This window comes from Mugil cephalus, chromosome 10 (genome assembly GCF_022458985.1).
Source record: "Mugil cephalus isolate CIBA_MC_2020 chromosome 10, CIBA_Mcephalus_1.1, whole genome shotgun sequence".
Lineage (NCBI taxonomy): Eukaryota > Metazoa > Chordata > Actinopteri > Mugiliformes > Mugilidae > Mugil > Mugil cephalus.
Window position 1 is genome coordinate 5,999,775 of NC_061779.1, and position 54,798 is coordinate 6,054,572.

Genomic DNA, 54,798 nt, shown 5'->3' on the forward strand with positions numbered 1-54,798 from the left:
CACATGCATTCACACACATAACATAATCACATACTCAGGTGTGTCCGTGTGTTCCCAGCCGTTCAAATCATGGAGACCCTGCCTCTGCTGGACAGTTAATAGTTAAAGTGCATTCTTGAACTTTGAAGTGTTCTCAAACCCTGTGCTTAACAGAGGCATTTATGTTCCCTCCTTCATCACACTGCACGCAAGCAGAACCTGCAAAAGGAGAACAGCAGAATAGATATAAAAGATAAACTGAGTGCACTCTGACACAACTCTGTCAAATTTACATAAAGATCACCAGATGTGCTGCAAGATGCGACGGGAGGGGGGAGAGGGGGGAGCAAGGGGGAGGTCTCACACGTATTGCCCATTCTAATGCTTTCCCCTCCCTCCTTTCACCTCCCCTCCTTTCTCCCAGAGACATGTGCACACGCACTGTGCCAGCAGACAGCTTCAGCCCTCAGCAACTGATGCACAGGCAGTTGCTGTTTCTTCCTTCCCCTCGTTTTTTTTGCTCCCTTAACCATTCTCCTTCTTTCGTTTCTTCCCTACCTACACTGCCTCTATTCATCCCTCCTGTACTTTCCCCCTTGCCTTTCCTCTAATCTGTCATTCTGCCCGGCACTTTTCTTCAGCGGGATATAAAGGCAGGTCCTGTTGGAGGGAGAGGGCTTGTGTAATCTGTGGCTGCACATGAGCAGCCGAGAATCGTAGCTTCAGCTGGAGACGCAACAGAGGGCCTACGAAACCAAAAACCAAAAGTAAATAGGGGAGGAAGACCTCCCGGGGAAGAAAAAGAAAAAAAGTAGGAGAAGAAGAGATCTGCTGCAAGAAATTGGAGTTAAGGTGCAGGACATACACCATGCCGGGCTCATTGGTGCTGCTGCTGCTGTCTCTGTTGGCCCTGTCCACAGGAAGTGATGCCAGAAGAATCAGGAAAAGAGGACTCAACCATAAGGTGGGGCTGTGTGTCGTGTGTCTATTCCTCTCTCTATAGATATCTTCAGTTTATCATTCAAAGTGGAAGTAGGTGGAAGCTCACAGCGTTGCAGCACAATGCAAGGTCTGTTGCAGAAGAGGTGCTTCACACTGTCGGGGCAGTTTTGTGGCTGAGGTGAGAGGAGGCCAAGTTGACCTGAGTTCAGCAGTGAAAATAAATGAAAAGGCAAACTGGTTTGATATTTTTGGGAACTCTCTTGCAGAGAGTTAGATGGTTTAGGTCAGATTAATTCAGTTTAAAGACAGGAAATAAGGCAAGTTTGGCCGGCACCTTTAACTTTAGAATTAAAAGCTAAAGCTGTACAAAACTTTCTAGGAGTTACATGCTGAAGTGTTACAGCTGCAGCTTGTTTCCTCCTATTTCCTGATAGTTATCCTGGAAATATGCAATGTATATCACGGGGAAACCTTATAATATTTACTTCACTATATGTGACATCTGTCATAATGTGTTGGTTTACACTGGTCACTTTCTAATCAATGGGACTACCCTAAAGTATAAAAATACTTGTGCATTAACGCATAATTATACCATAATATTAAGTGTCCTCACAGAGATTTTGATGCATAAAAAATCGACATGGACAGGCAAAGTTTCTGAGTTTTGATCCGAAGCAGAAAGTGCAACAAGTGGAATAAGTCGCTGATTTCCATGTTTCCATGTGAGTAATTGTCGGACACATGTGTTGTGTTCAGCATTTTGTGTGCGTGCGTGTGTGTAGTGGATTATTAGGGCAGGAACTGAACTTGCCAACCAGGCCCCAGCTTGTTAACTCAGCTCAGTGTAGCTGATTGATCATTTCTAACAAGGGCTCACTGTAGCGTGCTGCCTTCTCGTTTCCCCTCTGCAACTTTTCATGCTTCAGCATTCTCACTTTCTGACTTTTTTTTTTGTTTTTTTGCCTTCACTGGCTCTTTTCCCTCTCTCCTTTTGCAGCCTGCGTGCCCCTTTTCCCCTGTCAGATAATAAAAAGTCACACTTGCGCCCTCTCTCTGGCCTGCTTTCTCTTCTCCCTCACCCTTTCTCTGTAACACACCACCCTCCGTTTCCCCTTCTTTCGAAAGTGTCTCTCCCTCTTGCTCTCAGGATGGCCCGCCTTGCTCGACTCTGCTTCAAAGCTGCTGTAATTGGAACATGCTGAGACGGCGTAGCAGATGGAGTTTGCTTCTTTTCGCTGAACCTTTTCATCTCTGTATCTTTCAATGTTTTATTTTTTCTAACCCCCGCATGCTCGTGAGCCCTCAGCCTTATGCAGAACACCAGATTGTAGTCGTCGAGTGTATCGCATACAGTACACGTTGCACCGTTGAATAGTTTATCCTAAACTTGGACCAAACCGAAGACGTGTGCTCAGATCCTGTGTTGGGTCGATATATAATTGAGGGATTTTTGGAGTCCATATGTTGCATACATTTTTATTAAAAGTTTTTGTATGTTAATTATAATCATCTTTACAAAATACATAATCGCTTATTAATAAAAGATGACTAGATGAATGTCAACTAAGTAACCGATCAACAACCATCTTGTAATTAGGTGAACAATAATAAAATGAGCATATTCAAAATATGATTGTGTTTGTTTTGTTAAGTTGAGATAATCATGACAGATATTTCTTTTTCCGTAATATATCAAAGTTTATATGGAAAATAAATTGTTTCTGAGAAACCACTTTCAAATTACTGTGAGTCAAGTGTGAATATATATGGTAACAGTGTTACTACAATATATTTATAACTAACTTTCAATTCTATATATAATATTTAGAAGAATCTTTCTGTAAAAATGCCTTTTGGTGATTGGTTGTAGGCGGCCATGTTGATTTTAGGCCTGAAAACAGCCAAAATGTGTTCAACTATAATACCTGTCAACTATGATAAACTCCAAAAGTCCTGCACTTATATATTAACTCTGTATTCTCTTTCTGTCAAGATCTTCACTGATAATTTATCAATGAACTGCCTTTCCCAGCTGTGCGCCTAAAGTTGTTTTGTCCACACTGTAGTCTTTCATGAAAACTGTATCTGCATGAAGTCTGGGTGAAAGAAAATATATGGCATCCAGATGATGCATGGGGTGTAATGAGGGTGTTGAATTAAGAATATGCATTCGAGCGAAGTTAAGAATCAAAAGGTGTGTCTGTTTGTAGATAGGAAAAACAGGTGGGACTGTTTCAGCTACAGAGGCACATCAGTGACAGATTGTAAGTCTGGTCGGGTTTGGAAGCAATTAAAACCAGCAATATTCAGGTAGAGCAAAGGAAACTGGTGAAAAAGAAGAAGCTTGAATCACCAAAATACCAATTAACGTATCTCAGGGACTATGATCATGAAAGTGTTTGTCTAGGATTGCAAAAGGACCATGAGAACTGAAAGTCTTTGAAAGAAAGACACACCACACGCACACCAGATACTTTAGTCTCATTTAGACATAACAGTGTCTACCTCAGACATCTGCCGGGGCATGTCAATGTGCACAAACAGTGTCTGAAGCTGGTATAATAAATCTTTACAGTTTCATTCATGTGATGTGATGCGTATCATTCTGACAGCACCTGGTATTAAAACAGGGGCCCTGCAGATGCTCAGCAACACTTGTACTTCCTGTTGCTGGTCTAGGTGGCTTTTTAACGTGGCCTGGGGCTGCTGCACTTGGATGAAAATGTGTTGCTGTGACATATAATTGTTGGTGCATCTGTTCATGTTACGATTCGGTGTAGTTCATTCCTGATTTTCACGATGAGCCAATACATCCTAGGATGCAAATATGAAGAAAGGGTTCACACTAAAACCTTTTGTGATTTTAGTGCAATCTAGTAAAGCTGCCTCATTAAACAGACATGTAAGTTCAACTGTGGTGACTTTAATGTACAAAGGTGTCATAGCTACTTCCTATAACCCAGTAATTTTTATGCTACAAAAAAACAAACATGATTTGTGGGCATTTTTGAGATAAGAGTGAATGGTACAAACTATAAGTAGGGCAGAAATATTGGCCCATTAGCATCTTGGCTAATATTAGCCACCTCATTAGCAAGCTCACTATCTGAAGAATTTTATTTTACCTTTTAATTTTTTATTCTTTTTTACTGAACAAATTAGTTTAGGACCACATGTAAAACAGAGTTTTAGTCTGTAGTTTATTACAACTAATAAGCAGGAGTCAGTCGAGTGAGCTAGCACTTAGCTATCTAGTTAGCTAACAACTAAAGAAGATCACCTGCAGTGCAAATAGTCATTATGTCACCAACCTTTAGGAAGCGACTATATTACAAAGATGCTGCATGCACCTTTCTGATGCCCCAAACAAAACAAATGAATTATCTACAATCGAGCCATCAACTCAGGGGCAACCATTTGTTATAACGTTAATGCCACAATATTTCAGTGTGTAAATCTGGGATTATAACTTTCTATAAATATGGGATCTGTCAGTGGACCATTTAAACAGAAGTTGTGTGAGCTGGTGTCAAGCAGGACTAATCCCCATCAGATGATGTGAGTCTGCTGGTCAGCGGCACATTACCAGAGCAAATCGCTGCTCAGTACCATAGGTTCACATAGGCGCGAGCCAAAAACATAAACTCAATTCCACATCAACTGCTGGCTGCTTCCTCTGTTGTGCTCTCCCCTTCTACCCCAGGCTATGACTATAAGGCAGCAGATAATATCCCAAACTGTAATTAGCAGCACTTACAGTCACAGTTGGTCGACCTCTGCGCAGTTAACCACACACCGCCTGTGTGTCTGCATGTCAGGTTTAAACACCACTGCTCCGTGCATCGACAATTCGAGGACTGCTTTTCCCAGCTGTGCTTCTACAATTCTTTCTGTCAGCACGTCTTGCCATTATTCATTAAACTCTGATCTCTGACTGATTTACTGTCTGTGTGGCTGTTTGTCTCACAGCTTAGCCTGCTGCGTCTATGTGTTTGTGTGTCTGTCTATCGTTCTGTCAAACTGACCTCTGGTGTAAAAAGAGGAAATTAGTCTTGACAACCCAAAAGCTAACCAGATGTGTGCCATGGGTTAATTCATGGAGGAGACATGGGAGGTCTGGCAGGTTTAAGTCCACACTCGAATGAAAGAGCACAGTTTCTCATTGTTTGTTCACACCCTTGACACTGTAATGTTGTTTGTGCATATGTCCGAGAGATTGGGTGTGTTTCTGGGTCTGACTGCGTGCGTCTGTTTGATCGTGTCCAGTTGCACAAAGGAAGCAGAAAATTCTTAGTATCTGTCTGGCATCTCTGTGCGGAACAATAAACTGTCTGACGTCGGTTCAGTTATGGAGCCAGACTGGGTCTCCAGTGGCGTCTTCCCACAAACCACAGAAGAAGAGCATTCAAAAGAGGGATGGGGAAAAAAGAATAAGAGACGTTAACATCAAACGTTACAGGCAGCATCACGCTTCCGCTTTTCAACACCAACAATGGGGTGACATGGGAGGGATGAATCAAGGAAGAGAAGAGTGCCACAGATAGACAGACTGTCAGAGAGAGGGGGAAAATATGCCCAGAGACAGACATGAACATCACACTGAAGCCCGTTGGCAGTGCAGCACAGCAGACAGGGGCATAAACAAACAATGTGGAACATCAGAGCGATGTATCCGGGATTATATGATAGAGCTCAGGATGCAGAGGATGACGGCTCTTCTGAAGTACAACAGCATAAACACAGAGGGAAAGAGGCAAGATAAGCTAAGAGAACAAGGTGAATGAGAGACATGCACTACAGGCAAATGTACAGTAAAAGCATATCAGCAAGTCAGTACCACCCATATGAAGAATGAATGAATGACTTCCGCAGTGCACAGCTGTCACGCGTACAAGCAAGCTCCATTCAAACACACACAGTCTCATAAACAGGAAGGGCACATTTTGAACTTTTGTAGTCGAGGTTATCACTGAGAACCGATCGGATATGAGACAAGGGGAGAGGGTCGTAGTAGTTATGTAATTATCCAATCAGAGCAGACGTTTTAGTTCTCATTCACAGATCTTACTGTAGGATATGACGCAGTGATAGTAAGTGAAAGTTGTGCAGAAAATGGACGTAGTGCCGCTTTCTAATGTTTGAAAAGTTTTGTGATTGGTGACATTAGGATACCTGCATAAATACACTCATTTGCCACTTTATTAGGTACACCTGTTTAATTGCTTGTTAACACAAATGGCTAATCAGCTGATCACATGGCTGCAATTCACTGCATTTAGGCATGTAGAGGTGATCAAGACAACTTGCTGAAGTCCAAACCGAGCATCAGAATGGGGAAGAAAGGGGATTTAAGTGACTTTGAACATAGTGTGGTTGCTGTTGTTGGAGTATTTCAGAAACTGCTGATCTGGGATTTTCACACACAACCATCTCTATGGTTTACAGAGAATTGTCCAAATAAGAGAAAATATCCAGTGGGCAGGAGTTGTGTGCATGAAAATGCCTTGTTGATGTGAGATGTTGGAGGAGAATGGGCAGACTGGTTGGAGATGATAGAAAGGCAACTGTAACTCTAATAACCACTCGTTACAACCAAGGAATGTAGAATACCATTTCTGAATGCAGAACACATCCAACCTTTAAGAAGATAGGCTACAGCAGCATAAGACCACACCAGGTACCACTCCTGTCACACAGGCTCACCAACACTGGACAATAGAAGACTGGAAAAACGTTGCCTGGTCTGACGAGTCTCGATTTCAGCTGTGACATTCAGATGGAAGGGTCAGAATTTGGTGTAAACTACATGAAAGCATGGATCCATCCTGCCTTGTACTTCAATGACCTCCACAGTCACCAGATCTCAATCCAACAGAGCATCTTTGGCATGTGGAGGAACGGGAGATTGGCATCATAGATGTGTAGCCGACAAATCTGCAGCAATCTGCGTGATGCTATCATGTCAATATGGACCAAAATCTCTGAGTAATGTTTCCAACACCTTGTTGAAAGTATGCCACGAAGAATTAAGGCAGTTCTGAAGGTAAAAGGGGTCCAACATTTTACTAGCAAAGTGTGTGTTATTCCAGCCATTCCATGTGCACTGAAGAGTTTTCTTTGCTCTTTATTATTACTAACAAGAAAGAGGAAATTTATTGTAAATGTGGTCTGAACATGAAATAGGTGGTTCTGCAAGAGCTGCGATTGGTCCGCTTGGTAGTAGTGTGCTTTTCGCTTTGGCATTTCCAACTTCTTATCCATCTCCACAATTTTTTAATTGATGCTTTGGATCAGTAAAGATGGGAAACACAGAGGAAAGCTGAGGAAGTTCGCAGATACAAACATGTATGACTTGTGTTCGGCCAAATGTCCGTGAAAGTTTCAGTCGCCATTGTTGAAAGTGAAGCAAGAAGTAGAAGCAAGAATTAACCCGACTAACAAAAAAGACACAGCACTAACTAGCATTTGGGTGGCCCTTGCAGCCCGACTAACGAGAGCAAGTATAAATGGCTCGCACCAGCATAGGGTACGTACGTAGGTTTCAGCGTTTTGCAGCACTTTAAATGAGCCTTAAAGCTACAAATGTATTTGTATCCATCACTGCAGTGCAGTCATAACAAATACTTGACAATCCCACATTGTTTTATTGTGGGTCATATTCTGCACTTTTATCTAAGTTTTGGTCTCCACCAACTCCTGAGAGAAAAATCTTGCTCTTTATCTTCTATCTAACTAGTTAACTGCCCACTTACTAGTTTTGCCAATCAGATATTTTAAGGAATGCATATATTCTGTTTTAAGTGTCTTACAAAGTGTTAAGTCCTAGAAAGACATTTAGAGTTGCAAAAAGAATAAGGACAATTGGACTCCAACAGTCATCTCACAACTGTAACTGCTTACGTTAAAATGTAAGATTCCAAATACCTTTTATCAAGCTGAGACTAAACCGCACATTATTCTCTCCATTGTTCCATGGTGTAAATCCAGTCCCACCGCCCCCAAATAACCATCCACCCACAGAGCTGGCAGCTGCCAGGATGAATTAATGTGTGTTTAAAGTGAACACACATACAGTGTGTGTGATACCATCGTCAGTGCCAAACATTTGCTTTTGTTTTTCCGGTTGGTTTGGAGGAGCCGTGAGTAAGCCTGCCAAATAAACAGCACCGTTTTAATGATAGTGTGCAACCCAGTAACTCATTATCTAATTACATATCTAGACAAAACCACCAATTTCTCTCTTTTGTTTGTCACAGGCCCCTTTACAAACGACACCGCAACATTAATGGCTGTACGACATTTTTATGTTTACGAAACCGGGTCATAAATTGAGAAGAAACTTTTTCTTCTGCATCAGCTGCGATTTAAGTCGTTCCGTTTGTGGCAGTAAAAAGAAAGAAAAGTGGTGTCTGAGAAAATATGAACATTAATCTTTAGTTTAACAGCACTTCTTGGGATTTGGTTGTAAAACTTTGCATGTGTAGACAACCCAAAACAATCATGGACATGCATAATGTGGCTTCAAAACATGAAATCCAATATGAGCCTTGTAAAATGGCAAAACAAAAGTTAATTCTAAACCGATAAATGAATAATGAGATGCGTCTTGGAAAAAAATTTTAATGCCATGACTGAGATTACTGTCGTCCCTGCAAGCGCAAATGCAAAAGCAAATATTCTGAGCAACGGTGGAAAAGAGTGTGTATCTAGGCCTGCGCTGTAGGTTACTAGAGCTGCTGAAGCGTGCCTTGGTCAGACACTTATGTCCTAGTTTCTTGATCTCAAACTCGCCAGTTAAGTGTTTGCTCCCACAGTGAATCACCTTCCCAATCCAGGTCAAGAGATCACGCACATACACTAATATCAGCCTTTAGTGTTTGTGCTGCAGCGCAACGGCTGCACTTGAAACTGCAGGTCACTGCTGCCATCAGGTGGCTGAAAAGTGCAAAATCATGACTGCACCGATCAGGCAGAACATTATGACTACCTCATCAGTGAGTGGACATGGGCCTCATGAGGGTGTCCTGTGGTGTCTGGTAACATGATGTTGTTAGCAGGGGTTAAGTAGCATATAAGTCGAATTTACATGTGTGCTGTCCTGTAGGAGCTTCTAGCTATGCCAGAGCTAATCTTTAAAATCTTCACTCATCAGCAGTAGCCTTGGAAAAACACCTACAAATAGACACATAAGAAAAGGAATCATTTTCTTCAAGTTGATCCTGCAGCAGTAACAGTGCACTGTGAGCCACCATACTCATGCAGTGAAAGACATCAACTAGATGGATTAGAACAAACTGTGTTAAGGAAATCTCTTTTTCCCCAAAGGCGCGAGCTAAAAATAGCCGGTGAGCTTTCTAATATGAGAGACTAAACCTCACAGCATTTAGCACAAGCACTGGTGTTCTAAATCACAGCCCAACAAATCTACTTACATTGCATTAGACACCCAGCTGCAGTTTAATACAAGATTTTGCGAAGTTAAACAGCTTATGCACCTTGTTCTTGACTTGAAATCTTGAGAATTCAGCTGCAGTTTTTAGCACCTCTTGAGAGACTCAGTAGACAAAAATCCTGAATTGAACAGAGGGCATCAACTGGACACATATCACATCTATGTTCTCACTCTTTCTTGTTCTGTCTTTCAGGATTACGAGTACCCCAACCACTCCCAGTCCACACAGCACCAAAAGAACGACCGGTGTCCACCTCCTCCCCAGATGCTGCCAGAGCGAGCGTGCGAGGTGCCCGGCTGCCGCTCAGACTCAGAGTGTGAGCGCCACAAGCGCTGCTGCTACAATGGCTGCATCTACGCCTGCCTGGAGTCTGTCCAGCCACCACCAGGTCAGCAGAGCCAGCAGACAGGGTTTTCATAAAGTTTTCATCTGAAGACTGAGAGAGTGCCATTGAGCTTAAAACTACTTTTGAGATTTTTTAAGTTAAAAACATTAAAGAAAATTCAAAATAACCAGTTTTGGTTTCTGTATGTTAACTATGGTTTATGGTCCAGTGCTGGACTGGCTTGTGCAGCCCAAGCCTCGGTGGTTGGGGGGAAACGGCTGGTTGCTAGATGGACCCGAGGAGGTACTGCAAGGTGAGTACACAGACCTCAGACAGATCAGTGGGAAAAATTAATAAAATACTTGTAACAATGTTCAATGCATCACTGACAGTTTAGTAATCATTTTGAGTCTTGAAACAATGAGCCACATGAATCCTCTAAATGCAATTTAGCACCACCTGTTATGTGTATATCGATCAGGCATAACATTACGACCACCTTCCTAGTCTAGTTCATGTTTTTTGAGTTGTTATGAGGTGGGGGTGTCTGGTCTGGTCTGGTCTGGTCTGGTCTAGGTGGTGCTACATGCCTAAGTAACATCCACATGAATGAATGTCAGGTCCAAAAGTTTCCCAGAAAGAACACTGAATTATCACAAGATGTCATTTACTTCTCCTTTCAGTGGTTTAATGTTGTGGCAGACTGGTGTATACTTGTAATTTAAGGGTGATAAAAATGATATAATAATATAAAACCTTCAATGACATCCTTGCTAAAACATTTTCATTTTCCTTTGTTTTCAAAAAAGGAAAAGATTCTATTTCATTCAAATATCCAACAGTAAAGAGACAAACTCCTTCACCGTCAGAGGCCTCCAGTAGTTTCTCTCTATTTTATATGAATGTTTCATTTGCAGAGTCATTGTAGAAATGTAGAAATGTAAAAAGTTAATAAATGAAATCAACACAGAAAGACGTTTGACCTGTCCTGTCCTGTGACTCCGGACTCCTCCACGTATTTTGCCCATTAGCTGAGGCCTGCAGCACAACTGAGGATGGAGACGAACCCCTTCACTGCCCCACAGGCTACGAGTGCCACATCATCAACCAAGGAAACCCTGTTGCTGGCATCCCAAATCGGGGACAGTGCATCAAGCAGCGAGGCAACTCTGGTACGTCCAAAAGATGTCTCTAAACTCCAAACACATTTTCTTAATTACACCTAAGCTCTTATGTATTTGAGCTAATACGACTAATAGAGTTTGTGCGTTGAGTGTGAGGTGGAGGGAGGTGGGTGTGGGGTCACCGGACTGTGCCAGCAGCTGTCTTGAGTCTGGCCTGGTGTCTCTTGGCAGATTACACGCTGTCCAGTGCCAGGTTTCTTCTTTTAAATGGATCTAAAAATACACAAACTGGAGTGACCTTGCAAATCGGTCGACCGCTACATGACAAACTGATGATATGTGTCTGAAGCTGTTGGCAGTAATTTTAGACTAATGATTTAAGGACGGCAACGTAATGGTTTTAGACTGTTAGACATTTATCTTACTGTCTTTTAAAGATGCGTTCAAGGTCCAAATGTCAAAATGTGTATAATAAGATATCTTTTTTTGGGCTGGTTGTTTCGCTCATGTTATTTACAGATGGACGTGGCTTGAGGCACAAATACTTTAAGGACTACAAGGACTTCTTAGGTAAGTAGTGTAAGTGAACAGTGTAGGTGTAAATTTCTTCTTATTATATAAAGTTGATATGCATGGACTTAAAGTGTTTTTCTTCCTTGGCAGGTACCAGTTCTAACAATGCAGTCGGCTATGAAAAACATCATCACAAGCACCTGGGATAAAGTACGTTAAAAAAAAATATCTGTAATATTTTGAGCTTTTTAAAAAAAAAAAAAAAATTATTATCATTATTATATCTGCTCTCAGATCAGCCTGACCTCGCTACGACCATAACACAACCTCAGACATCAGTCCAGTCCCGTTTGATCTGCTCACACCCGAACCAGGATCAGATCTGACCTTTAGAACCACATCAACAGCTGCTACCTCCTCTTTTCACGGAGCGTCCTCTCGCGGCCTCGCCACAGCCGCGTGTCCTTCCAAAGAAATAAATGCTTCTTTTTTTGTGTGTGTGTGTGTGTGTGTCTCTCCCCCTCTCTGATGGACGGATGCTGGTGGTGATGAGGCAGAGGAATAGAGAGCAGGGTGTGCGCCAAAGCTGTTTATCACACTCAAAGAAATAACATTTCCATTTTTTTTTAATTATTTCTTTTTACAAATTTCTCATTCGCAACTCATTCTTATTCTCTCTAACCTTGAGGTGGGTCAGCTGAGAAAATCAAAACCACGTGTCCGTCTCATTCACTCCTAAGAGGACTCTGGTTAAAATTCTTCCTCTGAAATGTGTTTTTATAGACATAAAAAAATCCAGATGTAGTGGTTACATCATTGAATCAAATCCAAATGGGATTTAATATTTGAGCTAATCACTAATTAAGAGACCACACGTGTGTGTGGTTGTTTCTGAAGGATGTAAAACAGCTGTAAAAGTTTTTAGCCAACAGCCAGCTGTCTGTGACTTCATCGCTATGCAAAGCAGAAGTAAAACTTATTCACAGAAGCTTCGACCTCTGATGTCTTTAAACTTTAAAGCAAATGCGTTAAAGTGCTTTCTATGGAAGAGGCTGATTCAAATGAACCTCTGTACGTATCATATCATCTGGAATTAACTTCCCCAAATAAATGAACTGAAGTGATGCTTTTATTATTGATCAAGCATTTCATATGTTTTTTTGTCTATATGTGTGGGTCATCAATTTAAGAGTTGACAACAAACTATATAATCAGTTAATTTAATTATTAGTGACAGTCCCTGGTGCGGTACAGAGATAATACAGTCAAGAAAGGGACCCTTGTACAGTGCGGATATTTAAAACGGGCCAAAAGATTTCGTTTATTTTTCTCAAACTTTACTTTTCTAATCTTTCTAAGCTCTAAAGGTGCTCTGTTTAAACTGCTGCCTTGAATAACAGAAGGATAAGCTGAAGGTGTGAAACAAACTCTATGACTAAAGTGATGTCTGAATGTTGCTATCTGACTGGTGCTACATTGTTTATTCTAAATAAACAACATTATTGGAATCAGTTGGTGCGTTTCTTTCATTTTCTTCCCTTTTTTTATTACAAATTAAAGTGACACAATCATAACTTTACAAATCACTAATGATATGGATCTTTAACAATGAAGAAATTGAGTTAACTTATGTTCATGATCATCTGTTTTGTTATCGGCAACGTAAAAACACCTTTTCAGGACATCGTCAGTAAAATGAAGTATTATTTACTTTGATATAATTGGCATGTACAGAAAAATAAGTATTTATAGCAACTAAGTAAAAGGTGACCAAGGCACTCGTGGTCCAAAGTTATTGACGCCTTTATTAAAAGTGGCTGATACGTTGTTAAATAAATAAAATGCACCTAGTTGTCATACCCTGATGAAGCATCTTGAAGGTTTTTTCATATATCCAAAAACAGAAGCACCACCCCCCACACACAAATAATTATTTATATTTAATGTTAATGATACACACAATGTATACTTTAACAACTATGCATATATCAAGAAGAGGTGGAGTTTGGTCCAATAAATTACTTATTTTCAGTTCCACTGCAGAAAGTAGAGGGAAGCAATTAAGTGCTGCACCTGCAGCCAATTAGCCGTTGCCTGAAAGACCTTTTTTAACCGTATATTGCACCTTTTTCTTTTTTTTTTTTTTAAATTGTACCTGCAGAGGACTGGCTCAGGTATGTCCAAAGATATCTTTCTCTTGAAAGGCTTATTTCTACTTTCATTTAATAACTAAGCTGCAGTTAATAATGTTCCCCTGCACATTGAATATGGGACAAATACTTTGACTCTCGTCGGTTTCAGGTTTTGTTTTCATGGTTACAGCTTGCAGTTGACTGTACTTCGTAAAGACAGGATAATTGAGATAGATAGTGTCTGCCCCTCTGTGCTGGGAGGCAGGTGTAGGCTTTCAGCACACTAACCTCATGGCCATTAGGAGAGCTGTGTTTGGACTTTTGGGGGATAAAGCAGAGTATTATTTCACAATACAGACACAAATCCCGCATTAAAAATTCATCCCGCGGCCTATCTGTTACACTTGTTTGACTGAGGGATTTCCTGTCCCCTTCGACCCCGTCCTGTCCCCTTTCTACATATGGTTTGTATAGTTATATATACTAGTAGATTAACAGGGCCACATGAATGTGAATAAATGTTGGTTTAAAAGAAGAGACAAAAAGTTAAGTTGTTTTGTTGAAACTGTTGAAGGTCAATAAACATGTGAAGTGCATATATATATATTTCCTTCTTTGTTGAATGTGTTTACTCATGCAAAATAAAAGCGATTAATATAGATTAAAAACTAATGATATTTAATTGTGATTAATGGAAATTAATCCACAGCAGTCCTGTGATTAATCTGATTAAAATGTTTGACAGCACTGTTATAAACACATGCATTAACTGTACTTAAATGTAATGTTTTAGAGGCGGACATAATACTTTCGTAACTCTCGACTGCAAAGTTTCTTCATCACTGGCATGTGGCATGAACTCTTACTTAAACTATACTTATACACTTGTACTTATTAAAACGTAACCCAACATTTTTTCAGTTAAAATAATGTAATAATAATTTAATCGTAGTCAACCTGAACACTGAAGTTACTATACTACTGTATATACTATCACAGTGTTTTTTCCTCTCGTACAGTATTTTCAGTGTATTATCTTGACAAATTTATTGTCTTAAACTCGTCTGAAAGGACAAAATATCATTCCTGGTTTAAATACTTTTGAAGGAATTTATCTTCAAAAAATGGGTTCAAACAAAATGCCCTGAATATGCATGTTATCAAATATTTGTAAGTTAAGATAAAAGACCTGCTTTCAACTGCTTAAGTGTTAAAATGTGGATTTAATATTTGAACTTGTCAGTAAAATTGGGATGAAGCAACTGTCAGCACCGCGCCACGCAACAGAGGAATAAGCATTTAGGTGCAAGAATGATGAAAAACTATTCGTTGATGCAGAGCTGCAGAGTGTGTCATCATCAGTGTGAGCTGCAGTATGTGGTAAATGTATAGCCTGGTGGGTGCCTGTCTGTCTGCCTGTCTGTCTGCCTGTCTGTCTGCCTGCCTGTCTGTCTGTCTGCTTTGTCTCGTGCTCTCAGACGCACACGTGAGCACCTGCCTAAAAGCTGCGTCAGAAAAAAAAAAAGAAAAAAGAAAAAGAGGGACAGAGAGAATCAAATAGTCTGTGAGCGTGGTGACCATAACAGCCTTTGTGTTTTTGGAAAAGCAGGCGCTGGTAGCTCCGTTCTTAGTTTTTTGTTTTTGTTTGTTTTTTGTTTTTGTTTTTGTTTTTTACACCGGCTTGGAGCATTTTTAACTTTTGAGCATGTCAGCTTCGTCACTGCCACCTTGTTGATTATTTCACCATGAGCGTGCCGAACAAGTTTTCAGAAAAAAGGTCAGTGTGTTTTTTTTTTAGGTCTGAGAAAATGATTAACATTACTCTCACTATTTGTTAATGTGTTTACAAGGTTTAGATCATAGTTTAAGGTTCATGTGGGATAGTATGTGTGTTAAATGTTTTGAACTGATGTTCACAGCCTCCCATTCACACAAGCTATCTCTGTCCATATTTATCCTAGATGTGCTGCATGTGTTTAATATAAAACAAACAGAAGGTGTCAGTGTAGTTTCTGCCATAGGCTGCTCCACTGACAGCTGCGACTGTCTGTGTAAGAGAAACGAGCTCCCACATTAATGTCATTCAAAACACTGTGTTTTTTTATACGCTTCCCTCGTTAGTCAGCGTCAAGGGAGAACATTACGTCCTGTGTGAATGAGATTTATTTTCGGCTCCCAGTTTCCATGCACGTGCAGAATGCCTCATGAGTGGTGATATTAAACTGATTTATCTATTTATTTATTTTCGTTTGCACAGAAAAGGCACCAAAATTAAGCTGGATAAGCTCTTAAAGGAGAGAAAATGCACATTTCCACTTCTGATTAAGGTACGTGCACGTCGCTTATTTATCATTTCGGCTGTTTACTAAGTCTGAGCTATGGTTTTATTGTCAGCCTTGACAGGTTAAATTACTACAAGTTATAGCGGTTGCCATGTTTGTGTGGGGTGACGGTGAGGCCTCCAAGCAACCGAACACCCTGTGTTATTCTGCAGGCCATTAAATAAATGTTATTTGGGTGATTGCGTGTACTCAGCAGAAGTGATTTATTAGGGAACATACTCTGCCTTGTAATGTCCTGGCCTGCACCACTGAACCACTGGAAAGAGAAGTGGCCTGTTCGCATTGGTTAGAGCGAAACTGCCCTATCCTGTGGCATTATTATAAGGCCACATACTGTACTATATCTGAGGTGTCCTCCTAGCATAACCCCGCCACTTCTTCTTCCTGGAAAGTTCCACGGCTTCCAGATATGCCCTGCTAGGACGCACTCATACGCTAGTGGACCGACTCACCTCCCTCCCTTCCTTCCTGAGTGGAGGGATTAGTGCGTTTCAAAGCCCCCCAGGTCTAACGCTCTGAGCTCCTGCAGGACACATTTCTACTTACCGTTGATTAAACTTTTAATACAGTTTGGACCTCTTTGCTATTAGTGGACAAACCAGTGGAGCAGGAATGAATAAATCCCTTTGATGTGAAACACTGTGCAGGAGGTTACCCTTCTGGCTCTTAAGCTGCCTGGGCACATTCTTACTCTAGTCATACGAATGGGCTTGTTTTTGAAATTAAAACAGATAAACCTAAAGATAAAAATGTGTGTGCACATATGTGGAATGAGGAACATTAGATAGAGATCTTGACTTTCAGAAAAGCAGCCAAGCTCAGCCTCGCTTCTTACATATTTCATACTTGCAGAGCAGGGATGGCTGAACTCCTCAACGCTCAATCCAATCATGGCGCTTTTTTAACGCTTTGATCATCCCTGCACTTGAAAAAGAAAAAGGGCCCCCCCTCCCAGAGTTATTCTCATTAATTAGGAATAGCACTCCCCGCAGGTTGCTAAGCCACAAGAAGCTCAGGACAAGAACACAGAAAATCTTTGAACGTTGGTGAGAAATTGGAGAGAGGCGCGTCTGAGTCATCGTTTGAAACTCCCCGCCCGTGGTGTCGGTTCAAAAGATTTTTCTCACTTTCTAAGTTAGGATATCCAGGCAAGGCATTTGCGTCATTGCAAAATAAAAAACGCAAGCAGCTGCTCTCAACAGATTCACAACAACCCTGCGAGATGTAAGACACACTGAGGCTGCAAGCTGCGCGTGTTTTTATGTTTGGGGCTTTTACACAATATGACTCACTGCTGAGGTTCACCGTCGTCATTGAAGCCTTCTTTTTATATCTGAGTACTGATTACTAATTAGATCCACTTGTTGAATAGGTTTTCTTTTTATCTTAACTGGGTTGCGGAGGCAGCATAAAAGTTTTGGGAAGCGGAGTTTGGCCGGGAGATTGTTCCGTTATGTTACATTAGTATTCAGACGTCTGCAGTCAGGTTCTCTCATGTTAGCATTCGTCTTTTAGTTTGGTAATTCAGACTATTATCTATTGGTAATGGTAAATGGTCTTGCTTTTATATTGCGCTTTACAGTCACACGGGTTCAGTGTCTTGCTCAAGGACACTTCGGCATGTGGCACATTCTGGGGATGGAACCTCTAACCTCTCTACCTACTGAGTCACAGACACCACTATCGTCTCCGACAGTCATCACCACAGTCATGTTCTGCCCCTTCAAATCAGCCTTAATCACCTCTATTAGCTGCATTTAATGCAAAACATCAACCAATATTACATATACATTCATATTTATTATAATGGCTAGTTAAAGAATATTATTTATACACTTACATATCCTAAATTAGAAGTGCAACTCAAAATAATTTGATTTGTACAAGTAAATGGATCGCTGCATTAGTAAGAAACAACTTGAATCCAGCCACTGAAACCTGGTGTTGTGGTTCACATTTTGTAATATTAATTAATGCAGTGTTTTTTTGATGAAGTCATACCTTAAGTTACGTTCTGGAGGGCTGTCTGATAAGTTTGTAGATTATGTTTTTGGCATAGTTACGGCCGACAGTGAATATTTCAGTTCCAACAATAAATAACAATAAAATAATAAGCGGAATAATTGTGACCTCGTCATCCTTTTAATGTCCGGTCAGACGCTAGAGTATTGTATGGTAAACATTACTTTTCAGTAAAGCTTGTAGTGTTAGCATATGTTCATCATAACTGAAATGACCTAAAACTAACTTGAACTAACTGAAACTGAGGCTAGTCCACTTTTCCAAATCCATTCTAGTTCGTATGGATCATTGTCGAGCCCAGTTAATTTGATCTGATAATCCACATTTATCCCGGTCTCGCTGTATTAACTGCTACATTGCACTGTGTTTTTACCCTCTATAATTATTTTTACGCTTACGTACATTAATTGGCATTCTAAATTAGAAATGTAAGTTAAAAGGAATGAATTTTTACACCTATTTTGAAATCAAATTTTTATTCGACTACTAATACAAATACTGGATGCTTTACACACCCCTAGCAGGCAGCGACTTCTCTTGTAACATTGTGGTCTATAAAGTTGAAATTTGCAACTACAGATGCAAATAACGATTATTTTCATCATATTCTAATAGGAAGAATATATATATTTTTTAATCTGCATCATGCTGAGTGACAAAACAGAGATGTGGTTATTTTCCATTATTCAAAAAACCAGAAAAAAAAACACTTTCTGTCACAGATTGATTTCCTTTCACTCAAACTTTGATTGAAACCCTGTTCAAAAGCACTTTCACTGCACCATGTTAGATCATGACCTGTATTATCTTTGATGAACTTCATGACCGGCTTTAGGGTATTGTTTATCAGGGCAAACTCATGCAGCTGGCCCAGCCATCACCCCCCCACAGACTGTGGAATCAGGAGAGTGTTGCCCTATTATTCTGATGAACCCTGCCCCTGATAGGGTTTCTCATCACAGCTTTGTCCCACGTTGACACCGGACCCTCTGAATTAAAGCCAGTCATTTAGAGAGAGAGCGAGAGAAGGCTTCTGCTGAATAACAGGCTGATATCGCTGTATCTCGACTTTAAAGCGGAGGCCTTGATAAACTAATCACCTCTTTACTCGTTTCTACTTCAGTGTTCAGTCATGTGTTGTGTCCACGTTCATGCATGCTTGCATGCATTCATGTATGCAAACAGAAAAAGCCTGTTGCCTGTTGTCAGGGTGCTCACATGGCCTCTGCTTGTTAACATGTGAATTTCCATGTTCCGTTTGTGTAAAAATAGCCCCAGGCATAGCAGCATCCTTACTGCCGTGGATGACTGTTATCTCTCCCACTGGTCCACACTGGACTGTGAACGCCTCGCCAGTGTCCGGTCGTGCTACCGTGTTATAGCTGCAGGTCGTCATGGCGAGGAGGTGATGTGGTGCTGCCCCGCGAGAACAGCTGGACTGAGTCGGACAAACATTCACTGAATCTACAAGGAATGCTGGGTACACAGCCACCCAGGGAGTTTAGTTAATGAGTGCCTGGCTTAGTTGCATGAAGTGTCTGTTTTCCCTTTAGCAGTGAGTCACGCAGCAACACAGATCTGCAGGGTATGCCAGCATCCTCCCCCATCACACCCTCCCCCTTCCATCTCCATATAGGCTCAGGAGCATTGTTGTGTAATCGGGTCTTGCGTGAAATATTGTTATATAAGCGGACACGGATGTTGTTGCATGTGTTTGGCTCACCGATTCCTTCATACAAGATTGTGCTATATAAAGAACGAGAGCGTTCTGCGGATGTTCTTTGACTGTTGTTTGAGTCATTTTGCAAATATTCCCTCCACATTATCTATACCAGCAACAAATCAAGGTGGCCATTGAATATTTCCACGGATGCACTTCATGTTACTTATATTAGTTCAACAAGAAAAGTTTCGTTGCTGTTGCTGCAAAGAGTGTCTGTCTTCTTCATCTTCTCCTTCTTTTATTCTAATTCTTATTCTTGAATTAGTTGTCCTCCTGCAGTCATAAAGAATGATGACTGTGTCACATAATCCCGATGACAGTAATCGGGATTAATCTGTAAGCCGGGCCTGTGCTGGTCCCACAGACCAGAGTGTGTCAGTATACACCTTCAGCATCATTTGAGCCAGGACGGCCTGAGCACCGGGTCAGTTGATTAGGTTTAAACCCTAAGACACGATGTCCTTTACGAACCTGTCCGCTGTTGCTTTGAGAACACTTGTGCTTGGCACCCAAAGACATCGAGTGGTTTCGGTCCTCATTGTTCACATCTGTCACACACATCGTCCGTTTTAAATCCCGCCATTTGCGCTAATTGCTACGGTTTGAAGGCAGAGTATTGTCTTTCTCGGTCTCGCTCTGACACGGGGTCTTTTGTGTCCAGGTGGTGACAAAAGCGGCGCGCAAGTTTGTTGTGGAAGGTGACAGGAGATTGACCAAGAGGGCTGACCATGCTCATCTTACCTGGGTGGCGAAGCTCACCACTAAAGGACCAAAGTGAGAAGCAGGAGCTTTTAAGAGAGCGAGACCATAGCTGTTTAGCTTAAATATAGAGAGTTAAATGTGTTGACTGATGCTGTGCTGTCGAGAGGCTTTTGCCTAGAGGGGCAACATTAGAGCCATTTGCAGACAAGGTGTGTGACCTCTCAGCTGCCAGAGATGCCCGACCATCATCACTCACACGCGGCTCCATCCTCAGGTTCTCACACGTTGCAGGGCAGAGTCTGGGGCATTCAGGTCAACACCGGCACCCCACAGGATCAGACCTGGAGGCTGACGGGCTGCAGGCATATTGACCACCGAAACCCACGACACACGCCTTCTGATTATGCAGTTAAATTCTGAAACACACGCCCCCATGTGCAAACTTTACACCGCTCCTGCCTCAGATGATTGTTTCATTTGATCCACGTTATTGAAATGACCGTGGCGTTTCTACGTCGGGCAGAGCCAGACTTGGGGCCCTGGGTCAGGTCTAATTCCAGGGATGAGAAACAGCAGATCTTAGATGAAAGGATGATTAATGAGGTAAGACTTACAACCCTATGGCAACAGCAACGTGTACACGACATACAGGCTACGATGTCTCGCTAGAAGGTGTATTGGGAGTTGTTGCCGTGGCTTCCTTCGTGACTGTGAACCTGTTATGTTTATCCAACCATTTCTAAGAATTTCTGAAGAGGTAATCACTAAAATTAGTCAGATCTCATTGATGCACTCCTCACAGTATTTTTAAGTTATATGTTTAATATTTTTGTGTTTATGTCAGTGTCATGCACACAGAAAACATTCTTTTTTATGGCTTAAAGATAATTGCTTTGCAAAAAATTTAAGTTTCTAAGCAAAAGTATTGCTCAGTCGTTGGTTGACGGGAGCGTGTCCTGCTGTAAGATTAAGAGATGAGCGTTATACAGCTTCTCCAGTTCTATGAAAGAGGTCTGGTTCTAGGAGTCATCGACCGCAAGAGAATGTGAACCTTTGTAAACTAAATAAATGATTAAATAAATGGGGAGACGAGTGTTTTGTCTGCGCTCTAGGTTAGCCTCAAAAGTGAGGGATTTATTTTTCAGCCTTCACCTAGAATGCTATCATCTGTCTAATCATCCGCTAAACAAGGCCACAGAAAAAGACCTGTGACCCAGTTCTGGTGATTTCTTGTCTGGGTCCCTGTCTGATCGACAAGAGGGACAGGGCGCTCTCGGGTGTCTGCCGGTTATTATAGTACGTGAAATGATGAGTAATGTATTATAGAGCATGAGGGGATTATGTTCACTCTGTATGTAGGTGGTCTTGACGGGCTCACACTGTTGACACAGATATGAAGTAACAGGTCAGTTTCCACCTCCGTCATCCACACATGTGGTTTAAAATGATCTACACGTAACATTATGACCACCTTCCGATTATTTCATGTGCATACGAGTTGTGACTCATCTGAGAATGGACATGGGTTTTCTGGAGGTGTCTTGTGGTGTCTGGAAGCAGGATGTTGTTAGTTGGGGGGGCCTTTGGGTCCTGTTGGTTGAGTGTAGGGGCCTCTGTGGATCATCCCAGATATTTGATCAGTTTGGGATTTCGGGAATTTGGAGGCCAGGTCAACAGCTTGTGCTGTTTTTCTTTTCTTTTTTTCTTCTTCAGTTGTTCCTAAAGTGTTCTTTGTGTGTGCCTGTGTCAGGCTGCATCCTGCTGCTGTCAAGGAGTGTCATTGCTGTGGAGATTATTGTGGGGGTCAGTGTCATTTATGTCTCCTGTCAGTGGTTTTAATGTTGTGACTGATCAGTGTATACCACTGTGTCAGATGATCTTTGGTATTGAATTACAATAAAGACTTTATGTTTGGGAGTTTGATATGATATGATATGATGAAATCAATGACTGAGAATGCACAATTATCAGAATTGAACCAAAAATTAGTTGTTAAGATTTTTATTTTGGGCCTATGAAAAAAACTGTTCTTTCATGTCCACAAATATGGAACATCTATTGAGTACACAACTTCATAACAAGGTCTATTTAAGGAGCTCTTCTGCGGCTTAAGATCATCTCACAGGACCTCATGCATCATATTCATGTCATTTAAGGTGACACATATCAACATCAGCAAATATCTTTAATGTCAATCACAGCAACTTGAAAATACTGACAGTGTCCATTGCTGCTGGTTTGTATTTATTTTACTGTAGGTATTTGGAATTAAATGAACCGCCATGTTTATTTTCTAGTACACAATGTTCCTACAAGTGATTCATTAACTAATTTAGTACTTTCCTTCAATCAAAAAAAAAAAAAAAAAAATGTCTTTGTAACTATTGTTATTGCTGGAAAAAAAGATGATTCAAGGAGTTTGTTTACTTGCTTCACCCTCTTCACCCTGGCAGAGAGTCTCTCCACATGGCTAATAAGATTTGGCTTGCTTAATGTTCAGCTGCATCCACATCCATAATCTCTCTCTCTCTCTCTCTCTCACACACACACACACACACACACACACACCACACATATATGCGTAAAACACAGTGCAGTTCTTTTGATGGATGTTTTGTGCACTCAAAAAAAGCAAACTGGGTGTCTGTTACCTTAACCTAGGTCTAACATGTAGCTTATATTATATAAAACCATGTTTTGTGAACTGTTGTAAATCATGTAGTTTTAGCATAAAATGCAACAATTTAAAATTTACGATATTAATTCACGTTAACACAACCTAATTCTAACGGGTTAAGATTGCAAATCACTTCTGCTTACAACTCCAGAGCAGTAGGTGGCAGTAATGAGCAAATTCCTGATCAGTACTGCCCCTCTTTATATCGGTTTTAGGCGAAGTGAGCTTAAAATACAAACTGTTTAGCTCAGTGGGTAGAGAACCCACCCCTGTCCTCGCTGCCGGTTCGAATCCTGCTCTTTCACTCTCTCTGCCACCTTTTGTGTGACGACTTCCATAGTAACAGCTTATCACGTGTTCTTTTAATGCACTGGCTGCATGTGGGTTATTCATCAGTCACCATTATTACAGTAGCCTTGACTGAGTCAGTTGGGCCTGTGCAAATATGCAAGGTTTAGACTCCGAGAACCTATTGGTAGCAAAATGGTTTGTTCCGCATTAAACAAACAAACAAAAAACAGTCATTTCCACAGTTAGGTTGATTTTATGTCATGTGTGGTTAAAGGATGGTGTTTCTTTAAGTCTTGGTCCACTGAATGCCTATTCATACCTAGCTGAAATAGAGACTAAAGAAATATTTCCTCAAACAGTTTGTCAGTCTGCACTTATTTGCAGAGCAATTTCAAGCACCATTAACATGTAATATATGAGGTACAATTAAGCCTATAATCACCCATGTGTCTGTGAGTGTGTCTAAGTATATATGTCAACTTGCGAACTTGACCCATATTTCACATGGCGGCGCGCTGTCAGGGAAGAAGCCGGCTGTGCATCTAAAACTGCAGATGCCGCGATCCACCTGTCGGTCAGGTCAAACTACCCACGGTCCTCTCTCTGCCAAAATTGCAGGAGACACTAACACTGTCTGTTTTGGCCGACAGCTCGGCTCACTTCAGTTCGCTTCGTCTGGCACCTGGCAGCAATTAGCCATGGACCCAACAGAACGTAAGGCACCAGATTATGGAGCCATCACAGGAGGTAATTCGGTCCTGTTTTAGCGGAGTCTTATCTGGCCCGCTGTAGCTGGTCCAACCACCTGCTGCTCACTCTATCCAGATCTGGCTGGATGGTTCAAACACATGGAAATAGAGGTGTGGCCCTGGAAGAGCAGCAGTCAACAGCCTGTCAAAAGACACCTCTATCTGTATGTGCGTGTGTCGATGATTTAAATATTATAAGCGAAATGCTTAAAGACACAGCAAGTAGTAAGAGAAGAGGTACAGCGGCTACTGTACCACTGGGTCTAAACTGGGTGACTGTGCCGTAATGCAATACAGTACCATGGTGCTACAGAAATAGCAACCTTTTCCTGTCACCAAAACACAGTGATTTACAGATTTTATTTTTGGGCGCGGGATGGTACTTGTGTAAGAAAATAAATGCATGTGCTCGTTGAGAGAGTGTCCTTAATAAAAAAAAAACATTTAAAATGAAAAATGTACACTGAAACCTACTTAATAACTTGCAGTTAAATCGAGGGGTGCCACCTAATCACATTCCAGTCAACACCTAGCAAACAACAACGCGTAAAGTAAAGAAGTGAACTGCGGTGATTAAAAGTCTTTGTTCCGTGGCCTGCAGAGAAATCCTCACAGTCAGCCTCAGTTGGCCCGTCCTGCTGTGGACTCTGCAGCTCCCTACTGCTGCAGGCAGGAGGCCAGGGCCGGGGTCAGGTGAACTATTTGTCAGCGAGGCTGTAGGATCCCACAGGGGTTTGAGGCAGCAGGAAAGCAGGTGGAGACGGGTAAAGGAGTGGGAGGTGCAGATGAGGAGAAGCAGGTGGAGAATATGAGGTCCCCGCTGGCTTTGTCTCCAGGATACAGTGGCAAGTGAGAGGGAAAGTTGCAGGCGTGTGTCGGACCACATGGGAGGCCCATTAGCGCTGTACCTCCTCCCTGTCTCACTTCCTCAAACCACATGAAGAGCCCACCTGGGAGCATGATGGGATATGCATCTGCATATCTACTGTAACTCTCCCTCCTCGCCTGTGCAGTCTCCCCCCCACCCCACCCCTACCTTGCACTCCCAGAGGTCCCCTTTTACAGGAAACTAAGTGCCAGGCCCCTACTGCTTTGTCTCCGGCTCAGGATGGGTCCCTAGTTGAGTCCCATCCACACGTCACAGGCAGCGGCAAAGACAGAGAGCACTCCCTCACCGATTATAGCAACACCACAAAGCAAAGCAACACCATCCTCTCAGTGTCTGAAGACTGCCTCTCTATTGTGTCTATATCCCGGAGCAGAGAAAAACAGTTTGCAGACGAGAAGAAAACACAGGGGCGTCGAGGTCCACAGACAACCGGAATCTAACCTTATATGAATAAATGATGTCTAGAGTCCAAGAAGAAGTTCTGTGTTAAGAGTTCATTCAAATCTTCTGGATTTATACACATCTCAAGAAGCACACGGAAACCACATCCAAGAACAGATGTTCATGGTTGACCCAGAAGAATCATATTAGAGCAAATGGATTCAATAAGCACTCTACACTAGAAACCACGGGAAGTGCAGGCCGGGCATCGTCGTCACCTCGTTTATTTTGCCTTCCTCTACGTCTGGCTGGAAGTGATGCCTGGCGGCTGAGGTGGGGTTCAGGGCGCGGTTGTGGCAACATGGAGGAGATGTGCTATGTGGGAAGACGGGACCTCACCTGCCTGCTGTGGTCTTAGCCTCCTCCAGGGCTGCTGCTGCTGCTGGGGCAGGAACAGGAGGGTCCAACCGGAGGTACGTTTAGAGGCCAGCACAGCCATAGTCCTGTGTGCCGTAGCTTATCATTCATCCTTGTTTTGTCCTTTATTTTCCTCTTCTGAGCACTTAAATATTTATTTTTAGATTCACTTACCGGCACACGGCCCTCATTTAAACTGTATTTCTTTGTTTTATCAAGGCTTGGTTGTCATGGTGAGATATAGTGGATTGTTTTGCTCCATCTGCTCTCTTGCGTTATCTAACTCACCATTACCAGGGTGACAGAATGAACACAACATAAAGTCTCTCCCAGGTGAACTGCGTGTGGCGCGGTTTGCCGTCACAGTTGAAGGCTTGTTGTTTTGTATTGTTTCCAGTCTTTATGCTTGGCTTTTACTTGAAGATACACATGGTAACTCAGCTAGCTCATATTGTCCCAGGGACAAACAAATGAGTTTTGCAGTCCCGTCTGTTTGGCGCAAGTTGTAATCAAGATTTTATAAGATGAGCACCTCCTACTGTGGCCTGTGTCATTGTTGATCAAGTTAAAGTGAGCCATGTGTTCCCCATTTCCATCTTTGATGTGCCTGCGCTCCCCCCATTCTCCTCAAAGGTCACTCCACCAGCTGGGTCCAAATACACTCAATTCTCCATGGTCTCTAGCCGCAAATGTTTGATCACTCTCTACAAAGACTGCTTTGCAACCAAGTTATTCTTTAGTCTCCTTGCTAACGCCTGAGATGCAAAAAAAAAACAGGCATTAAGGGCCATAGGGAGGTCAGGAGCAGCCTCCCCAGTAGCTGCTCATCCCCAGAGATGAAGCTGATTACTGAAGTGGCTACCGCTGTTGCATAATAGCCGCGGTCTTATAATATTCATCCCCTGTACTCGTGGGATAATCATCACATGGAGCATCCGACTTGTTCCGTCTCCCTGCAGTGGGGCGGGTTAGTCATTTTAAAAACAAATGTCCTCTCCCTGTATCTGCATCATGAGGACAACGGCATGGTGTTAATGCTGGTGTCTTGTTACAGTGAAGTATATGATGGGATTTCACAGCACCGCTGTTGCCAGGGGAAAGGCTTGCAGCTGTTTTGCCGTTTTAAACTGAAGTTTATGTGCTTGTGTCTCGATTTAACAGAGTTTGAAGTGTAATGTTTATTGGCTCATAGTGTTGGAGCATCAGGCACATACAGCGTTTTTCTTCTTGCAGCTTTTACCTTTTAAGAAACAATCCATTTTCTATCACACAGTAGCTTATCTGACTAGACCTATTAAGGATTTCTGGAGATAGGCATCCATATTCTATAAAACCTCTAAAGGCGTATAAAACAACCTTTTTTTCTTTCTATCTTTTTTTTATTCATGTGATTAGTTTCTGGTGCAGCCACACGTAAAATAATTATTTTTTTAAGTGACTCATCATTTCAGGGTCGTTTCATCGGACTGAACGAGTATAAATTTGGATGAAACGGCAGGATTCGCTACTGGCAGAGCGGAGCCTCACTGAATCTCGTCTTGAGACAGTCTACATAACATTTACTGTATTTTAGGTGCGCTCGAGCAGTGTGATCAGGACGTGCGTGCGTCGGCGTAGGAGCCCTCTATGTACAGCGTCGGTGTTGGACTGAGCATCAGTCACACCGCATGTTGTAGGTGGACGACAGCTAGCGGATAAAAAAACAAATCTATATCGGGACCAGCCCAGCTGTCAGCAGCGGAAACCTGAACAGGTGGCTCCTTCAGTATCGGCTTCAAGGCGCAGAGACCCTCAACAGCTTGTCTCCCTCGCTAATCTCCTCTCTGACGACAGCGCATTTACCCTGCGCGCGTAAAACCGGGAGCTCGGCTGGTTTGGGCTGGGGGATCTGATCAGTCATCAGGCTTTTACTCATCCGGGTTGAGTCAGTGCTCATCACGAAGTTGCACTCGCGGAAAGCGTGTTTTGGTTTTGAGGCTGCACCGACAAGAGTTGGATACAATGACTCTTTCCTGGATTTTATAATTTCTCCCGTGTGCTTGGATTGTCAAGATCGGCACTGATAGCACAGCATGTTGCCAGAAATAAATAACAAGGTGAGGCGCTGTTCTTGGTTGGCTGGTCGGATGATAAAACTAAGATTTCTTATGCTTGTGTGTAATTTGACTTGCATTCAAATTCTCATTATTCTTTTAAAACTTTAAAAAATTCAAAACATGTAGGAATTTCTTGTAATTGCAGTGTTAATGTGGCCATCTAATGTAAGCCTGTTTTGCATAGTTACAGCATAGAGTGTATAGGGTATTTTAATACTTCAAAACTGTGCATACTTAAGTAACTTCCCTTGAAATAACAGTTGCTTTTGCCCAGATACAGGGCTAACGTCCAGGCTTGTTCCATTTTAGGAGAAATCTGTTCTACGATTAAAATAAAGCAAATGCACCTTTTGTTTTGTATTCAAACTGCATGTGTGTTAATTCATGGGAAGAATGTGAAGTTATTCTTGTTTTGGAATCATTATTCTTTTCTCCTCCACAAGTTATCCCACTTGAATGCTTATTTTGCAGTCCACCCCCTTTCTCCTGTCCTCATGCCAAGTTATGATGAAAAATCTGATCCATTTCTATTTCAGTCGTTGTTTCGCCCTCTTATTTCAGCGTTTGTTGTGCTGACAGTTTCTGTAAGTCTATACGGGTTCTGGTATATTTTTCACACCTTACATGGAAACTTCTATAAATTTAACCGTCGCTGGTTTTGGAACTCAAAAAGACTTTCAATATGCTTCTTGCAGAATGCTGAAATTTTTCACCATTGAACGAACACTGATTTCAATCACATTGAACCAGTATATGTATTGACCAGCGGTTGCTTTCCAAGAGTCATTCCCTGTGTTCACGGCAGATTATACGTTGAAAAGTGACTGTATCTGACACAACTGACATATGATAGTGTTGAGTGAGCAGCGTTTTACAGTTTGTTGATGTTTACCGTCAGTTACTCATAGTTTTATAGCTTTGGTTTGACCCTCAGCCCAACTGACCCTGCCTGAGGACATTAATGAGCCACGGCTACTACGTTGTACCTGCCGGGATAATCCTACCTCCAGCTCCAGCAAAGACCCCTCATGGATAGAGTTCTTAGTGGGAACAAATTGTTGTTTAGATATGTGATATGATAACCTGTTGGCACTGAGGGAGAAATGCTTGAAATGATGAAGAGGAATGATGCACAGGAAGGACAGCTCAAAGTCTCATACAATGAAATTGCTTCTAAGTCTGAAGTATTAGACAGTATGCCATCCGCTGTATGAAACACAGAGATTTGCTTACTTACTGATTAGTGTCCTAACAGGTGACAAATATTAATAACTAAACCTGGATTTAACTGCTATCAAAGACACTAAAGATGCTGACATGTATTTATCCAAATGGAATAAGATGTATTTTTTTTTGGCACTTTGGGTGCGTGTCATGATGCCGCTGGGTTTCCATTGGCTCAGCGCTCATTAGCCAGGCTTACAGCAGTCCTCTACAGGTGATGTTTTAGACGCCAGGCTGCCACAGTGACCTACATGACTCCAGCTGTCAGTCACAATGATCCTGAGATTGTAACATGACTACATTACTGTTTTGTATCCATGTGTGGCCTCATGCGCGTTCTTTGTTCTACAGAAGAATCGTTTTATTTTTAATGTGAAAGGAGAAGACGGGGAGTTTGCACACTTTGACTCTGACCCGACGTTGTTTTTGTGTCTGAGCCCGTGCAAAGATTATGATTTGGAAACCGTTTCCTATCTGGCACCTGTGGACAACACCCCAATCTCCTCCTTCTGTATATGCCAGGCTGCGAGTGTGAGTTTAGAACATATCCCCAAATGAGGCTAAGCTTTATTTTCCCTCCCATATGGTGTCGCCCGTCACAGTTGCATGCTCGCCCGCTGATTAATAAAGCACGTGTAAGCTGGCTTGGTGCTGGAGAGAAGCATGCAGAATCATTCCAAATGCGTTTTTTTTTTTTGAGCGTCCAGAAATCTGTTGCTGCTTCCCTCTGACACATTCAGTCAGATGGAACTCGAGCGCGCACAAGCTCGGATTCACACGTACACCAACTGCCTGAACACATGCACGTGCACTCACCTGCACAAAGTAGCAGGTACACAGAGAAAGATAGGATAGGTTCACTGTTGTTGGGTTTTTGGGGAAGTATATCTATTTTAGGATCGTAGTGCATTATTTTCTCTAGTCTGGTTTCAAGCTGTCCAGTGGCAATTTGTTTATGAACACTAGAAGTAAAGCCAGCAAGAACCTAAGAAGTTGTCCCGTTATCATTTTACACGACTGCTTTAACCTATTTTCCACACCTGACTAAGAGACGTTTTCATAATACATCACTCTATAAAAAGCTGGTTAACCATTGTATCCATTTTATTTCCAGCCAGTTGGATAGAAAAGCTGTTTTGTTTTTTTTTTCTTGTGTTTTCTGAATCTCTCTCATTATATCCCGCAGACATCCCGGCCCGAGGCCTTCCCTCACCCTCACAGACACGCCACAGAAGGCAGCCGTATTGGAACAAGTCGACCCTGCTCACAGGTGAGCGCCTCTCCTCTGCGAGATGCTGCAGCAAATGACCCAGATCGTATTGTTGGCATCTTTTCCCTATTGTGTTTGAATCATGCGCATGTGAGCCTCAGATTATTTATTGACACCTTTTACTTTTTTGGGTCCCTTCTCTTTCGTTTTGCACGTGTGCACTCCTGTAACAGTTCAACAGCTGAACATGCTCTGTACAGTTCATGTTATTTATACCGACGTGAACTTTGCTCCGATCTTAGACGAGCGTGAACGGTCTGTTGCACATCTGTGCGCGCATATGTGGTTACGTGGCGTAACACATCACAGATTTCCAATGATACAAGAGCATCTTATTCAGGCAGCTATGCCCTCCGGTTATGTACAGGCACGTAACTGTGTTTACTTCCTTTGCCTGTTGTGGCAGGTGCTTGTGACTATATTTAGCCCTATCTCTATGCGTCATAACCAAGTTGGCAGATCCTGCAGCAGCCCTAAACACGTGAGATCGAGCATCAGAAAAATCTACTGTAAAGATGGAAACTTTTTTTTTTGTGAAATCCTGTTAATAATTAATATAAAGGAATGTCTTATGTTAATACAGTGCTGGGTAAACTGTTTGTGGGGAATGTGGAAAATGTTTTCTGTGCAGCTACAGATCAAGACATTAAAACGAGTTTTAAACAAACTAATAAAAACAGATACACTTGTCTGGAATATCTTATTTTTTGGAACAACCTTTGCAATAAAAAAGGGCTGAGGTCTAATTTTGCCCATCATTGCCAGGGCTACGGCGTTGCAAGGCTACGACACATGTAATCATGTTCTCACAGCAATCAGGGTGGCAGCTAGAGAAAAGCAGGTTGCTGCGCTTAACCTCTCCCACAAAGCCGCCACAGACAGATTCTGTCAGTGTCCAGCCTCACGGGGCTTTGTCCCCAGTTTACTCTCACCCTGACCAGTAATTCCAGCCGCTGCCCGCTGGAGGTCTTGGTCACCTTAGCCTCCACAGATGAAGGAATGCATGTCGGGAGGTAGCTAGCAGGGAACCCAAACCAAAACTTAGCCCGATACAAACTCATGAAAAAAAGAAAGCGTCTGGAACCATAAAGAATAATACAAACACATTTCACACGTGCCAAACCACTTTCCTCCTCTTCTTTTGTTGCTTGCTAACAACTGAATGTGTGTGATAGAGTGTAATAAACTAAACTGTTTCCATCTTCCAACCCTATTTCTATTATAGGCGTCAGTGTTCCTATTTTTTATTTTTTTTGTCAGGAAGCAGTGCAATTAAAACATTTTCTCTTAATTGCAGAAGTTTGGCTCCGGTGTAGGGACCCTGCCTCAGCTTGAGCCACCAGTGGTCCAAGTGGTGGTCAGCAATGCCAAAAACCAGCACCAGCAGTCAGACAGCATCCTGCCCCAAATTGCCAACAAAGGAGGTCAAAATAACTACCAGACACACTCGGTAAGACTCTCATACCTTTACATACGTAACAATGTGTGATAAGCTAGTTTATGTTATTCAAACCTGAATCTCATGTCTGCTTGTGTTTAACAGGATGAGAGGCCGAAGCCCACCCAGCCGTTCACCATGCGGTTTGGTGCAACAATGGATAAAGTGTCAACGTCCCGCAACAAGATTTTCAGCAACAAGGTGGAGAAGGAGAAAGTATTTGAGGGACAAAGGTTACCCATGTCACCTATAGGTATGTTAACCAGAGACTGTGGTGGGTGTTTTGACACAATCATCCATGTAATAATTTTTAATTCCCCTTGTGGATTGAAAATAGCATCCTGGCAGTGGAAGACGGTTGTTGACAATCCCCTGCACTTGGCAGAGGTGTTACAGTATCGATATGACTCATCTTGTCCTCCTCCTCCTTCCTCTTCTTACTTTATGTTGCAGAGGCATTAAATAACTTCCAAGAGCGGCTCACGGAGTTTGAGCAGGAGGAGATCATGGACTATTCAGAGGTCTGGTTCCTGGGCGCGGGCTCCCAGAAGATCGAGGGTTCCCAGGGAGCGCCGCAGAACTCTGGATATGACGACGAGCACGGGAGCTACATCAGGGTAAAGTTTTAGATGAGGCGTTCAAAGTCGACATCCATAGTTTTAACACGTCTCTGACTATCAGGCCTACAGATTCAGAGCCGTGTAACTTGCAAGTTATTCGTCTGTATCTGATATCAGAGGGGAGGAGTGTCAAACATGAGGGAGTGGCAGGGGTCATTTGCTATTGTCAGTGCTTACGGCAGCCATAACTAACACTTATATTTATATATGCAACTTATGGCAGTATGGCAGGGTTAACACTATGTACTTATGTGTGTGTGTATATATATATATATATATATATATATATATATATATGGACACATACACACAGACTCCTCCCCTCTGATATCACAGACAAAAAAACTTGCAAAAGGACACACTCGTAAAAAGGTATGATGTAGACAGCTATCAAAAAGAGGTGACTGTAATGTACCGAGGTGTAAGACTAAATTCTCCCAAATGGTCTCAGCTGTAAGAGGTACACATTCCTGGAACAAGTTACCACCACACATCTGAAACTGCGAAAAAAAATCTCAAACACTGGTTAAAAAAACAACAGACATGTACTCACATAGCTTAAATAGTTTTCTTAATCTGATGCAGACTCTTTGGTCCATTTAATGTTTTGTTCTATGACTAGAACTAGCTAGCATTCATGCTAAGTCCGACGCATTTACACAGACAACTAACACATCAGTGTTGATTAATGTGCATTGTCCCAATTCAATAAAATAACATTAAGAAAAATATATTTTAAGCAACAATATATCATTACTACAATTGGATATTTGGATAAATACCTGTGTGTGAACTTGTTCATACTGTGTAATGTCAAAAATGACCAGCTCTGATTATGTGTTAATTTCCTTCATGCATTCAATACTACCAGCATGCCTCCTTCATTTGCTTCATTTACAAGCACGCACACGCATCCATGTACACAGATGGGACATTTAAACAATGACGTAAAGGGAAGAAGTGGTAACGCGAGACATTCGCTCGTACGCACACACACGGAACGAGTGCTTTAAAGCTGCTCGAGCTAAACTGTATACGACCAGATGTCTTCACATGGCTTTAATCCAGCAGCTGTAAGCATGAGCCTAAAGTTCACTCTGACTGTTTACAGCGTATACAAAAAGAAAAACACCGAGGTCACAAACCCTGTAACAAGAGGCCTAACTAATAAATCAGACGGCTGATAGGTGGTTTTGTGTCAATAGACAATATGTAATGAATGAGCTGTTTAAGGCTGAGTGACTGACTATTGGTTTTAGACTCTCATGTGTCTATTGAGGCTTATCTCACTGTCACAGCTTTGACTGACACTTACAGCAAAGACACAGGACAGTTAATACTGTAGCTGTGCACAGAAGAAGATGCTGTCTGAATCCTAAGGCCACCAGTGCCATAAATATTATATTCGTGTTATGTAATGTTAATAAATTATGTAGTTTACACACTTTTAAATGTTTTTGTTGAGTGTCACGCATTTTCCTTTCATTACAAGTGTGCATTACATAATATTGAAGCCTGCTTAAATATTTATTGTGCACCCACCTCTTGCTCTTCCAGGTGCTCCACGACCACATCGCCTACAGGTTCGAAGTGCTGGAAGTGATCGGAAAAGGCTCCTTTGGGCAAGTCCTAAAATGTCTGGACCACAAGACCAATGAACTTGTAGCCATCAAGATGATTCGCAATAAGAAAAGGTACCACTAAATAAAAAAATATCCTGAATTATGGAAAATCATTTCAGTTCTTTCTGCCCAGTTCTGACTTTCCAGAAGAAAAGAAAATCCACATATAATCAGTTTAAAATGCTTTAAAGCTGTTTTCTGCATTACTGTTGAGATCATTTGAGATCCTGCACAGTGTTGTGAGTTTTTTTTTCCCACATGCCAGCGCCGTGATCATTTTACGTTGCAGAAGTCTGCCAAATCGTCGAGACCTGATTTAGCATGACAGAAGTCCGCAGCTCACGGTGTTACCTTACCTTTCCTTTCCTCACTGAGGATCACAGCGGCTACGGATGCCTGAGTCCTTTAGGTTAGATGCAGGAGCCGTCGGGTCTTGCCACTACTTCAATAATGCAGAAAACAAAATGGGTGCAAACTGCTGCAGCGCTGCGTCTGAAAAAAAAAAAACTCTCCACTGTGTCCTGATCGCTGTCTTAGATCCACCGCCGTCTTTCCTGTGGAGAACTGTGTATCATTAACAGTGATTTTAGGGGATTTTAGTGGGAATTAATATTAACTCCTGTGCATTTGTCTGCAGGTTTCATCATCAAGCTCTAGTTGAGCTGAAGATCCTTGACGTCATAAAGAGGAAAGACAAAGACAACCTCCACAATGTGATCCACATGAAGGAGTACTTCTACTTCCGGAATCACCTTTGCATCTCCTTTGAGCTTCTGGGGTTAGTCTATTCATTCATTTTCCACGTGCAAGCAAGACTCTTACCAGTCCTTATTAAATGAATTAGTGAATAATTGATGTTTTAATCAAAGGTATTGAAGGTGAGCCCCATTTCTCAGGAACAACAAGCATGAGAATGAATACATTTGCCCCCGTTGTGTCATTACTTCTGAGTAGCTGCAGTCAATCAGGAGTTAAGTGATTACCTGTGTACCTTAAGCTATCGGCGTTGTGGCATAGATCACCCCTGATATCTATTTGAAGGGAGATCGTTTTGTGTATCACTCTGGCTGAATGACCTTTAGAGGACGTCTTGGGCTGCCACCTTGTCTAACATTACTGTCACCGAATCCTTTAGTTAAGGCCTTGATTAGGGCCCTATCTCTTACCCCGTCTTGCTTCACGGTGTGAAGGATCCGGTTACACAGTCTAAAGAAGTTTATGCTTATCTCGAGGAGCACGGAATAGAAGGACATGTTGTGTGTCTGCCTGTGAGCACAATCATAGGTTATTTCCAAGCATGCGCTTGACAGTCAGTCAGTGGATGTTTTATCATGGGTGTTGAGTGACATCAAACTTAGTGGCCTTCTTTTTTCAGAGCGTTTATTTGAGGAGCACGGGGGGGGGGGGTTATTCGTGTGGTGCATGTTTTTATGAAGTGACTCCATGCAGACGTGTGTTCGCAGAAGACAGGAAAGAAAATGATTGCGAAGGAATGCACTCAGCGCAACAAGCTAATCATGTTTTGCTCTGTTCGACAGGGTCAACCTGTACGAGCTCATCAAAAAAAACAACTTCCAGGGCTTCAGTATCGCTCTCATCCGTCGCTTCGCCCATGCACTTCTCAGATGCCTGCAGATGCTGCACAGGGAGAAGATAATCCACTGTGACCTCAAACCGGTACTTACACCCTTAGCATCAGAATCAGAACGTTGCCTTTATTGTCCTCACGTACAACGAGAGTTTGAAGTCATCTCCTACACGCGGTCTGTGTAAGACAAAAAGAAGAAACACTGTAAAATACAAAAATACAGTAGGAAGCAGATAAGAGAACACGGTATATGTCAGAAAAACACTCACTTTTTAGAAGATAAATTGTGGAACTGAATGAAATGTTAATAATCAGTTATGGTAGACTGGGACCACAACGTTTTGTCTTGAATCACTGTGCAGTGGCTGATCTTAATTTTGCAAATGTTACTCCTAACAATAAAGTAAATTGTGCTCCATCTTGTGGACGATATGAATATTTCACCAGTACTAGACTACACAGCAGGGAGAACCCCCAAACTGAGAGTAGGGACCCCCTTCCTACTATATGTGTTATAAATTTACATTATTATTGTCATCATTTTGCATTCAGTATTAAGCTATTCAAATAAGGTTCAATTTAATTGCGGGGAACCTGACTTGAGTCAGCTTGTAATATTGAATGAGTAAAGGGCTGAACTAAAATATGTTAATGTGTATTTAAATGTTTATTTAAAAAAATAAATTGGGGGGGAAATAAAATATAATATATATATCATCAACCAAAGATTTTGCAACCTCCCTGCAGTACCTCCACGGACCTCCTAGGGGTCGCGGACCCCCTGTTGAAGACCTATGCTATACAGTATGAGTGATATGATTGAACGTGTTTGTTTGTTCTTCTGAACAGGAGAACATCCTTTTGTCTCAGCGAGGGCCAGGCAACATCAAGGTGGTCGACTTTGGCTCCAGCTGCTATGAACAACAAAGAGGTAAGAAAGAGGACGACGCTGCAAAATCTGCCGGAATGAGAGTAAATCGTATACCTTAGTGTGTTTATTTAATTTTCCTTCTACTCTCAACTTCCTTCAGTGTACACCTACATTCAGAGTCGCTTTTACCGCTCACCGGAGGTCATCCTGGGCCACCCCTACAGCATGGCCATTGACATGTGGAGCCTGGGCTGCATCCTAGCTGAGCTCTACACCGGCTATCCTCTGTTCCCGGGAGAGAGCGAAGTGGAGCAGATAGCTTGCATAATGGAGGTGAGACATGAAAGTGTTTTTTTTTTGTTTACTTTTAAAAGTTGCAAATGCACAACTGTTTTAAATTCGCTTTAGTGTAGTTTTAAAGAGTCCCGGTATTTTAACTTTCAGGTTCTTGGAATGCCTCCAAATGATTTTGTTCAGTCAGCATCAAGGAGGAAGTTATTCTTTGGTGAGAATTTTTTTATTTTTTTTAATTCAGTGGATCTGTGTTATTAGATAATGGATGAATAGGTTAGCACTGTCCAGAAGCTGCGTGAGACACTGCACTCAGATGATTTAATCCAGACTTTTCTTTTTTTTTTTTTTGTGCAGACTCAAAAGGAAACCCGAGGAACATCACTAACAGCAAGGGGAAGAAACGGAGACCCAACTCCAAGGAGCTGTCAGCTGCTTTGAAAACGAACGATGCCTTGTTCTTAGATTTCATCAAACGCTGCCTCAGGTATAATATCTACAACTAAACTTAGCTGTTAAATAAGATAAACTATTACACATTAGTTTGTCTGGACCTTGTTCAAGTATTCCTCCGTTAAAGAAGAATTCGATCGCTGAGCTTCACTTCTACCGTGTTTTTCAGTTGGGATCCAACCAAGCGCATGACTCCTGACGAGGGTTTACAGCACGAGTGGATCCTGGAAGGAAATTTCAACCGGACCAGAGCCAGGCCTACAGCCAAGAAGACCTCAGACAGTTCGACGAGCACGGACAGACAAACTAACAGCAAGCCTGGTGAGAACAGAGCAGTGTGAAAATATGAAAACATGAAAATACAGCAAATACTTGTTTTACGTCTATAAAATCCATAAAAACAAAGAAGAAGGTAACCAAGGCACTCTTGAGGACCAATATTTAAAAAGCCTTTATTATCCTCTTGAAACCCTGCGTACTCATGTGGGGACAATAAGTTCTTGATATTGCAGCCAATCATGGGACAAGTGGACAAGGTATAAAACCTCAACTCAACTCAGCTGTATTTATATAGGACTTTAAAAAACAGCTAGAGCCGAGACAAAGGGCTGTACATGGGTAAAATAAGAACATACGACATAAAACAAACAATTACAAGCAGTACAATAAAACTATAAAAGCATTAAAACAATAAAACAATAAAAACAACACAAAATAATAATAATAGAAAGCACTAAAAACACCAAACAAGGGCAGACGCTCATACTGGATTGAACCCCAAGAAATGAAAATGGGTTTTAAGATGAGTCTTAAATTCATCAATTGCTACGGTTGTAACTTGTTTATTTAGGCTTATTAACTTTTCTAGTTTGATATGACGCGCAAATTTAACTAATCTTATCAATAGTAACGAGCTATGGCATCGCTAATTAGCAATTAGCATCGCTAAATTAGCTAATCATTTGCATTTTTGTCTTTGCACATCAATGTTTGGGATAAAAACAAACAGTTTTATATTTTGTTACACATTGGTGGCTTTATTGTAAGACACAGTGAAATAACCCCTGTGTCCACATACGAGGACATGATATTTTTTTTCAAAAACTACTTCCTGTTTAAAGCTATTGCTTATTCCTACTTCCCCTTGGAGAAATTAAAAATGCACTGCGAACAAAAGGCCAGGTCTAAGGAGGTCAAAAGTGGCTAATGCACTTTGAAAGTGAAAGTGCACCAGCACGCTGTCTTCATCAGGGGACACAGGTGAAACCTATATAGGTAGTACCAGGAAGTGACATCAGGTGACCCAAATGAGGGGAAAACAACACAATATGACATCATACCCGACAATAACAGAAACAAATACTCTTGTAAATACTCTAATATAAAGTCATGTATGCACCGTTTATCTATTATTAGTAGAGCTGCTGTCTTAGAGGATCACAACTGTTCTGACATTTAATGTGCTCTGTTTCCATGGTGCAGGGGAGAAGGTCAACTCAGAAAGTAAAAGCAACGACAAGCTGAAGAGGGAAAGTTCAGCTTCAGGAACAAAGATGGCCCCTGCCGAGCGTCTGCGGCCCATCGGGGCCTCGGCGGAGGAGGAAGTGTGTGAAAGCCAGGGCAAGAACTCCACGGATACTAAGCGACAAGAAGAGAGCGGAGAGAGGCCTGTGCACATCATCATCAAACCTCAAGAGGAGGAGTACGCAGACAGGAAAGACAGCCAGGAACCGAATCAGTGTTTGCCCCCTATCATGTAAAAGTCAGAGGGAAGCGTGCTGTGTTCAAGACAGTGGGGGGAAGTGGAGGTTTCGTTTTAAAATGGACTGATGAGAAATCTGCTTTTTGTTTGGCTCTGCACATGTGAGAAATTAGAAGATGCTTCACACAGTCATTTGCAACGGACGCTGCCACGTTGCTACATGACGTCAAGATACTTGATGGGTACTTTGTTCCCACAGTGTTACAGATACAGAGATCATCAGTAAAGGGGGACAGCTATTTATTGTTTTAAGTATACAGTCATAGGGTATTATTTCTGTTCAGTGAAGCTTTTTTTTTTGTTAAAGGAGCTGAAAGGCGTTTTATCTATGTGTGTCACAACCGAGACACCAAACAATATTTAACACAGGATGGAAATGTTGTTTTTAGATTCTTAGCGCAGCATCACATTTTCGCTGTCAACGTCTCCTTGTATTATTTAATGAAATCAATCTTTGCTGCGCATTGAAAATCTCTTGACAGGTGAGAACTTTACTTTGATAAAACGAAAATGTGCATGGGTAGAGTAGAAGATTAAATATGTTCTTGCTTTTTATTCGTTTAGTCATTGTAGACTCGTTTAACTTTCATAAAGGTAAAGGATTTCAACGACTGTGTGCAATAAAGGCTGAGCCAAATGTTTTTTTTTCTTTTTTTATTTACAACATTATGAAATAATTGTCATGTACATTTTTAATTGTAGAATGAAATCAATGACATACTGATGATTAATTATTTCAGTTATTTATTGTGGAATACTCCGTGTTTCATATTTGTTTAACAGTTTAAGTCAAAAACCATAAAACGTGTATTTGTTATAGAATTTATTGTGTATATATTTCTGATGTAATTTCTTGGACTACAGAACATATTTTAAGGAAATATTTAGACAAGGTTTTACTTGTTGTGTTGTTACCGTATGAAAACATTTTGTATGTCTGTGTTATTCCTAATATTTTTTACATTAGAAACAAAAAGACAATCCTATTATTGATAGTTTGTGCCTTGCAGTATTAGAAATATTGCACTTTATTGTGTGTGTGTGTGTATGTACACATGGATTAGAAACGGCTGAGATGGTTTTGGATTAACACGCCAGGATCCCCTTTATCTGACAAAATGACATCTAACAATTAACTAGCTTTTTATAACTGATTTGTTTTTTAGTCGCCAGCAGAGATCTGACTTATAAAGTGTAGACCTGTGCACTCACTATGTATTAGCTTAGGAAGCAGACCTACTGAGAGGATGGACTGTAGCTGAAACAGGACATGTTGAGAAAAGTACTTTTTATGTCTTTTATGATTTAATAAAATGTAGTTAAAAATATCATGTGTTTGGATATTTCATGGTTTTTTTTCTCTTATGTCAATGTGTTCATGGATTCAGAAATGCATTGTAATGAATAAATCAGCAAAACTCACTAACCAGCAGTCATTTAAAATGTATAGACTAATGGTGTATGATATGTATATAGCTACATTTTAATGTTAGTTTAGTAATGTTCAAAATAAGGGCATTTTGAAAAATGGAAACACAATATAATATTATTGTTGATTAATTAGAAACTTAAGTGACCGTTATATTTAAAGTTATTTTAATGTAACTTCGCATGGAAACAGTAGAGGGCAGCAATACGCCTCGGATGCGTCTGCACCGCTAAAACAAAAGAAGAAGAAGACCTGGTAGCGCAGCGCATGTATTTTGGGCCACACGGGATGCCGTAGACGGTAGGGATGTGCGATATCACTATTTTTCGTTTTATCCGATACTAAGTAATACCCAGGCTAATATCCCGATACCGAAACAGATATCGATACATTTAGACGTCTACTTTTATATGAAAATAACGATTTTTACAATGAGCATTTGGGAATGTAATTATGAAAAATGTATTTTATACCTCAGTGCAAGAATTTAAAAAGCTACCAGATAGAGTAACTAAAGATAATTTGTGCAAATCACATTTTTTTTAAAAAAAAAATCTCTCAAACAAAAATGAAAACCAGTCTCTCTGACATCAATATAATATTTTTTTCCTCGACCAGACAGAGTGGTCTTCAGGTCAGAACTTGACAGAACAACATAGTTCACATTCTACATTTTTTTCTCATTTGCCATTTATATGTTTTGCTGAGAAACAACAGCATGTTAACATGATCTACATGTACGGGCACTGTGATATATTTTAACTGTATGACTGGATATTGCCTGCCTGCCTCTCTGAAGTGCTTCTATCGTAGAGGTCTGTCTCTCACGCTTTTTACTTACTTTTATTTATTTATTTATTTTTAATTAATTACAGATTCCGCATCATAAAAGCATTACTAGTTCTTGTTTGTATCGATATTTTGCTGCGACGTTCGATTCAAAATAACATCCGCCTAGATCGGAAGTATCGACCTTTCTGGATCGATGCGCACATCCCCAGTAGACGGGAAGATGGCGGCCCTAGCGTTGGTTAGCCGTCCTGCGAGTGTCCTTCCAAAGATTTCAAGTGAGTAACGTTACCACAGTTTCCAGAACACGTACGGACACACGTCTTACATGTGAATATAGCAAATCTTTACACGTATGCCATCACAACACAGTCGCACGTTCAGACCTCACGCTCCGGCTCGAGTGACCTTGCTAACAGGCTCGGCTAATGAACCGCTGCTAGCAGACGTTTAGACGTTCAATATCATCCTTTAAGAAAACATTTTAAGTGCCCGCATCACTTTTGGTGTTAATAAATTAAGCCTAATTTGTTAAGTTTGTCCCCTTTCCCGCATATTTGAGCAGCTGTAGCTTGTGTTGTGCAGGACTTGCTGCGTTTGCGAATAAAAAAGAAAAGAAAATGACGTGTGGAAATATAACACTACTTGTCACTTCATCAGGTTTACTAAGAACAAATAATGCATTTTAATGCAGTAATCCTTCATTAAATGTTAGCTTCGTGAAGGTTATGGTGTGATGATTAAATTAACTGAGCTGTTGATGCAACTGTGTTTCCATCTTGGATGCTGTGGTTTGTGCTTCTATTAAATTGGATTGTGTTGTGGCAACACATGTTCATGTTGTATGTCAATGTGCTGGGATTAGTATCATAAACCACATCCTGCATCATGAAGTGGAATTACTACCTTTCTAAGCCTGTTTGGATGTAACCCGAACATTTTAACAGTCATGAAGTTTGATTTAGAGCTGGATTAAATCAGCAAATTTAGTTTTCGATGTAAGAGTCAGCATTGCTCCATGGTTTAACCACTTTATTATGCAATGCAGCAATTTTCCACAGCTTTTTTTTTTAAGTGTGCATAATAAAAAATAAAGATGTGTACGACTTTATAAAAAATGGGAACTTGGAAAAGTGTCCAAGAGATTAAACTAAAAATATCAACTAAATCACCAAGATTACTACAGATATCTGCAAATAAGGGACTTTTTGAGAAAGAGTTAAAACAATTTGGATGAAAAATGGGATAATCAGGAGTATTAAGTGGAATCTGCAGCTCAAACAAATATAGAACAATATCTACAAAATATGGCCACCTAATGGAGAGAAGAGGTAACACAACCTCATATGTTAAACAGGAATGAGAAAGAGTTCTAGGTGGTAATATTTCTGAAGATGACTGGAATTTAAATTCAACCTCGAACAACATCCATCTTGGAGATTATATTGTTGCAAGAACTTCTTTAATTAAACTCTTACTCGTCGGTACCCCGGCCATGTTGGAAAAAAAGTGGAGATATAATTTTTTTCTTTGTGGGAAGATGTTCAGAATTCGGGGTTAATGTGTATCTAGGTCATGTATGCTGCTTAGGCAGTATGACAGGAAAAGTGTTAAAAGACGTCAGACATTTACTGGAAATCTTGTTGGTAGAACAAAAAACAGCAATTTCGAGGAAGTGGTACAAGCCAGACACCTAAATAAACAGTGGCGCATTGTAAGTTTTAACAATGTAAAAAAAAGTGTGTAGCTGTTTGCTCAAGTGGTTTTCATTTGTATTGTCAGGAGGATTAAAGCGTTCATAGCGCATCTCTTTGCCATACAATTGCCCATTGAAATCTGAACATTTTTACCTCTATTATTATGAGGCTATTTGGATCAGGTGCAACAATCTTGCCCTTTGATGCTCCTCTCCTCAATAGGCAGCTGCTCCCCTGCTGTGTTATCCGCCGCATCTGTCATCACAGTTCAGCAGAGGAAGCTGCACCATGCCGTCGTCCCCAAAGGGAAAGGAGGACGCTCCTCGTTCAGTGGAATAGCAGCCACTGTGTTTGGTGCCACGGGTTTCCTGGGCCGATACGTGGTCAACAGGCTGGGTAAGATGGAAAATGGCAAAAAAAAAAAAAAACCCCGTGCCTTGAGTGTATGATCTGCATGTACTTGCAGTATCTCAACATTGGATTTCCTTATTCTCAGGTCGGATTGGCTCTCAGATTGTAATCCCTCACCGCTGTGATCAGTATGACATCATGTACCTCAGGCCCATGGGTGATCTCGGTCAAGTCATTTTTATGGTGAGATGCACTGATCTCGTAGAAATGTTCCGTGTTTTAACCCAGGGGAGCCCAAATTCTTCCCAGCAGAGGGGCCGAAATTGAATCCAGGGGCGAAAATGTTAATTTAGCAGTAAATTAAATATGGGTATATATAGAATGCATGTGCAAAATAAACACTATTAACTATTTATTTTGAAAAATAAATGACACTGGGCTACTTCAAAAAATTACTTAACATCTATCTGGTTTATTTAAGTAAGAAAAATAATTGAAGCACACTGAAATATTTCAAGACAGACATAGAACATTACTAGGCCTTGGGCCTATATCATCAGATAGATAAAACAGACATTTAGTGCCATTGACAGTAGTAACAGTAGTGGACAGTAGAAGTAACAAAAGAAGTAACAAAACATGCCCCAGTAATCATACAGACTTCTGACATGCTCCATCTACATCCTCCCACTAGTTGCTGCTGGTCTTCTTCACCTCACAGGCTTTGAGCTGGCACGAGCTCAACAGCGCCACCCAACCATCAATGTATCACAATGTTATTCTGTGGTCAGGAGTGGAAGTGCACCAATAAATAATATTCAATGAGAGCGAATGCAGATTCCAAGCATGCTGGTAGGGGGGAAATATTATACAGTTGGAATATAATTGGTTGCGGGGCCAAACTGAGGAGCCAGGTTCTAAATGCAGGCATTTGTATATTTACAACCACCTCTTTGTTCTTTATTTTCCTAAAGGAGTGGGATGCTAGGAACAAAGACTCCATCAAACGGGCTATTGAGAACTCTAATGTCGTCATCAACCTGGTGGGCAGAGAGTGGGAGACAAGGTACACCGATTTTTTTTTGATGTTGTGTTACCCACGTGGAGCTTTATGAGGTACTTACCTTTTCACCCTTTTTTTTTGGTGAAGAAACTATCGCTTTGAGGATGTCTTCGTCAACATCCCTCAACATATTGCCAAGACAGCCAGAGAAGCCGGCATCACAAAGCTCATCCACATGTCCCACCTCAACGCTGATATACGCAGCACGTCCAAATATCTCAGGAACAAGGTAGAGGGCTGTTTCATCTCCCTCTCTGTCAGATTATAGTGTCTGAATATTTGGTTCTAGTGTATTTACTGTGCACATACAGTGAGTGTTGGCTGTATGAAACAGTAGAGATAAATAATATTAAAATCATTTTTTTTTCTACCATAGGCTGTAGGAGAGCAAGCAGTGAGAGATGAGTTCCCCGACGCAATCATCATGAAGCCCTCTGAAATGTTTGGGAGAGAGGACAGATTCTTCAACTATTACGCAAGTAAGGATGTTGTTTGTATCCTGCTGTTTCACTGGTCTGCCTCTTCCTCAGTTGTTGCCGTCTGATCTATTGGTGCTAAAGGGCTCATAAATAATAAACTAAACTATAAACCTTAGGTGCAGTTCTAACTATGGTAATAATAGAATAGTGATGGTTATCATGCTTCTGCTGTGGCTATACATATCTTTATGAGCAGCACAGGTGCACATATCCTCATACATATCAGTTGTCAATCAATAAATACATTTTTTTTATTATGATCCACAAGGTAATTACTTTGTCACAGTAGCTTTGTTGCACATAAAAGTAAACACTCTTAAAAAAAAACACAAGAAAGATAAAATGAGATTAGATTAAAATAAAGTAAAATAAAAATAATTATTATTTGGTAAAATAAACAAAAAAATTACCATTATGAACAAATTTACAAAAATAGTTGGCAAAACAGTGTCCAAGCATCAGTCCATATGAAAAAAAAAGAGTACTGCAAAAATAATGAATGAATGAATTAAAAAGAATAAAAACATCAGTGTCTAAAAGACACTCTCTCCAGCGCCTCTCACTAAACACGGCTAGAGCCTTAATAATTACATTTTTTGAGTTCTTCAACCGGGCCATGAAACTATACATAATATTTCTAAGAACAGCCTCTAAGGTGGGAACACCACTATGTACAAACAGCGTCCTGGCACTCGTCCGCCTCAGGAGTTTCAGCAGCATTCAAAGTGCATCGTTGTAAGCCACCCGTAATTTGTTAAACTTCACCACAAGTGGGCAGTATACAGCGGGCTACAACAGGCTTTGAAAAGGACAATTTTCTCAATGTCAGAACACATATAGAATTTCCGTGCCAAAAGATTTGCTTGTGTACCAGTTCATTCAGATCTATCCCTCACCTCACCCGACCTAATGAAAGGAAGTCAGTTCAGATCAAGACGATTTAAAATGGAGCCCAACCCTGACGCGAAGGGTTGTTGTTTTTGGTAGGAATGTGTTACACCCATGTACTTTTTGTTCTGTCTTTTTAAGATTATTGTGGCTGTGCACAGCAGGAAAAACACACACCTCTAATTCACTCCTTAAATTTGCTAAAAGTCAGCCTTCCAAACCGGAGCATAGCACTATGAGCCTTGTCTCTGCCCTGGCATATGTGGTACCGTTGTGAAGCTCTTTTTCTCCTGCGAAAGTCTGTCGGATTCAAATACGGTCATATCCTTTGTACTGGCAGCCAATCGTGAAAGTAGAAAGGCCGATCGTAAGCTAAACTTGAGGCCTCATTGGTTGGTGTCGATTTCTGACGACTTGATTCGTTCAGAAGCGTCACGTTCTGTGAGGGACGAGGGACGTTTAAAGATGTTGTGAGGTCTTCTCTAAGAAGAAAATTACAGCTGAAATTAGGAAGAAACGTCAAAGAAAAAACACATGAAGAAGAAAACACATCCGGCTGTAAATTGTAAAAGGAGACGAAGGTGGAGACGATCAGCAATGGATCATCATTCATGTTTCACACTTGAATTGAAAATTTAATCTGATATTTTGATATTATATTTGTTGATTTGATTATATGATATGTTTTGAGGTTATTTTAAGTAGATTTGGTTCATAGTGGTTTCCAATAAAAATATCCATGATTTTGCAATGTAAAACTCTGAAGACTGTTTTCTCAGAATGAGTTTTTCTGCTACTCTGAGCCAGAAATCTCCACTTCAGTAACACTTACACAGACCAAACTTTCCGGATGTGTTCCTAACTACACTCTGCAGGTATTTACAGAGGGGATTCTTCATATATCATTCGGACCCTGATTTATACAACACTTAACTGCTAAAAATATGGCAAAATTTTATTTTTGTGGACTGTTGACAGTATTTTGTGATTTAATGAATGAATGATAAAAAGAGATATACAAAATTCCCTCTGTAAATAAATACCTTGAAATACAATATGTTAACAAAATGTAACAAGAATTTGAACCTTGCTTCAGCCATTATTCAGATTTGTTCTGGAAATGTATGCAAAATAGCACATATTTAAAGCAGATAACTCCTCATTTGTATGTTTAAATCTAAATTCACAGAGAACTTGTAATACAAAAAATATTGTATCTATGTAAGTAAACAGGAGGAGTTTAATGGTGATATCTATTAGTTAAAACTTGTATCTTATTCACCTGTAGTGGCTTCTACATGCTTCTTTTTATCACTTCAGTTTTCAAAATGTCTCTTGATGCTAACAGTAGGCAGTGAACATGTTTTTGTTTTGTTTTTTTCAGACATGCGCTGGTTTGGAAACGCTGTTCCTCTTATTTCTCTGGGAAAGGATACAGTGAAGCAGCCTGTACATGTAAGTTGTTGATAGAGAACACACATTTTTACACATTTTTTTTAAGCCGATGCACACACCCACACAGAGCCTGGAGCTTGGGCTGGATGGTATCACTCCTGACTGTTAATCTTCACAAAACAATGCAAAGAAAATGAAAAGTTCAACCTGTTTTTAAGTCCCATCCCCATTGAAACGTAATTGTGTTTTTTGATTTACCATTCTTTTGGTAAACGTTGTCCAGTAATGTCTCTTTAATATTAACCTCACTAACTCGCTGGATGTACAGTAACTGTGCATCAAATGAACTAAACCTCCTCTTTCTTCCTCAGGTGGTGGATGTGGCCAAGGCCATCATCAATGCTGTCAGAGACCCAGACGCTAATGGGAAGACGTATGCACTTGTTGGGTAGGTGGTCTCCTTATTAACAAAAAACAAAAAAAAAATGCAAATGCTGAAATGTATCAGTAGAGAGAACTAGAGGCTTAGTGGTTTGGTCCCCAGTATATGGACAACATGCCGAAGCGTGAGGGTAAAATAAATCGTGTCACATTTGTCACTGGAGCATTTTGGGAAGCAACAAAGAGAAAGGCGCATTATGAATGCAAGATTTAGTTTATTTATTTAGTTTTATTTTTTATTTCATTCATAGATTAAAACGAAACAATTTAATATAAAAACAAATGATCCCAAATGTGAATGAAATGGAGCAGAAAGAAGAAGAATCTTATATAATCTGCCTATTTACCCCAAGAATCAGTTTACAAAGAGTTTAAATTAAAAAAAAAACAACACAGTAAGCCGAAAAATAATGATAATAATGAAATAAAATTAAATAGCTGTTGGCACTGAGCACTGAAAGTCACGTTCCATTTTATTTCCCAAGATACAATTCTGTCATACAAACTTAACAAAAAAAAAAATGAAATGTTTGTAGACCTTTCATGACTGCACAATGAGTTGTAATTCAGTGTTTTACTTTTACAGGTTTAAATCTAAACTAAATGTTGTTGTCTTCCACGCCACCCAGAAAGCTATAAAAAGGATAACGGCGCACGAAAAATACGTAACCAGCGTCACCTATAAATAAATAGTAATAAAAGCAGTGCGCCCCTAGTGGACAACATAGGAATAGGAGATACTTTTCTAAAATTTTCAGTTTATGTTTTATGTCTCCTGACCCCTGAATCTACTTGATAACGCTCAGCCAGTCAAGTCTGTGCATTCATTCGAACATCGCAGACAGACAGACGAGCGAGTTAGAGGCAACATGCACGTGAAAAGACGGTAGAAAGAGAAAGAGAGACCGTGATGTGTGGAGAGAAACAGACAACTGAGAAAGCTGACGAAAAGATGAATGAGACGGATCAAGGTAGGGAAAGATACCTTTATTAAGGTATTGTTCATTTGCTAAGAAATGTTGAGCCTTATTATCTGTAAAATGTGCTGCTAAGTCAAAATGTGAAAGAGTAAAGAAGCTTTTGAGCGTTTTATCCTATTGTTCTGAGGTTGTGCAGGTTATTTGATTTGACAGTTAAGGTTTAAATAGAAAAGTTTGTGGGTGGCATCCATCAGAAAACTTGCCCAGCTTGTTTCTGTAAGAACCACCAACCGGTGCCACAAATTTCTATTAACGGTTGAATGCTTAACCTGTCATTAAGAATTGTATTGAACACTTGTTGTTTGTAGGTGTTTCTGTTTTAAGGTGTTTTGCAAATGAGCTGTAACTGTCATAAAGCCTCGTCTCGCGATATCTCGCAATTCTCCTAAATTCTCGTCACGTGACACTACACTTTGAGGAAGATTGACTTAAAATGAACTGGTCACATGACGGGGAATTGCACTTTTGCGATACACTCATATCAACAGGTCTGAAAAACCGCCTCATGAGAGCGTAAAAGTGTTAGCTTTAGATATTTGAGACGTTTTTTCGAAATGTAGGTGTTTCCATGACCAGTTTTTTATTGCGATATTTAAGTTTGTGCATTTCTAGGGGTAATGACAGAATCTGGCCTCACGGTGAGAATGGGATTGAAACTTCTTGGGGACAGAAGTTAAGATTGTATTGTAAATTTATGGCAGATTTTAGCTCAGTCTTTCATTTGACATAGATGGCTTCCTTTACTCTCAACTCATCTGTCTCCTCCTTTTGAATCACACTTGAATTAATTTAATTTGACAGTCAGGTATTGATTGCTTAAATATATATGCATTGTGTTGATTACTTTTTTGCAAGCATGCGCACTGAAGAAGGTGTTACACTCTTGCACACGTGGTCCATTCAGTTTGAATTTGAAGAAAAGCGTCGAAGGATGAGTGAATCGTATTTATGAAAACTTTGCCAGCGTGTTGTATTGCACAATAGAAAATGTTGATGACTTTTTTTTTTTGTGTGTGTTTCTCTTGTCTAGTCCCAACCGGTACCTCCTTCATGACCTGGTGGAGTACATTTACGGGGTGGCACACAGGCCTTTTGTGCCCTACCCTGCGCCTCGGGTATTCTACCTGTAAGCAAAAAACACTCCTCCTCCCATTTGATGTCCTCAAGCTCTAATGCATATAAGAACCTTGGCACAAAAACAGATGTCTGAAATATTTCCAAGTGTACACCTTGTGTTTGCTCAGTCTTTAAATTGTTGCTGCGGCTAACGTGTGTGAACTCAGTGCCCACATGAGAAATATAGCAACACGTGTGACTCACTGATTGGAGTTGATAAGTAGGCGATAAGTGTAACGATTCGTTTTAACCATTCGATTCGATTCACGATTCGTGGTTGCTGATATGATTCAAGGTTTTGGTTCATTTAGAACGATACGATCCGAAACGATTCACTGACTGAATTCATTAACGTTTTAGTTATTTTTAGTTATTTTTCGGTTTATAACTTTAAGAACGAAGTTATTATGGCCTTGAAGTTAAACACCACATGTCTGTTTTTGTGTCTGTTTATTATCTGTTTATTACCAGTAATAAACCAATAATAAACCTCTAAGCTAACGCATATTTGTATAACGTTGTTTTCGGTATATAAAACTAATTCGTACATTTTGTGTGCCCAGTTTTACAGTGTTTCTCAAGTAAATACTCTAAGCGGATCCTCTGACGTGCTTAATCCAATGCGTTATTTCCTAGTATCGATAGAATTGATTGATTACCTTTTAAATCGATAATAGCCAACTTGCCGAGCACAGATCGGTGTAGTTGGATCGTAGGAAAATAAATCGATTCATCGGTGGATGAATCTTTGCACCACTATTGATAAGATGATTAGAGTTGATAAGATGCTTAACAAATGACATCAAAGTTTATAGTAATTAGGTTATTTATCATTAACTTTTACAGCTATGAACACTACTTTTACAATAACACTGTATCAAGAGTCATTGGTTTGCCAATAATAAACCAATGCCTACACTTGCTTTCAGGCTGGCTGCCCAGATTTTTTCAAAGACCCCATTTGAGCCATGGGTAACCCCAGACAAAGTGGAAAGGGTAAGACAACCAAGAATTCAATAGAACGGAGCTTTGTACCACCAGCTGTGAATCATCTGCCACCAACACCGTAGCAACAGTCCTGAACCGTGCTTTTATTTTCCAGTTTCACACAACGGACATGAAGTACCCAGGACTTCCCGGTCTGGAGGATCTCGGCATCACAGCTTCCACCGTAGAACAAAAGGCAATTGAGATTCTGCGTCGCCATCGCCGCTTCCGTAACCTGGAAGCTGACCTGGATGTGACTAAGCCAGCCAAGACTGTCAACTATTGAACTACTTGATGAGGAATCTCCTTTAAATGATTTGTCTCCGACTATATTCTGTACATAAATAAATAAATAAAAACAAGTATCCTCTAAAGGTCTTCTCATTTGGAGTTTATTATAATGAATAAAAAAGTAAACCTATCAACCTGTGTTTATGTTGACCCCATCTTGTGGAGAGCATCCCTTAAACGCTAAATATTTTTGAATCACACATCAGGAGGCTTTCATGACTATTCTAACACTTCATAGCAGGGTACCTATGCAAGCATGGACAAGTAAGGGTTGCTGGTACCTGTCCCAGCTGTCATTGGGTGAGAGGCGGGGTACACCCAGACAACCGTTCACACTGGCGCTCACACCTAGGGTCAATTTAGCCTGAAAGAGTTTCTGCATGTGGCCAGTAGCTCTGTGATGTAACCTTTTTGGGGCTTTATTAGTGTGTTGTTGGCTGTTTTTGTCTGACTTGTTTTTTTTTTTTTTTTTTTTTTTTTTTTGGGCCTGAACCAGTCAAAATGGTTTTTGGTTGGTTTTGTCTTTTTGGGCAGTTTTATTTTTTTTTTTTCTGGACTTTTTGTTTTTGCCTGTGGCGTTCGGCGGAGCAGCCCCTGTGTCCCCTGAGCTGCCCAGAGTGAGGCCTGCGATCCCCGCTGAACTTCAGAACAAGTGCTGCGGAGTGACTGTCAGATTGGAGGTGGTGGAGCGGAGAAAGAGGTTCGGGTCGACGGTGCCGTCTGATGTCGATCCCAAATATCGATAGTATCGATACAGGGCGGCATGGGATCGATACATTTGTTATAGTTTCTCGTCTGTACGTCCAGCAAATTACTCGTCACAAAGTTCATGTGAGCGCAGCTAATGACCAAGTCTGATAGCGGCAGGAGCTTCTACTTCCCCACCTGTAGTAAACGGTGATTATGAACAGAGTTTGACACCATAATCCTAGCATCACAGCAGTATATCACAGCTGATAGTGATGCCTTATTGAAATGCGTCGGTACTTGAAGAGAAGACAATTAGACGGGATACAGACTCACTTCTGTGGTGGAAAATTAATGATCAACATTTTCCTAATTATTTGTTTAGTCATTTTTATTTTGTAAATTTTATATTATCACATTGTTGCTTTTGTTTACTTAGTTGCTCAACTTTACTATTACTTTTTCTGAATAACTGTTTTCCATTGTTGTTGTGTTGCTGGCATTGTTTTATTTATATTTTTGTTACATTGTTCCTTTTTCTTATATTGTACTAATTACTTTTTTCCTAAAATAATCGTATGCAATTTTATCAATTATGCAAACTATTGTTTGAGTGAGTCACGGTAATTCAAAAAACACGTGCGTACTTCAACAGATCGCTGAAGATGCGTTCGGTTCTGAAGGACTGAAAAACCTTAGAACAAGGCGCTCATGAATACACATAAACTCATAGGACTCAGGTGATTCAGACACACAATATCAGCCTGTCCTCTATTTCGCCTTTCGTGCTGGGCTGCACACAGCTCTCTCAGCTGACGGCTAAAACAATTGTATGTAGTAAAAGGGGAATTATTTAAATTTTATATCGTTAATTTGTTTTCTATGTAATTAGTTAAGAAAATCCAAATGTCTCAGTATTTGTCCGAATTTTATCATGATCATAATCAACTAATTAAAGGCAAAATTACGAAGTTACTCAATGATCATGACGTTTCAAGAAAAAGTATCGAGATCGGAATCGGCGATACTAGCCCAGTATGTGCTTGGTATCGGATCGCTATCCAAATTCCCAGAATCACCCGGCCTTAGTTGACACACTCCGTTGGCGTTTTCTTCCCTCTCTCAGCGACAAGGACAAGGAAACGCCATGCGATAGCACGACCCATGCCGCTGTTGCTATGCAACTGGCCAAACGACCACATCACCCTGGACACTGAGTGTTTACTTTTATGTGCAACAAACCTATGGTGACAAAGTAGTTTCCCTCGTGGATCATTAAAGTCTGTCTAAGTCTAAAACCAGAGTAGCTACCCAGGGTCTTCTGTTAGTCTGTTCAGTTGACTTTTTGTACAGTTTTGTTAATTTGACCTCTTTAATGGGCCCAGTCCTTATTTTAATTTGAAAGCTTTTGTTATTCTATACTTTAGGTAAATAAAACCCTTCTTATTTCGGAGTTACTGTTACCCGCATTGCCGACTGACTTGGTTCCTTACATATGGTGTTGGGCGTCTGTGCCGCCACCCAGAAAATTATGAATATCTAAAAAAAAAAAAAAAAATTGAATTGATCTGTTTTTGGCAGCACAGCTAAAATGTTTGTGTGGGAGCACACGGTAGGCTACGCGTCCAAAAAAAAGTAAAAAGTATTTAGACTTAGACAGACTTTAACAATTCACAAGAGAAATGACTCTGTCACCACAGCTTCATTGCACATAAAAGTAAAAACTTATAAAAACCACAAGAAAGATAAATAAAGTGAGATTAAATTAAAGTAAAATCAAAATAAGCAGTGTAATCAAAAAACAAAATGTACAGAATTAGCATACAAAAGTAGTTGGCAAACGGTGTCCAAGGTGATGTGGATGTTTGGCCAGTTGCATAACAAAAGTGGTGTGGATCTTGTAGTCATGGTGTTTCCTTGTAAACGCCAACATAGTGTGTCTGCCCGCAGAGTCTGGAGCCGGGCAGAGACCTAGTGTGGTCCTATGAACCACTTCTCCAAAGCACTTCTCATGACACACTCCCTCTGGGTCCCATCAAGCGCACATAGTCCATTGATCCCGCTGCCGAAGACCTCATGTTCAGAAGGCACCGCCGACCCGAATACCACCACCACAATGTTGTAACAAATTGTAACAAATGGGGGATTTTTGTCAAAAAATTAAACCCTGGTAGATGTTCAGTTCAGCCTGGTGGAGTTTTCTCCTTGAACTCTCGAAGAAATAATCAGGGGTCAGTATTCAGAATTACCATTCACACACACTAGTGAAATGCTCTCATACACACTACTGAGATTTCAGTGTAACCGGAAGACATTTTAGTGTAACCGGAAGGCGGCTCGGAAGAGGAAGTGTCTTTGGAGCGCACATGTCATCTCATGGGCTTTCCGATGGTCTAACAGAAGCTGCCGCTTTACTAAATAACATTTTGGCGTCGGCAGAGACCTTTCAAACATTGTCTAATCTCGCGGCCATAGCGAGCAGCCACAGCCAGCTGCGGGCCCGGTCCAGCCACGTCTGGCTCAGCAGGGCTTCGGCATATGGACATCAGGCACAAGGAGAAGAAGGTGAGATGGATATTTATCCTGTATTAATATTATTATTATTATTTTTTTTTTTCTGACTGATAACCGAAGCTCGTTAACCGATTGTTAACCGTAATATGCAATTGCTGTATTATATATCTTGGGATGTGACGCTCATGAAATGTAGGTCACATTTTATGTAATTTAGTTTGTTGTATTTTGAACGCATTGTTTTTGTGAAAGAAACGTGTTAATATGTGCCAAAATGGCCAATTATTACCAATTATTGTCACCAGTAGGGGGCAGTGTGGCCGATTGCTTCTCCGCTTGGACTCTCTTTCCGAACGAATTCTTGTTGACTTCCTCATTCTACTGAGCGAAGCTACATCGAACAGAAGCAACCAGTCGTCTTTCTAATTCTTTCTCCTGTTTACAGGTTGGTGGTGTTTTAAAACTTATATAATTACTCACCTTTGGGTAATACATCTAAATATGTATTATTTTCTTAAGGATACTGAAAATGTTTGGAAGGTTTTCTGGAAAGGCGGTAAAACATATAGATCTCTGTGTGACCCAGGATGGCGCCGCTGTATACTTTTTTTGTTGTTGTTGTCTATGTAATTAGTTAAGAAAATCCAAATGCCTCAGCATTAGTCCATATTTTATCATGATCATAATCAACTAATTAAAGGCAAAATTACGAAGTTACTCAATGATCATGACGTTTCAAGAAAAAGGATGGGGATCGGCAATACTAGCCCAGTATTCACTTCGCCCAGCCCT

The 54,798-nt window shown here is 40.8% G+C and overlaps 3 protein-coding genes across 7 annotated transcripts; all 3 read left to right on the plus strand.

Annotated features, from left to right (window-relative positions):
- Window positions 1-395: 395 nt before the first annotated feature.
- Window positions 396-12,850, plus strand: wfdc1 (WAP four-disulfide core domain 1). Of its 2 annotated transcripts, none has more exons than XR_007113606.1 (7): window positions 396-943; window positions 9,570-9,765; window positions 9,932-10,015; window positions 10,734-10,874; window positions 11,346-11,405; window positions 11,490-11,549; window positions 11,634-12,850. XR_007113606.1 is itself a non-coding variant. In XM_047597362.1 (7 exons), the coding sequence occupies exons 1-6, from the start codon at window positions 848-850 to the stop codon at window positions 11,546-11,548; spliced, it is 627 nt and encodes a 208-aa protein (XP_047453318.1). In that variant the 5' UTR covers window positions 399-847; the 3' UTR covers window position 11,549; window positions 11,634-12,850. The 2 variants fall into 2 exon arrangements, 1 of the variants encoding a protein (XP_047453318.1); XM_047597362.1 differs by having other exon boundaries at window positions 399-943; window positions 11,346-11,396.
- Window positions 12,851-25,227: 12,377 nt separating this feature from the next.
- dyrk4 (dual-specificity tyrosine-(Y)-phosphorylation regulated kinase 4) lies at window positions 25,228-40,227 on the plus strand. 4 transcript variants are annotated; one of them, XM_047597548.1, is made up of 14 exons: window positions 25,228-25,720; window positions 30,171-30,254; window positions 31,552-31,704; window positions 31,798-31,945; window positions 32,146-32,309; window positions 33,870-34,006; window positions 34,572-34,712; window positions 35,473-35,611; window positions 36,372-36,453; window positions 36,554-36,726; window positions 36,838-36,898; window positions 37,042-37,171; window positions 37,307-37,458; window positions 38,620-40,227. In XM_047597548.1, exons 1-14 carry the CDS (start codon window positions 25,625-25,627, stop codon window positions 38,895-38,897), a joined length of 1,938 nt encoding a protein of 645 aa, XP_047453504.1. In that variant the 5' UTR covers window positions 25,228-25,624; the 3' UTR covers window positions 38,898-40,227. The 4 variants fall into 4 exon arrangements, with proteins under 4 accessions (XP_047453504.1, XP_047453505.1, XP_047453507.1 ...); XM_047597549.1 differs by having other exon boundaries at window positions 31,555-31,704; XM_047597551.1 differs by lacking the exon at window positions 25,228-25,720 and adding an exon at window positions 27,182-27,760 and having other exon boundaries at window positions 31,555-31,704.
- A 1,014-nt stretch (window positions 40,228-41,241) lies between these two features.
- ndufa9a (NADH:ubiquinone oxidoreductase subunit A9a) lies at window positions 41,242-50,888 on the plus strand. Its single transcript, XM_047597178.1, has 11 exons — window positions 41,242-41,395; window positions 43,037-43,210; window positions 43,311-43,408; window positions 44,140-44,231; window positions 44,316-44,457; window positions 44,605-44,707; window positions 46,980-47,050; window positions 47,362-47,438; window positions 49,442-49,537; window positions 50,457-50,523; window positions 50,630-50,888. The coding sequence occupies exons 1-11, from the start codon at window positions 41,314-41,316 to the stop codon at window positions 50,798-50,800; spliced, it is 1,173 nt and encodes a 390-aa protein (XP_047453134.1). The 5' UTR covers window positions 41,242-41,313; the 3' UTR covers window positions 50,801-50,888.
- Window positions 50,889-54,798: the final 3,910 nt, after the last annotated feature.

Excerpts from the sequence above, each read along its gene's own strand:
- wfdc1 (XM_047597362.1), top strand. The coding sequence starts at position 848 with ATGCCGGGCTCATTGGTGCTGCTGCTGCTGTCTCTGTTGGCCCTGTCC. Across the intron at positions 9,766-9,931 it reads GTCTGTCCAGCCACCACCAG|TGCTGGACTGGCTTGTGCAG; the intron begins GTCAGCAGAGCC and ends TTTATGGTCCAG. Across the intron at positions 10,016-10,733 it reads ACCCGAGGAGGTACTGCAAG|CTGAGGCCTGCAGCACAACT; the intron begins GTGAGTACACAG and ends TTTGCCCATTAG.
- dyrk4 (XM_047597548.1), top strand. The coding sequence starts at position 25,625 with ATGTGGGAAGACGGGACCTCACCTGCCTGCTGTGGTCTTAGCCTCCTC. Across the intron at positions 34,713-35,472 it reads ATCTCCTTTGAGCTTCTGGG|GGTCAACCTGTACGAGCTCA; the intron begins GTTAGTCTATTC and ends TCTGTTCGACAG. Across the intron at positions 35,612-36,371 it reads TCCACTGTGACCTCAAACCG|GAGAACATCCTTTTGTCTCA; the intron begins GTACTTACACCC and ends TCTTCTGAACAG.
- ndufa9a (XM_047597178.1), top strand. The coding sequence starts at position 41,314 with ATGCGCACATCCCCAGTAGACGGGAAGATGGCGGCCCTAGCGTTGGTT. Across the intron at positions 44,232-44,315 it reads GGCAGAGAGTGGGAGACAAG|AAACTATCGCTTTGAGGATG; the intron begins GTACACCGATTT and ends TTTTTGGTGAAG. Across the intron at positions 49,538-50,456 it reads GCGCCTCGGGTATTCTACCT|GCTGGCTGCCCAGATTTTTT; the intron begins GTAAGCAAAAAA and ends ACTTGCTTTCAG.